This window comes from Cajanus cajan, chromosome 4 (assembly GCF_000230855.2).
Source record: "Cajanus cajan strain Asha chromosome 4, NIPB_CcT2T_4, whole genome shotgun sequence".
Lineage (NCBI taxonomy): Eukaryota > Viridiplantae > Streptophyta > Magnoliopsida > Fabales > Fabaceae > Cajanus > Cajanus cajan.
Window position 1 is genome coordinate 8,714,386 of NC_138520.1, and position 72,089 is coordinate 8,786,474.

The 72,089-nt window shown below is 34.6% G+C and overlaps 5 protein-coding genes, 1 long non-coding RNA gene and 1 other non-coding gene across 8 annotated transcripts in view; 4 read left to right on the forward strand and 3 right to left on the reverse strand.

Moving 5' to 3' along the window:
• Positions 1 to 490: 490 nt before the first annotated feature.
• On the reverse strand, positions 491 to 6,942 carry TOC34 (translocon at the outer envelope membrane of chloroplasts 34). 2 transcript variants are annotated; one of them, XM_020363568.3, is made up of 8 exons: positions 6,813 to 6,942; positions 6,364 to 6,473; positions 6,136 to 6,243; positions 5,906 to 6,030; positions 5,495 to 5,759; positions 1,239 to 1,307; positions 993 to 1,154; positions 491 to 888 (listed from the first exon to the last, which is right to left on the reverse strand). In XM_020363568.3, the coding sequence occupies exons 2-8, from the start codon at positions 6,460 to 6,462 to the stop codon at positions 775 to 777; spliced, it is 942 nt and encodes a 313-aa protein (XP_020219157.1). In that variant the 5' UTR covers positions 6,463 to 6,473; positions 6,813 to 6,942; the 3' UTR covers positions 491 to 774. The 2 variants fall into 2 exon arrangements, with proteins under 2 accessions (XP_020219157.1, XP_020219158.1); XM_020363569.3 differs by lacking the exon at positions 6,813 to 6,942 and adding an exon at positions 6,717 to 6,797.
• Positions 6,943 to 12,120: 5,178 nt separating this feature from the next.
• On the forward strand, positions 12,121 to 14,131 carry LOC114916078 (uncharacterized). Its single transcript, XR_003804395.2, has 2 exons — positions 12,121 to 13,640; positions 13,812 to 14,131. It is a non-coding gene; the product is annotated as an uncharacterized LOC114916078 (long non-coding RNA).
• Positions 14,132 to 17,250: 3,119 nt separating this feature from the next.
• LOC109802663 (uncharacterized) lies at positions 17,251 to 24,124 on the reverse strand. Its single transcript, XM_083073354.1, is given in 7 exon segments — positions 17,251 to 17,831; positions 17,833 to 19,065; positions 21,754 to 22,881; positions 23,002 to 23,202; positions 23,307 to 23,416; positions 23,564 to 23,721; positions 23,916 to 24,124. Coding segments are annotated over 7 exon segments (3,159 nt in total). The 3' UTR covers positions 17,251 to 17,711.
• A 4,450-nt stretch (positions 24,125 to 28,574) lies between these two features.
• On the reverse strand, positions 28,575 to 28,681 carry LOC145957617 (small nucleolar RNA R71). The gene has a single exon (XR_014433660.1). It is a non-coding gene; the product is annotated as a small nucleolar RNA R71 (small nucleolar RNA).
• A 17,554-nt stretch (positions 28,682 to 46,235) lies between these two features.
• Positions 46,236 to 48,230, forward strand: LOC109802851 (RmlC-type cupin). The gene is made up of 3 exons (XM_020364253.3): positions 46,236 to 46,726; positions 46,804 to 46,928; positions 47,927 to 48,230. Exons 1-3 carry the CDS (start codon positions 46,369 to 46,371, stop codon positions 48,125 to 48,127), a joined length of 684 nt encoding a protein of 227 aa, XP_020219842.1. The 5' UTR covers positions 46,236 to 46,368; the 3' UTR covers positions 48,128 to 48,230.
• A 2,557-nt stretch (positions 48,231 to 50,787) lies between these two features.
• On the forward strand, positions 50,788 to 52,333 carry MC9 (metacaspase 9). The gene is made up of 2 exons (XM_020364252.3): positions 50,788 to 51,221; positions 51,650 to 52,333. The coding sequence occupies exons 1-2, from the start codon at positions 50,858 to 50,860 to the stop codon at positions 52,234 to 52,236; spliced, it is 951 nt and encodes a 316-aa protein (XP_020219841.1). The 5' UTR covers positions 50,788 to 50,857; the 3' UTR covers positions 52,237 to 52,333.
• An 18,743-nt stretch (positions 52,334 to 71,076) lies between these two features.
• The window catches only part of LOC109802862 (uncharacterized), a 4,051-nt gene continuing 3,038 nt past the window's right edge, over positions 71,077 to 72,089 (forward strand). The window contains exons 1-2 of the mRNA XM_020364269.3: positions 71,077 to 71,285; positions 71,393 to 71,884. Coding sequence (XP_020219858.2) covers positions 71,132 to 71,285; positions 71,393 to 71,884 — 646 coding nt within the window. The 5' untranslated portion in view covers positions 71,077 to 71,131. The remainder of the gene's footprint in view (positions 71,286 to 71,392; positions 71,885 to 72,089) is intronic.

The following is a 72,089-nucleotide window of genomic DNA, read 5'->3' on the forward strand; positions in this document are numbered from 1 at the left end:
AGAAAAAAGACACAGTTTTTTTATTTAGAGCTGAAACGCTAGTTAAAATAACATTTCAGAAAATACAAGTTATTATACGAAAAATACATGATTGTTTGAACCAGGACAAATAACACATTTGTGTCTGTTAAAATTTATTTCCTAATCTTTATAAATAAATTTTATAAAAACCAAATCTATTAAACTTCAAAATAATCTAAACCCTTGATCATATGCTATATCGTCGTTGGGAATCCAAGTTTCATCGTAATTCTAATAATCCGTGTTGAGTTGCAGGAAGCAAATGCCATAAAGATGTGAGACCAAAAGTTCTGTTGATAAACAAAACCAAACCAAGTACCTAAAATCAGAACATTTCGCGGGTAGATTTCAATTTAAACACTCGGTTGAAATCAAACCAACCCTTATTTTTGAAGGCACTAAAGAAAAACCAAAAAGGTTGTGTAAATTAGCCCCAGCATTATCACGTAATCCCTGTTGTGCTATGAAGTAGTTTTCAATATTCATATCATTATTTCGGGCTAGTTTAATAGGATATCAAGATATCAACGATGGTAGCCATATCTAGAGTTACGTATACAAGACATTTAACTACTAACAAACAAATCATGCAAAGGCAAACAACTTCCCAACATACAGTCAATCCTCTCAAGTCAAACAAATTCCTATGCCGCAGAATACTAGCAAATACAGTAGAAGGAAAAGACAATGGACAAATGTGTCAGCAGAGGAAGCTAAACATCAATGGAATTTCATCGGCACTCAAGTGCACATCTAATAAAAATCTCTCTTCCGGAAACCGGCATCACGTCTCTCCCATGCTGGCTTTCTCTCATTTTCAATGTCCCTCTCAATCAGTCCTTTTATTGGCTTGATGAGAAGGAAATACTGCAGACAGGAACAATAAAATAAACAAGAGAAGAGAAAGAAATCGTTGCTCCTCTGTCAGTTTAATGAGAAAACAAAATAAGACTTCAAGTTCAAGAGCGTACTTGGAGAGCAAACACCACAGGAATCCATAATTTTCCTCTCTGATTCGGATTTGGCCCTTCAATTAAATCCTTGTCAACATGAATAGACGCACTTTTGTTCAATGCGGTATTTGTGATTGTTTGGACTAGGTTAGGAATCCAAGCAGTCCCATTCGGAAGAACCTGACACCAAGAAACACACATTCCCTCAATCAGACCAAGCAAGATAAATGAATTAAAATAAATGCAATGAAGCAGATCTCCGACCTTTTCATCACTTTCATTTTTGTTGCATCTCCCACTGTTTTCGACCAAAACAACAGGAATAGAAGAAGCCTATGATTTTACCCAAAAAAAAAAGCAACATATAAGCATGAAAATCATTAGTTATAACACAAAAAAAATGTGTGGAAATCAACAGATAGCAATTCTTGACATTAAAATTATTTATAAAAAAAAAAGGAACATATAAACAAAAAGTAAAGCTGGATAACTTTTTTCCAAGAAAAAAACAAATATACAAGTTTACAACCAACAAGGTAAGTAATTTACACAACAGAATGATGCTCTCAATCCACAGAATAGCTATCAAATAAATCCCCAGAATGAAACCATGTGTTAATTAAGAGTAGAGTTTAAAATGAAAGAAAAGCCAAAAAAACAACACTTTCCCATAACAAAATAAGGATAAGCTATGAATCCAAGTTACCTATCCAAGGGGCATCCTTCATTAGTCTTTTTTTTATCTTTAAAATTTATTAATTGATACACTTGGGTCTCACATTGCTTCTGTTCCAATTCTTGCAATATATCACTATGAAGCCCAGGATTTTAACCAAAAAAAGCAAGATATAAAAGCAAGAAAAATATTAATCATACACACAGAAAAAGAGGTATGAATGAAAAGCAACAGATAGAAATTATTTTTTAAAAAGGAATAAACAGGCATAAAGTAAAGCTGGGCATAACTTTCGTTCTAAGAAAAATAAATATAAAATATTTATAACCAACAAGGAAAGTAATTTACACAAAGGGAAAGTTTCACAAAGAACCAACACAAAGGGAATGTTTCGCAACAATTATTTATGCTTATAGTATCAAAATCCCACATAGTGGTGCAGGGCAGCCAGTAAAAGAACTATTATAGCAGGATAGCAGGTAATTGGACAACCACTATTTTGAATATTATAGTGCAAGTTAAAAAATGTATACTGCACATATTGACATATAAAGGCTCAAAAATAAAGATTACCTAGAATAAAATGCATTTATAATTAATAGTAAAAATTCAGCCTTAAGCTAAACACGAACAAGCTGTCAACAACATTAGTAGAGGAATAAACAAGTGGAGAACAGTCATGAGATCAAAACTCATTAGAACTTAGAAGACAAGAAAAGAGGTAAAGCACAGAACAGTGTAATGAAAGGCCTGTGTTGGTTTGTTGGACAGAGAACAGGGACAGAGATCTCTGTTGGAGAGAACAGAAGAGAAGGACAGAAAAAGGGTAAATGTTCAGCAAAAAGTTGAGTAGGTCTTCTGGAAATGGAGGTGCTCTTCGTCAGTGCTGCTGTTTAGTCTCATGTTCTCCAGCAGAAATAGAATGGGTCTCACCCTTTTCTTTCATATAAAGACTGAAATACGTATATATAATAAAAATACCACTGTCCCAAAATAGGTGTAATGAAGGCAATTTCCTTGGTCAACAGTAGTGGCAGCAACAACCACAAATTTTGGGAGACTTCTATTCAGTGGCTTAGACTCCTATCATGCAAAAAACTCTGCACTATGGAGGCTAGAATAGCAGCCTCTGGCTGCTTCACACTGCTATGCTGCTGCTATAGTACACTATTAACTATGTTTATGCTGGGCCTCTATTTTAAAACCAGACAAATCTATGAACAGGTAAAGAAAGAGGTTCAAGGTTTTGAGGCTGGTCTATGGTTGAGCCAGGGTCAAACTGGAATCATACATTTATGCATAGCCCACAAATAAATGATACTATGTAAAGGATAAACTAACAAAGGATACGTACATAGGTAAAAATCATAAAGAAAAATATTAAAATTATATTTTAAACATAATTGATTCATGACAAATACAATAACTTACTATAAAATACTACCTTCAGTCCTTAATATAAGACTTAAATAACTAATTCACCGAGATTAAGAAAAGTTAGGTTTATTTAGTTAAGATCAATAAATGTCTTAAATTTCTAATTTTTTTTTCAAAACTACCCCTAAATTAATGAAACACTTAATGTATGTTTCCAAGGTTTTTGCATTCCAAGAACAAAAAATGAGACTATTTGTATTTCAAGAGACATAAATTAAATGAATTCCACATACTTGTTGAACTCAAAAAATGCATTTAATAAGGGTACTTTTGTAAAGAAATTAATGCTTGAGACAAAATAGATTTGAGTCTTATAAAAAGGACCAAACCAATTCGAAATTTAGGACCTAATAAGGACCAGAGGAGGTATTTATTACATTATTTACCATATATATACATATTACATTCATGGAATTAGTATTGAACAATTCGTACAATACAATTCATTGGTTTGGTGATATGAATTGTGCATCAAATGATTGTGTCTAAATCTTACAAAGTCCATCCCGCACATGACTTGTGCAATTCTTCTGCAACAGGTTGGTCCCTGAACAGGGCTGAATCGTGCTAAACACAGTTTTAAAAATGCTATAAAAAAAAAATCCTTTCAAAAAATTAGATAAGACAGAGAATAGGCCAAAGGTGATCACGGGTCTTCCTTTGCTTGCAACCGACCAGGTAATGAGCACTGTCTTCGCTCACTTGTGATCACACCAAGTAATGGGCAACAGGTTGCTTACAGCATTCACTTGTTGTACCAGGCAACAGGTTGTGAGAACAACTTGCTTCTGCCTCTCTTCATTGAGTATGTCACCGTTGCATGACCTTGTCTAACGTATTTTTCTTGAGTTCAAAATTGAATTATATCTTGAGCAAGTCTCAAAAATTATATATTTATGTTATGGTTTTTTAGAAATATATTACTTTTTATAAAATTATTAAAGATACTTCCGCCGGTCCTTTTTATAGGACTCAAATTTTCAAATTGGTTTAGTCCTATTTATAAGACCCAATTTATTATATTTCAAGCATTAATTTTTACTTAACAAAAATGCCCTTATTAAATACATTTTTTAGTTCAATAAATAAGTGAAATTCATGTAATGTATATCTCTTAAAATACAAATAATCTCCTATTTTTGTTCTTGGAATGCAAAAACTTTGGAAACATATATTAAGTGTCTCATTAATTTAGGCGTAATTTTGGAAAGAAGTAAAAGTTGATGACATTTATCGATCTTAACCCAAAAAATTAACATTTCTTAATCATGGTGAATTAGTTATTTGAGTATTATAATAAGGCCCGGAAATAGTATTTTTTAAATTATCTAATTATCCTGAAAATTTGTAACATATATTTTGTATTGAAAGCATATTAAGTATACAAATAATCAGAACTCATATATTTTATTTTATTTAGTTCAAATTATGTTTTGACTTTTAATGTTTTTCATGTTGAAATGCTTTTAGATTAATGATTTATAGTTATTATTATTTGAGAATTTGTGCTTTTGTCTTTGTTAGTTGTATATACTATATTTTATCATTGATCGTGAATCTTATGATTCACAATATGATTTGATTAACGATTCAAAAAATAGGTTTCCTAAATCCATGGTTTGAATCCCAATTCCACTACAAGATTAACAGTCAATATGCTAACTATATGATATGAAATATTATATAAGAAAAATCTATACTGAGAAAGAGATACGCCAATGGCTTGGTAGGAGTCCGATAGAGAATGGATTATAAATAAGAAAATGGGCATTTCTTTATTGGTTGTGGATCTGATTGCTTAGGTTTACATGTATTTGAGAGACCAGCACTCTCCCAATTCCTTTCTTGCAATTTTTTATGCCCCCCTCTTTCCCCTCAAGTCTATTTAATACACTTTGTTGTTCTACAACTAATTAACAACTGTTAGTGTTGTTACAAGGTTATGACCTGTTATAAGGGAATGATCTCCCTTTATGCCTCTTCCTCCTCACATAAACCTTAATAGGCAGTCAGGATCTATCAGAGTCCATCACCTCAAATAGATGACATTATCCACTTGGAGGCTTAAATTTCTTTCATCTATATACTTTTAATGTGACTTTAGATTTTTAATTACAAATACATCTTTCGCTGTGTAACTTTTTATATTTGAGCATTTATATATGTGTAATATATATTATCTAGCTTGTATATACAATCTTCAAAATTCCAATCATCCCACCATCTGCCATCCTGCTATAGCAGTTTTGGGGTTGGCTGGTCTGCCCCACTATTTGGAGTTGATAAATACGTGCCCATTCAAAGAACAGAGCACTGAAATATAAATGCTTTAACTTCTGATGCTTATACAATTTTGTCAAACATATATGCATTTGAAGGATATGATTGAAGTTACAGAGAAAAATACCTGAATGGCTTCTTTCTTTATTCGGGCACCAGACCTAAGAACCGTCAAGAGAGACTCAGATCTTTGAGAGAAGAATTCATCATAAGGTAATCCATCTGGTGGAGAGAACTGGGCATGTGTGAGTGCTACTATAGCCTTGTTCCATATTTCTTTGCCAAAACTATCTGTTATAGCTTTGGCAACCAACTTGTCCAAGTTGTCCACTCTATACACATCCAAGCGATCCACATAAAGCAGCACATCTATGGTCTTGTTCAGAAGGAAACTACTCAAACAAACACAAATTCCCACAAAACATGAAGGAAAAAATGGTGAGTATTTGAAAGAAGAGACAAAGTACATCAGTTTAAAGACCAAATACATGCTTTAAAGGTGGAGTGTTACATGCTAAACATAAGCAATTAAGCATACCGTTTTATTATATCAAGTGCCATATCATTGATGTATCCCCCTTCAATGAGACCAGGAGTGTCAATAATGTTCAATGTAAAACCAGCCCTTGATCGTGACACCATCACAGGTCTCGGCCCTTCCGACTTTGCAACATAATAAGAAAAACATCACTCACAAGCAAACATAATAATGGCACAACAACGCAATAACCACCCTATAAACCACCACAGGAAAGTCTCGGCACATACCTGGAAAGGACTAATCGAAACCACTCTTTCCCCAATGATGGAGTTCACAGTCGAAGATTTTCCAACACCCCCTTTTCCCATCACAAGAATAGTCAAGGAGTTCACATTCTACACCAAAACAAACATAAATTCGCATGCAGTAAAAAAATGTATACAGAAGTAAAATAAAATCAACAATAATAAGCATTAAAAATTAGGCATAATTTAAGAGGATAAATAAAACAAAACCTCCTGCTTAAGTTTTCCCAAGAGTTCAAGCAACTTAGTCTGCGTAGCAGGTGCGAATGTATTGATTCCTGACCACTCACGGGTAATATGGGACGCCATTGAAGGATGTTCTGCAAACACATCATCGGAAAAGAGGACAAAACTCAAAACAATTATAAGAAGAAAATAATTGCGTTTCAGTGCATATTCAACAAGGCACCATGAAAACCTAACCGACTAAAACAATAGATGTTATTAACCGAAGATTCAGCACAATTACGAAATGTAAGGTGAATTGAGAACAATAATGAGTAAAATACTGGCATGGAAATGTAAAATGTTGAAGAATCAATCATATGTACAGGATGAAAAACCTAAAGCGAAAACAGTGAAAATGAAATTGCGAAGGAAGAGAGTGATGAAATGAAAAGAGAAGAGAATAAGGGTTTGAACGGTGCGACCGCCCTTACCCTCCTTATCCGACTATTCCAGCTTTCTGATAGCTCCACTGTCCGACTTCGACCCTTAGGTTGTCCTTTAAATACTCACTTATTCTCGCTACTTTTTCTTCTTTTTTTTTTTTTGGACATTATTATTTGTTTTAGAAATTAAATTATTTGATTTTAGGATTTTATCATTTTACCTTGATTTTAGAAGATATTATACTTTTTTATTCGAAAAAAAATTGCATTCTTTTTTGTACAAAATAAAATGGGTTTTTGAGTATTAAATTTTTGCTAAAGAGAACAGTTTAGTAATTTGAATATTTAACATTGCAAGCAAAGATTAAGTAATTTAATTTAGAGCAATGCTACATAATTTGGAGAAAAAACAATTATAGTAAAATTCGTCACAAAATCATAAATTTATAGTGTGTTTTTTTTTTTAGGTTCGTTTAAAAGGTGGGATAGCTGGCTCCAAGATTTAACACGGCTACATACACAAAGCAGGATTCGAACCCCTAACCTTGCTTAAGGATGGATCAACCCCTACCGCTGAACCACACGCTTGGAATTTGTTATAGTGTGTTTGGTAGAGATAAAATAAAGAGAAAACATAAAAGAGAGAATAAAAAAAAATTGTTTAAGAGAAGATAAATAAAATATGCGTGAATCATGCCTTATTTAATTTCTCCTTACAAATGAGAGGAAATTAACAATAGTTAGAGAAGAAATAAATAATTAATGAAGACAAATTCATAATCTGATTTAGGATTTTTTTTTTTTTTTATTTGTATCGACGGGACTTATATTAAGGAGTTTATATTAATTGAGTGAGACTTTCTTATTATTTGTGATGGTAGTTTAAAGTAAAAGAATGTAATAGATTTTTATTTTATTTTAAATAATTATTATAAAAAATAATAAATTAATTGTGATTAGATAGTAACATAACAAAAGAAAAATTATTGTCTGTTCATATATTATTATTGGTATACACATGTGTAATATACAATTTAAATATTTATTATATAAGACTAAAATTTAAAATAATTTATATAAATAATTAATCATTATTCTTTTTCATATTAGTGTTTTAGGTTTCACCTTCAACTAATTTGGTTCGACTCGAAGATAAGTTAAGTTTGATTCGATCTTAAGTTTAATACATTATTTACTTATATTCAACTCCTTAATTATATTATGCTTGAATATATAAATTATATTTAAGTTTGAATAAGTAGATATTTTAAATATATAAATTATATTTTAAATTTATGATAAATAATTTATATTGTAGTACTAGATTATTTTATTTATTAATTTTATTTTAAAAATATTAAAATTTACTTCATAAATAATTATGATAAATAAGAAATGAATTATATATGAAATTAAAAGAATTCCTAAAAAACTTTTCATCAAAAAAAAATATCTAAAAACATTCTCGTATAAAATATTGTTCATACTATATATATATATATATATATATATATATATATGAGTTGATCTCTTAAATAAATAAGAGTAAACAATAATTGATAGAATATAGGTATGTAACTTATAAAAATAAAATTTAATGTAAGTAACTATAACTTGTAATGAATTACGATGCCTATTTTTTTAAGCCTTTACCATACTTTTTTTTTGTCTTGAAAGTTACATAAATTTAACTTGTAACAATAGTACAAATCTATGTTTTTTAAAATTAGATTGGTTAAGGTATGTACTATCTGTACTGCGAAGCCGAGCTCCGAGCCCGGCACCACAGCGCAGGACGACTTCGGACACGCGCTGTGTGACGTCAGCTCGTTATCCTAATCAGATCATAACTGATCTCGGGCCCAAGGCCCAACACAACCCTAATTAACACCAAGGTACGTGCATTATTTATACGAGACTCACACTCATACAAACCTTAACTTTAGTATCGGAGTCTCTTTTGCAGGTACCACCCCCATCTTGGAGCATCAAGCGTACCAGCGAAGGAGGCTCACCAATCTTACTCGGAGGATCATCTCTACAGTAGATTTCCGGTAAGAACATTTGGCGCCCACCATGACAGCTCTTATCGACCACGCTTATGGTATTCACCAGAAGCCATAGCAGACGCGCAACAGACGACGCAAACCACTCAACTGCCATGGACAACGAAGCCACATTGAGGAGACTGATCGACCAGGTCGAACAGATGCGGCAGCAACACGACGCCGATATGCGAAACATGCGTGCCCAGCACGAAACCGACCTAGCTGCGATGCGGAACGCCAATGAAGCAGATCTAGTGGCGCTACGCGCTGAAAACGAGCGAATTCGTGCCCAGCTCCCTCGGCGCCCCTCTGATCATCCTCCTGAGGCGAGCAACCTCCACGAGGAAGAAGGGCACTCAGTCTCTCAGCCCCGAACTGCGACTAGGGCACCGACTCCACGACCTGCCACGCATTGGTCTCATGTTCCGACGAACAAATCAGTCCATGAAGTCAGCAAAGCCCCGACTCATGTCACAGGGGGTCAAGCAACCTTCCGCCGTCATCCCTTTGTGGACGGCATCATGGAGACACCACTCCCTCAGGGGTGGAAGCCTCTCCACCTTGATCGCTATGATGGCACGACGGACCCCGATGAGCACATCGACCTATATACCACACAGGTAAACCTCTACACCAATAACGATGCTATTCTGTGTAGGGTTTTTCTGACCTCGCTCAAAGGGGCCGCGCTCAACTGGTACACCCAGCTACCTACCGAGTCAATCGACAGCTTCAGCACTCTGGTCAGGCGGTTCACAATGCAGTATGCAACGAGCCGACCTCACCACATCACTTCGGCCGCCCTAGCCAGCCTCAGACAGAACGACGACGAGCCACTTCGGGCGTTCATGGAGCGATTTGCAGCCACCTCGGTTAAGATCAAAAATCTGAACCCCGAGGTCGCCCTGCATGCCATGCTCATGGCACTCAAGCCCGGGCCCTTTGTCGACAACCTATTCCGTGAGGCCCCTCACGATATGGACGAGCTCCGAGCTCACGCTGCTGGGTACATCCAGATGGAGGAGCATGCCGAGTTCCGCAAGGCAATTCGTGACAAACCACAAGAAAAGCAAGACCAAGGTCAGGCCACGAACATTTAAAGTTGGCGACCTTGTTTGGCGATTACGAGGAGAAGCAAGAACAGACCCCTCCAAAGGAAAATTTGGAACTTGGAATTCCACCCACCTCAAATTTTATTTCTCTTAACTTGTAAATTCAGGGGATGTACTCTTTTTCCTCCTCAGCCTTTTTTCCCACTAAAGAAAAGGGTTTTTGGCCAAGGAAGGTTTTAACGAGGCACCCCTCAGAAATAAATCAACAAAGCAACTCCATTCCCATACATTTTCGGTATTGGCACATTAACCATGACGACTAACCAAGGTCGAGTTCGAACCTTGATATGCCAAGGTCGAGTCTGAACCTTGAGATCACATTTTCTTAACCAAGGTCGAGTTCGAACCTTGATATGCCAAGGTCGAGTCCGAACCTTGAGATATCACATTTTCTTAACCAAGGTCGAGTTCGAACCTTGATATGCCAAGGTCGAGTCGGAACCTTGAGATCACATTTTTTTAACAAAGGTCGAGTTCGAACCTTGATATGCCAAGGTCGAGTCCGAACCTTGAGATCACATTTTCTTAACCAAGGTCGAGTTCGAACCTTGATATGCCAAGGTCGAGTCGGAACCTTGAGATCACATTTTTTTAACAAAGGTCGAGTTCGAACCTTGATATGCCAAGGTCGAGTCCGAACCTTGAGATCATATTTTCTTAACCACGGTCGAGTTCGAACCTTGTTATGCCAAGGTCGAGTCCGAACCTTGAGATCATATTTTCTTAACCAAGGTCGAGTTCGAACCTTGATATGCCAAGGTCGAGTCCGAACCTTGAGATCACATTTTCTTAACCAAGGTCGAGTTCGAACCTTGATATGCCAAGGTCGAGTCCGAACCTTGAGATCATATTTTCTTAACCAAGGTCGAGTTCGAACCTTGATATGCCAAGGTCGAGTCCGAACCTTGAGATCATATTTTCTTAACCACGGTCGAGTTCGAACCTTGTTATGCCAAGGTCGAGTCCGAACCTTGAGATCATATTTTCTTAACCAAGGTCGAGTTCGAACCTTGATATGCCAAGGTCGAGTCCGAATCTTGAGACTACATTTTCTTAACCAAGGTCGAGTTCGAACCTTATTATGCCAAGGTCGAGTCCGAACCTTGAGACTACATTTTCTTAACCAAGGTCGAGTTCGAACCTTGTTATGCCAAGGTCGAGTACGAACCTTGAGATCAAATTTTCTTAACCAAGGTCGAGTTCGAACCTTGATATGCCAAGGTTGAGTCCGAACCTTGAGATCACATTTTCTTAACCAAGGTCGAGTTCGAACCTTGATATGCCAAGGTCGAGTCCAAACCTTGAGATCACATTTTCTTAACCAAGGTCGAGCTCAAACCTTCAAACAACAAATTTAGGAGCTCCTCAGAAGCCCCTTCGCTCTTACATCACTCGGTGCTTGGGGGGCAAGTGTACTGGCCAGCCAAGTTGTCGTCTTGTCCCTCACCAATCTATTGACTCAATCAAAGGTTTACCAGTCTGACCAAGCATTAAACTCATCATTGCCGAGTTCCTCAGCTCGGCCATGAAATATGGACATCGGAATACGACATCGGCCCAAAGAGGCCACATCATCAAACAGATAAAAATACAATCTTGTTACCATGCCGCCTGCACGTTCTCGAGAACGAGGTGACAGTTGCAACACATGGCATCTTGACAGGCAAGCATGCGCGAAAGGTCACTGCTCCCTGACGAGCTCGGTCTTAACTCCTCGACCTACGGTCTTCGGAGCTCGGGGGGCTAGTGTACTATCCGTACTGCGAAGCCGAGCTCCGAGCCCGGCACCACAGCTCAGGACGACCTCGGACACGCGCTGTGTGACGTCAGCTCGTCATCCTAATCAGATCATAACTGATCTCGGGCCCAAGGCCCAACACAACCCTAATTAACACCAAGGTACGTGCATTATTTATATGAGATTCACACTCATACAAACCCTAACTTTAGCATCAGAGTCTCTTTTGCAGGTACCACCCCCATCTTGGAGCATCAAGCGTACCAGCGAAGGAGGCTCACCAATCTTACTCGGAGGATCATCTCTACAGTAGATTTCCGGTAAGAACAAGGTACTTGTTTAAGGTTAGTAGAACCTTGATTGAGTCGATATTAACAAAAAAAAAAAAAAAATATATATATATATATATATATATATATATATATATATATATATATAATCAAAATCTTATAACTTTGTTTAGTTTGCTTTATTAAAATCTAAAAATAAAATATCATTATATAGGTTATTAACATTCAAAGTATACACATATTCAACAATATCTTATAGTAACAATAAGTTCACATCTAAATCCAAAAAGAAAATGTCAAATACATATCAATATATATTGATAATGATAATAAGTTCACATCTAAATTCAAATGAGAAATATCCAATTATGCCTTACAATATTACTAACATTAAGCTCACAATTAAATTCAAAATTTTAAAAACTAATCAAAATTATCAAAGTCATAATATTCATTAAGGTCAAATCCATCAAATGCCATTTGTTAGCAATTGCATTGCTTCCATAAGCACCACTTCCACTCCCAAGTTGATGATCATGTGAATCTAAAATTGGTTGGTCAAAATCTTGAATCACTTTGTCACCTAATCAAAAAATAAAAAATAAAATAAAAAAAGGAAAAAAAAAACTTTTAACTAAATAATACTTACAAAATATAACATATTCAATATAATTAAACATTAACCTATGTTATTTTTTGATTCACCAACTAATGGAATTGCATTATCTTGATAAATAGTATTCTCAAACTCATAACTTTATTCTTTCTCAATTATCCAAAATCAACTCTATGATTTTATTTTACTTGTCACTAATTGGTTAGACTTTCTTGTATTTATCAAGTATAATTAGTTTATGATTTCATTGCTGCTTAAAAAATTTAATAATTACTTCAAAAAATCACTTTCTTAAAGATTATAATAAACTGATAGAAAGTGTTGTAATATCTAAAATATAAAACACCAAAACTTGATACACTTTCTAGTGATTTACTTGTCATTTTTTTATGATTAAAATTCATCTATTCTACAAAATTTCAATTTCAATTATTGCGTTTGAAGTTAAAAGTTCTCAAGCAACACGAGCCTTATAATTTCAATTCTGTTTTATCGCAACCAAACAATCACTTTCAACTGGATTCCTATTAGAATTATTGAGTCATTTGATCCACAAATCTCGTTTACATACCTCTGTCGTTCACACATTTCATCCACAAGTCTTGTTTACCCATCTTTCTTGTTCATGCATTCCAAAATATATACTATATTTAGATTCAAGCGTTGTACATAATGTTCTTGTCTGTCTTTTCACTTCCAATCTTAAATTATGTTTTGAAATTTGAAGAGAAAACTAGTGACAATGTGTTCATTTTTATAGGAGTTTCATTGTGATGTTGTTATTATTTTTTCCATCAATTAGCATTTTTTTGGCAAAATGTTCTTTTTCTTTAGTTGGGCTTGTATGCCTTTATGGATCGATGTGGATTTTGATTAATTGAATAGTTACTACTTCAGATTCTAAATTGTCAAGGGTGTTATTAATATAAGAGATGCTTCTATATCAAATATGTTTAAATAATAGTAAATTCACGTGTCATTTAAGTGTGATGACACATAAACATAAAAAAGTATCAAGAATGAAGCTTGTTAGACGACTTCAAAATTGTAATTGGAAACAGAATACATACATGTAAGCCAATGAATCTTAATTTTTGTGTTTAATCAAACATGTTATTAGTTATTGACCTTTATTGTTGTTGTCGGTTATGCTTTGGATTATTAAATGTTTGTATCTTTTATCTATTCAATTATAATTCTATAGTTTTGTTGAAGCTTAGGAAGTTTCTCTTTTGTTTTGCAGTTATGTAATGAGTAGCATCTTGTACCAAAGGACATGGGGGACAATTTTAAGAAAGTCACTATTCAAGATATTATTCGATCTCAAGTTTTTAATATCGTTAAATTTTTCCATTTGCATGTACTTTTGATTCTTATTATTCAATAAGGAATTTCATATTATTTTACACATAAATCATTTGATTGAAGCATGGTGGAGTTTCACTCAGAGATGAGAATGTAGTTGTTTATAATGTCAAAATTGATTTGACTTGCAGAGAACATATTCCTCTAAAAAGGTATCTAGTAATGAATAATCATACATAGACCTTCATTTTGTTTTAACTTCCTAATATCATATACTATTTTTTTTCCTTCTCTTTTTTTGGTTTTTGTTTCTGTACCATCTACTTTTCAAGTTACACCAATGAATCTAATTATCTTTTATCAAGACATTTCATATATAATTTTGAAGTTTAATTGATTTTGATGGTATCTATATTTTATTAGTAAAACATGTCGTTTTTTTAGATTTGTAAACCCTTTCACCTCATGTGTAGTTTGATAGTTTAGTTTTTTTAGCTATTCTTCCAAAATTAGTTAAAGTTCAAACTCTATTTTTACTACTTCTTTGGGGATACTTAGTTGCCTTTTTTTTATAAAAAAAAAAACTACATGAATATTTAAAGTGTGTGTATTGGGCATTTTGATAGGAGTTTAGTTTGGAATTAAATTATGCTAGTTTGTACTACATTTATTGGTTCAATAATGTATTCAAGATTATAACATCATAAGTCACTTGCTACCTACATTTTACCAAGATATGATAGTTAAGGTTTATGTTAAAAAATCAAAGTTAATAAGTGTAATTGAATCCTATACACGTTTGAACTTTCCTTTACACATTCAAGTTGGATTCATTTAACTTTTGCGTTGCACCATGTATAAGTGGAGGCAATTTGAAAGGCTTTTGAAAATTTTTGTTGAAAACATGTGATCAAAACACAAGCACATTCAACGCCAAAGAAGAAGAAACACGTTACAATAAATAATTGGTAATAGTATAAGGAAAATTTTGTTAAAATATGTGTTGTGGGTTTTATAAAATGATGCTCGTATACTTATATACCGTGTGTGCACATTTATGTTTGATAAAGTGTATTTTTTATGCTTCATATTATTAAAAAGGTGGATAAAATTTTTAATAGTATGAAGAAGCTTTTGTAAAAGTATGTATTATGATTTTTATAAAATGATGTTTGCGTACTTGTACGTTGTGTGTGAACATACATATTTAACGAAGTATATTTTTATGCAAAATTTGTGTAATCTGATTTAAATTTGTTAAACTACCCAATGATTCTATGAAAAGTTGTACAATATTTGTTTGACAACCAAACAAATTAACTATTTTAATTTATTTAATTAATTTGCAAAACTAATTCTAATTTAATTTGTTAAATTATAAAACATGGACTTTTTTCCCTAAATTTTTTTCTTGAAGAAAACCTTATTTACATTTTTTTTATATAGTCAACTTGTTTGAAATTATTTTCTCCGATGAATACTTTAATTTATGACATATTGAAAAAATAATAAGTGATCATAACATACAAATTTAACACACTGTATATCCTACATAATACATGATATTAAACCTATGTTGTTGTCAATGGTATTTCACAATCATCTAAGCAACACAAATATAAACAATACTACATAATATGTACATTAAAGAAAATAAGTTATATACAACCAAAATAAAATGCTTATGTCAAAGAAATAAGCTATCTTTATTCCTGAAATCGCTTGGATGTCAAAAAATTAAATCTTCCTTATGTTATGACATTAAAAAATTAGTTCTTTTTAGGGTCTGTTCTTACCACAATCACATAATAACAAAACAAAAAATGAAGAATGATTTACATAACCTTAATCACTTTCACAAGGTTGTATGACTAACTTTCAACTTATAACATACAAGTTCTTAGTCTAATAGATGCATGAAAACCTAAGGTTTGACCTAAGTTATCATGATACAACACAATCCCTACCATGCATATAAATCCATACCAATCTCCGATGATTGTTATCAATTATTATGAATCTTGAGAAGTGATTGTTGGGAGGGGGAGGGGAGTGGGATTGGATTATTAAAAGTTTTCAAGGTCCTAAACATTTTTTAGACATTCACAATTTTTATTGTTTCAATCGATAACCCATGAAACATGGACAAGGATGAACAACTAATATTTTTATACTATGAATTACCATATGATAGATGACAATATTTTAATCAATGTATCTAAAATAGATATCAAAACATCTACAACGACTAAAAGAGATTAAGAGAGAAAAAATACTCTAAGATTTATATTGATTCGATCACCCCACCATGATCTACATCCAAACCCCAATTGAGAGTTTCCATTAATCACAATAATTGTTTTACAAACAATTGCCTAAAACACACAAAACATGAGTCTTAAACCCTATTAAGAACTTCTTGTTTTACATAGTTGTAGACTTGAACTACAACCAAAACAAAAGATTTCTTACCCCAAACTCAAAACAAAAACAAAATTTTTCCTCAATGGACAAATTGAAATTCAAACTATTTAGTACTTGATGATCTCCACTTTTTTTCAAGTTTTGATCCTTCATAGAGCTTCTTTGGTGATTATTATTGTTCTTTGAATCTGCAAGTACCTCGATGAGTTGGACAATGACCTTTGCTCTCCAACATCAACGATGGGGGTACTTGTAAAAAGACTCTAATACTAAAATTAGAGAAGGTATAGGTTATAAAACATGAAATACATTAGAATGATACTTTATGTCCCTCATATAGGTGTGTGATTCTTATCATTGAGCATTAAAAGATAATTTAAGGAGATGGTTAGGGGGACATAATTTACTAGTTATTAAAAGATAGTTGGTTAGGATTTTGCCTAGCACTTGCTCCGTGGATCTAACCTAGTGACCCATTGCAATCAAGATGGTAAGGGCAACTTGGCTTGATCAAGTAGGGTTCGAGCTAAGTAGTACATAAGTCTCCCGAACTTCGAGCTCTTTAGAAAGGAGTTACGAATGTTACTCAGGTCGTTTCATTTTTCATCAATTGATCATCTAACTTAAAGTTGAAGAGACTTGTATCAAGGATTGAAACGTATTGCAAACACATTATTCTTGTCAATTAAATAATTTTAAGATTACATAAAAATTTGTAAGATTGATTTATTCAATAATAACCCTCAATTTAATAATTAAATCATTGAAATTTAATATTAACTATGAGTTTTTAAGATTGATTTATTCATTAAATTTTATTTTAAAATTGAGTAGAATAACTCTATCAAGAATCATTATTTTTTTTTTAGGGAAATCAAGAATCATTCTTAAAATATATATATATATATATATATATATATATATATATATATTATTTTTAAGAAAATATAATGAGAAAATAATTATTAAATGATCAAACTAAATACTAAAGTTATAGATATTCATGAAATATTGCGTGTGATTTAAATTTTAACCTTTAATTTTTTTCATGTAACTATAACCTCTTTCATTTTTGTAACAAATGTGGTCGAGGTTTATATATTAAATTAAAAACAATGATCCCTCTTGAGTTGGAAACTTGTACTTTTTTTATTCAATCAAAATTAAACATGATGAGATATTTACCAACTTAAAAACAAGATTTTATCAAGTAGGAAATATATACTTATTATAAAGGAATATTATATTTTTATATATATAATTTTTGGACTATTTTACTCTTAATTTTTTAAAATAATAAAAAATATATTAAAAATTAATTAAATCCATGATTTGAACCAAAAACCTTAAGGTTTTTTTTTTGGTATTGGAATGAGAAATAAAAAGAAGAAACTAACAAAAATATAAATAAAACTTAGCCTCTCTGAAACACAGTTCCCAGAGAGTCAGCTAGTAACAAACTAGAAAGAGTCATAGGATGCTCTTGTAAAATAACTAGCCTATCATTTCCTAAAGCTCCCATTCGAGCCAAAAGCATCTGCGCAACTATTACCCTCACGTAAAGTGTGAACAACAGTGCAAGTCCAGTCACAATTGAGCAACTGATGAATCTCCATGAGCTGATTTTCGTAGCGATGAAACATTGGAATAGGTCCCTGTAAGAGAGATACCACCAAAGTAGAGTCTGAATAACAAATAATCTTTCGAAACCATTTATCCCAACAAAGACGAAGACCGTAGAGAAGAGCTAAGATCACTGTTTGAAGAACAGAAACCTCCCCCAAAAAGCCATAAAAGCCAAAGAGGAACTGTCCTTCATGGTTCCGACACAAGCCACCAAAGCCCCCTCTACCAAGCGTGCCAATCCTACTCCCATCCACATTCAGAGCCACTGAATCCAGTGGGGGGTGAATCCAATGCACCAAACGGGGTAGAGGTCGATGCGAGCAGTCAATACTCGTAAAAGCAGAAACAGAGATTTGAAGTAAAGCATTTACTTGAGCTAGAATAGATGTTAAGTTCCAATCCACCTGATCAAAGATGAGTCTGTTCCTGTGGCACCAGATGAACCACATGATAATTATAAACAGAGCTCCATGCGTCTGCACCCGCTTCTCAAGCCAACTACGATGTGTCTCATCAAGAGTAGGTGTTGAGAAATTGCAACCAGATCGCTTCCACACCTCCTGCACCATTGGACAAGTAAAGAAACAATGCTCAAAGCTTTCAACGGCAGAGTTACACTTAGGGCAGGTATTGGAAGCCAAGATGCCACGTTGACAAAGAACCTCCTTAATAGGTAGAGCCAGATGACAACTCTGCCAAAGAAAGAAACACAAACTAGCTGGAAGTGACAACTTCCAAATCCAATTCCAACCTGCAGAGGTTTCCAACCCATGATCCTCTATTAGCCACCTGTAAGCTGATCGTACCGTGTACTTCCCAAAGATATCAGGTGCCCAAGTCCACAAGTCTGGCACACCTACGACAAGATGCGGAGTTAAACAAGATATCTTGAGACGAAAAGTCTCAGAAAAATGTGTGTAAAGCTGGTCCAGCCGCCATGAGGTGCCATCCCAAATATCTTTGACTCGCAACCCAGAATCGTGAATATCCACCCACGGGACAGACGTCGCTAGTGGTTCCTTACCCACCCATACATCCTGCCAAACATCGATCTCTCCATTGCCCAACTTGAGAACTAGACCATCTTCCAAAAGAGCCAACGCCTGAATGATGGCCCTCCAAGTTGGTGAACCTAACTTCTTCTTGGATAAGAAGAGTGAGTCTTACAGGAGATATTTTTCCTTGAGTACTGAAACCCATAGTTGATTCGTTGGGTGTAGTAGATCCCAAACTAGATTCCCCAATAATGCAGTATTTTGGTTTCGAGCGGTACGAATCCCCAACCCACCACAATTCTTTGGTCGAGTGAGCTTGTCCCATCCTACCATGTGTGGGCCTTTACCTTCCCTACTATGCCAAATAAAAGAACGGACTGACTTGTCAATAAAATCACAAATGTATTGAGGATACCAGTATAATTGCATGCCATAGGAAGGTAATGCCGTGAGAATTGAATTGGCGAGAGTAACCCTGCCTGCCTTGTTTAACAATGCACTCTTCCAGCCAGTCAACTTTGAGTTCACCCTTTCAATAAGTGCCATAAAATCTCGGCGATGGATTCGACCTTGAAACGTAGGAAACCCCAGGTAATTTTCAATCCTAGAGGTAAAACGGATTTGAGTAACAGTGGTAATTGTTTCCTTTCGTTGACTTGTCACACCTTTCGAAGCCAATGCTTGGGATTTTTGAATGCTAATCTTTAAACCAGACATATGACAAATGTAACATCCCAAATTTTTCTACTAATACTACAAATAATTATTATTTATTTTTGTATTTATGAAGATTATTTTCTTATAATTATTTTGATTAATTGAATGAGTTTGATTGAATTTTTAAAGGTTTTTATTAATAATCATTTATGAAAATTATTTTGTATAATATTATTAATTATGATATTTTGTTATAATTGTTATTTAAAGAAAATCATGTTTTAAATTGTATTGATATGTTATTTTAATTTGATATATATATATATATATATATATATATATAAGTATTTATTTATTTATTATTTAAAAATTCTGGATTTTCATGGTCCCGGAACGGGCCGTTCCACTTTGGGAATGGGCCGTTCCGGATGTATTTTTAAAGGACAAAGTCTTGACTCAGAACGGGTCGTTCTGGTTTGGAACGGGCCGTTCTTGGAGAGGTTTTTAGACATGTTTTATTTGTCCAGAACGGGCCGTTCCAGATTCAGAACTGGCCATTCTGGCCGCGACCTGATGCTTATAAACAGAACGTTTTTCACTCTCTAAAACTCATTTTTTCATTTTCTAATCTTCTTCCTCCTTTCTCTCTGAAGACGAAGGGGAACCTAGAGGGGGCGACCAACAAGATTCGGCTCTTGCTTATCGAGGTAAGGGGGGAGTGAGAAACCTCGCTCTGGGTGTGAGATTGTATGAGGGGTTTTTCCCAATTGTATCTGTTTTGCCTATTGTTTTATTATATGTAATTAATCGTATGAATTGAGATTTCTATGAGTTCCTATGGGAAACCCTAAGGGAATGCATTGATAATTGTAAGAGGCAAATTTTAAATATTTTCTGTTTTACCTTCTGAGTTTTCTGTTGTGTTTCTTGGTATTTGCTGAGTGTAAATATGTATATAATCTTGAAAATAAACAAGTTTTGATATGAATTAGAGTGCTCTGTGGGTTCCTGTGGGAACCTTATGAGAAACAGGCAAAATATGAATGTTTTCTGTTTTGCTTTCTGATTGTTCTGATGTATTCCTTGTTGAATGAGATGTATAAATATGTGTTTATTTTTGAAAATAGATCAATTTTGATATGATTTTGAGTGCTCTGTAGACACTATGTGAATATGATGAGATGATGTGAAAAATGATGATTATGTGAATATGATGAGATGATGTGAAAAGTGATGACTATGTGAATATGATGAGATGATGTGAAAAGTGATAATGAGACATGATAATGTGATATGGGAATGAGAAATGATAATGTGATATGAGAATGCATAGAGTCTTGACATGCATCATTTGCATAAGTGTTTTAAGGGTACGATATGGAATACACCGCCAGAGAAGGCCCCCTAGTGTAAAAGCTTTGGGGATTAGTCCTTGGGGATAGCTCGGTTTGGAAGTCCCAGTCTCGCCCATTGTGTGCATGAGATGTATCTTGCGCGGCTTAGCTATCCCGACGAGACTCTGGTAGTATATCCTTCTAGTGAGAGTGCGCAGAGGGTGTGACCCGACATGTACTCCTAGACTACTCTTCGTGTATTGCTAGCGGCAATATGCCATGTGATGTTTTACTGGCGCCACATGCATGATAATATGTAGTCCGTGTCCATACTTATGCATTTTTAATGTTATATGATAAAGTGATGGTTTATGTCTTGGATGAGTGTGATGTTATTATTAACTTATCTATATTATACTTGTTTTGTTTGTGTTTAGCTATTCGACATACATTTCTACACTGTGAGCTAGAGTGAGATGTTTCTCACTCCCTTTTTTCGTGTTGTTTTGCTTTGACTATTATACAGGTGATCATCAGCGTGAGGCTGAGGATGTTGGTGATGAAGCTTAGGCTTCTATGTTGGGTTTTGCTCTGATAGGACATGTGACATCGGGACATAGATAGGATTAGTTTAAGATGTTCTTATTAAATTATTTTGGAAAATTCAGTTTTATTTCTTTGTAATTTTATTGACATGTTATTTGGATTAAGTTTATGAATGTGAACTCTTTACCCTTACGTGGTTGGAAATTTGATTTTTATTGATGAAAAATTTTATTTTATTTTATAACTACTGTATATGTATGTTGGGGTAGAGGGTGTCACAACAAAAGCTCTCCAAAACTCTATTGATAGTGATAGCCTGCTCTTTTTCTGCTTTAGCAAACAGCAAGACATCATCTGCAAAAAAGATATGGGACAATTTTGGGCCATGTCTAGTTAATTGGATGGGTTTCCAAGTGCCCTCTTCCACTTCTTGCTGAATCATAATGCCAAGGCACTCCATACAAAGAACGAAGAGATAGGGTGAGAAAGGGTCGCCTTGGCAAAGTCCTCTGATAGGTTTGAACCCATCCAATTTGTTGCCATTCCAAAGTAGAGACAAACTAGTAGAGGTAATGCCATGCATGATTAGTGAAACAATTCGTTCCGGAAACCCATATAACTTGAGGGTTTGTTCAAGGAAATCCCAGTCAAGCCTATCATAAGCTTTCTCCAAGTCAAGCTTGAGTAGGAAGTCACCAGTTTTGCTCTTTGATTTGTGCATGTGATGAACAACCTCTTGAAGAACTATAGCATTATCTTTTGTGCTTCTTCCTGGAATAAAGCTACTCTGCCATGGATGAATAATGGAGTCTAAGTAGGGGCGTAATCTACTCACTAGGACCTTAGACACTAGTTTGTAAATTACATTGCAAAGGCTGATCGGGCGAAAGTCTTTGAAAGTGCGTTGACTCTCGCCTTTAGGAATGAGAACCAATAAGGTGTCAGAGACACTGGCTGGAAAGTTGCCAGTGGAAAAAGCCTTTGCGAAAAAACTCCACACCATATCACCTACATCCTCCCAATACATTTTAAAGAATATAGGTTGAAAGCCATCAGGTCCTGGGGCCTTGTACGATTTCATGCTTAGAAGAGCCTGATACACCTCTTCTTTGGTAATTGGGGCGAGAAGATGCATATGAGCCTCTGAAGGAAGACCTCCTGAACTCCAGGCCGTGGCCACAAAACTAGTAGTGTCTTTAGAACAAAATAGAGCCTTGAAGAACGTGATAGCTTCCCATTGGAGTGTGCTATCATGAGTACACCATTCTCCTGAAGGTAAGAAAAGACCATGTATCTTATGACGTTTTCTACGAATAATAGTTTGAGCATGGAAAAATGATGTATTTCTACTACCCAATCGAATGAACTTTTCTCTAGACTTTTGGAACCAAAAGGTTTCTTCTTGAAAGAGAATAGACTCATATTCCTACAACAAATCCCTGTGAAGGAGGGAAAGTCGAACAGAATCAACAGTTTCTAATGTGCGTTTAATCCCGCGTAATCTGGCTTCTAATTCTCTTTTCTTGTTAAAAATATTCCAAAAAACATAACGATTGAAGACTAATGAGTCCTCCGACACACATTGCAAAGCTTTGACCACATCCTCCCCACCTTTGCGCCAAGCACGCTGAACTACTCGTCCATACTCTTCATGAGTGCACCAAGCCGCTTGGAAGCGAAAGGGTCTCTCTTGACGTTCACGTGACACTTGAGAACAACGCACAAAGAGTGGATTATGATCTGAATGCTGTCTTACCAAATGCTCCACAGTAGCTTCAGGAAAAGCTAATCGCCAAGCCTAGTCACATACACCTCTATCCAATCTCTTAGCAATCATCATCCCGCCCACACTTGCCAGGTAAAATTACTACCAAAGAACTCAAGATCAAGAAGATTGCAAGCATTTAAGCCCTCAGCAAACAAAGATGCACGAACTTTTGAGAAGACCCCACCTCTTTGTTCTGAAGGTAGAAGAGTATCATTAAAATCCCCAATTAACATCCAAGGAAGGTGTAAAGTGCTTCGCAAGTTCTTCAAATGTAACCAAAGATTCTTTCTGAGAACAAAGTTGGGACTACCATAAATAGCTGTCCCATATCAAGAATGACTTCCACGAGAGAGCTTCAGAGTAACACACTGAGGCATGGTGTCTACACATTCCACAATATCTTCTATCCCTTTCTTCACAAGTACCCAAATCCCCCCTGAGTGCCCATTCGCTTCTTCTGCCGAGACCATCTTGTAACCCTGTCTATTCCAAAAACCACTAGAACCCGAAGAAGATGTATGTGTTTCAAACAAAAAAATCATAGTTGGGTGAAATCGGTTAATGATTTCACGCATATGATTGCGACTCCGTGTGCTCGCAAACCCACGAACATTCCAAGAGAGAATCGTAAAGTCCTGAAACCCAATCATTAAAGCTATATTAGTCATTAGAGAGGATTAGGAAAACCTTACGGCTCTATATGGATCTCTTCATCCATCTCTTCATCCGAAGAACTCGCCATCTCCATCTCGGTGCTTTTGTTGGGATTCTCACCCAACTTAGAAGCCAAACACCCTTCCAACACAATCCCTTTGGTAGGTTCCTGATCAATCGAATGTGGCCATGCACGCATAATCGTTGGATCTGGCGGATGGTCCTTAGGGTTCCTTAAGGCGGTCATACCTGCTTGCGTAGAAGATGTCCGAGTCAAGCTATCATCACTATGTAACCTGGGATTGAGCTGGGCATCCGCCACCTCGTTGTTTGTGTAATACCCATTTTTTTTATTATTATTAATTATCAATGACATTTTCGTAAATTTTATAAAGGTATAGGGGTATTCTTGTAATTTTATTACTGATGGCATTTTTCGCAATTTTCAAAAAAAAAATTTAGGGGGTGTTTTGGTAACTTGGAACGGGCCATTCCAAAAGCAAAACGGGCCGTTCCAAGCTTAAAAATTATACTAAATTTTTTTAGTGAGAACGGGCCCAGAACGGGCCGTTCCAAAAGGAGAACAGGCCGTTCTGGTTTTGGAACGAGCCGTTCTGGAGGGAGAACGGGCCGTTCCGGAGGGAGAACGGGCCGTTCTGGATGAGTCTCGGAACGGGCCGTTCTGATTTTAGAACGGGCCGTTCTGCTTTTTGGGAACGGGCCGTTCCGATTTTGGAACGGGCCGTTCCAGTTTAAAAATTTGCGTACATTTGAAAGATTCGGAACGGGCCGTTCCGAATTCAATACGGGCCGTTCCGGGTGACTCTGGTTGCCTATAAATAGGAGGCAGGGGGTGAAAAAAAAATATAACTGGAGAGAAGAGAATTCTAGAGAGAGAAAGAGAAGAGAGAGAGAGAGAAAGAGAAGGGAGAGAGAGAGAGAAAGAAAAGAAAAAAAAGGAGAGAGAAAGAGGAATCCAGTAGAGGAGGTTCTGCCAGGAGAGAGAAAAGAGGAGGGAGAAGAGGAGATTCTGCCCGAGTTTCGGTCCTTGTTTAAGGAGAGAGGTGAAGATTCTGCCCGAGTTTCGGTTCGTTTAAGCAAGAGAGAGGAGGAGGTTCTGCCCGAGTTTCAGTTCAGGTTTATACAAGTAAGGGTAGTGCTTATAAAATTAATCTAGTATATATGTGCATGATAGGAATAGTATAATTTTAATATGCTATTTTATGTGGAGATTTTCATTTCATATAATATAATTTGGATCAATTGATGGTTGTTTTGGATATTTAATTATTTATATTATTATTATATTGACAAATTGGCATGGTTATGGTTATGTTTAATTATGGAATATGCTATGTGTATGTGGTTTGGAAAAGTAAATAGGACTTAAAGGAGTAAGGTTATGGTATGGATTAGATCTCTTGGTGAGATCAGGATATAATCTTTGGAAAAATATGAAATTTGGGAATCCCATGGTGAGGATTCCAATGTGAAACTTTTCCAAAGGTTATATAATAAACCACTTCAGATGTTAGGTGGATTCTGAAGTACTCCTCTAAGTATTCTATTTGCTACCGGTATGGGGGCAAGGCCGAGTCATACCGATGGATGAAGTGGCCATGATCACCAGGGTTACGTGACGACGCAATCCAACTGTATATTTTCCATGAGAGGTTAGGCGTGGGACATGGGTTGATGACATGTTTCACCGTATCAACACTTGGTTTGGATGGTGTTGAGGCCAACATTTGGTTTGGATGTGTTGGTTACATCATGGATTATACAGTGGTGTGACTTTGTTTTGGATATGGAATATGTATACATATGGTATGGATTGTATACATTGGTTATGGATTATTTTATTATCATAAAATATGTATATATTGGCATGGACGTGTATACATTATATTTTGGGTTGGTCTATATTTAGCTTGAAAATGACTTGTTGGTCTGGATAAATACTGTGGATAAATATTTGTTTAATGATATTTTATTATGATGTACTATGATTGGTTTTATATGTGCTAACCCTTATGTTTCCATGTGGTTTGGACTGTGATGATCTCACTATGTGGGGGAGCAGATCAGGTATGAGGCTTTGGGATAACAAGGAGTCTTTTGGATAGCTGCTTTGAGAAGTGGCTAGGTTTAGAGCTTGACCAGCACCTAGGGTGTCTTATTTTGATGTTTTCATGACATTGTAATTATATTATCTTTTTGGATTACTGTATAATTTTACTAAGAATGACTCTGATATAATTATGTTTGATATTATGAAACAATTTTTACACTCTAGCGTAGCTGGCTTTTGCTCTATTTTCTTTATTTTATATTATTTTATTTTGGCTGGTTATTCATGTGACGACCTAGGGTGGGTCGTTACAATTTTGGTATCAGAGCTGGTCGAGTCTCTTTAGGGTTTGTGGGAAATGGTCTTGTTATGTTTCTATTGTGTGGAAATGGAATTTTTGAAAAGAAATTTCTTATGTGTTTTAGTGTAAACTCATGGGTTCCTTGATCTTTTATCTTTATTAGGATGGTTGGTAGGGGAAACCATTCTAATCCTTCTTCAGGCGTGGATGAGCGGCAGATTGCTCAGGCTATGGAGTTAATTGCTGCTGCTATTGGACAACGATGTTGTGTATTTTACTCGTATTTTAGCACTTTAATTCACAAGAATTCATAGCATAATCATGCATATCTTTCATGTTTTTAATAAATTTTTATATCATTTTCCTATTTTATGCTTTTCTTGGTATGTGTTGTGTTTTCTCTGAGCAGGATCAAGATTTAAGAATTAAAGAGGAAATGCTGAGCTACAGGGAAAATCACGGCCGTGATTCTAAATCACGCCCGTGATTCACCAGAGAAAATCACGGCCGTGACTCCCAATCACACCCGTGAACGCCACTGACCCTTCATAGATGTGCTCCAGAGAATATCACGGTCGTGATTCTCAGTCACGGCCGTGATTCACTTCGCGTCGATTTGGTGAATGAATGTGCTCCAGAGAAGATCACGGTCGTGATTCTCAGTCACGGCCGTGATTCACTTCGCGTCCCAGCTTTTTAAGTTTTATGTTTTATTTTTATTTTTGTAATTTTTATCTTGGTAGTTTTACCTTTTTACCCTTTTAGGTTATAAATTAGATGAGGTTAGCCTAGAACAGGACTTTTGTTTCGGAGACAGTTTTTTTTAGTTTTTGACACTTGGAGAAGGTTGGGCGCCTGTGCCATCGACTCTAAGGTTTGCTTTTCTTTTATTCTTCTTTTCTTGGAGAACTACTATGAACTCCTGTGAGTAGTTTCCCTTTTTCTGGGATCAGGGCTTAGCCTCTGAGAACCTCTTTATTAATGCATTATTCAGTTTCTTAATTTTATTCCAATTCTTGATTTGTTCTTTTATATTTTATATATGAACTTTAACATTATTGTTTTCATAATAACATTAATTAAGGATGAACTGAGAGGAGAACTTGATTATAATTATGATAAACAATTAATCTTAATTTTCATAATCATAGATAATTAGGGATGAACTGAGAGGAGAACCTAATTATCGGAACCTAAAGGAACAGACTTGAGTGTTAAATCACGAGAGTTGATTTAAGCTTTCGAGGAGCAATAGATTAACAAAGATCTTAATGGGTTTAATTGAACGTAATTACCACGAGAGTAGGGATTAATTTTAATTAAACACGTCCTCGTAGCCTGAGAAGGTGCAAGGATTAAATTAGGTTAAGACTACCTTCAAGATGGAATAGAATTAATTAATGAAAATAATAATTCAATATTGTTGGAACTCTTTGTGCGAACCCTAGATTCCCGGAAATCTCCTTATCTTATCTTAAAGTTTTATCTTATTCATTAATTGCATTACTATCTCTTTTACCAGCGAATCTGATCTTATCATCTCAAAACAAACATTCTATCTGTTTTAAAATTCAAATTAAAATACTAGTAATTCTAGGTCAAACACGTAGTCCCTGTGATTCGATATTTATTACTTGACGACAACCGTACACTTGCGGTTTTCCATACATCAAGTTTTTGGCGCCGTTGCCGGGGACTACGTCTCTTGATTTAAATTACAATTATTTTAATTCGAATTTTTTTTAAAAAAAAAAAAATTATAAATAAATAAATTTTTTTTTTTTTTAGTGTTTACTTCTCCAATTCAGATTTCACGGGTCACTTTCTTTTTTTTTTTGCAGTGCCTTAGGGTTAATGCAAAAGAGATCTCTACGTCTTGGGAAACCAACACCACTTGATCCTGAGATTGAAAGAACTCTCCTGAGAAGGAAAAGAAACCTTTCTAGAGAATTTGACATGGCTGCACAACGAGATAATTTACCGCTTCGGGATTACTCTGCACCCGTAGCTCGTGGGATACCTGGAGGGGAGATGCAAACTGGAGCTACTGTACCAGCTTCTCTGGTGAATATGCTCAAACAGAACACCTTTGGAGGACTACCATCAGAAGATCCTAATGACCACTTAGAGGGGTTCTTGGAAATCTGTGAGACCCAGCAATTTGATGATGAAGTTTCTGATGGAATGCGACTCCGCTTATTCTCACTCACCTTGAGAGATAAGGCAAAGGTGTGGCTAAGAACAGTGCCTAGAGAAAAGATAGCAACTTGGGAATTATGTGAAAGAGCTTTTCTAGAGAAATTCTTTCCTCCTTCTAAAACTAAAGAATTGAGGAAGAAAATCACTAATTTCCAACAAGGCACTGGAGAGACTATTTATGAAGCATGGGAGCGGTTCAAAGGATATCTTCAAGCATGCCCACAACATGGCTTCAACCGTTGGCTTACCATCCAATTTTTCTTTGAAGGATTGGACCAACAAAGCACCATGATATTAGACTCAGCAGCTGGAGGATCTTTCATGGGGAAACCTATTAATGACTGCATGATTATTTTGGAAAATGTAGCCTCAAATCACAGCCAATACAGTGAAAGAGAAGTCACAGCAAGGAAAGGAACTCCGGGGCGATATGAAGTGAACAATATTGAGTTACTCTTAGCAAAATTTGATACTCTTAATCAAAGATTAGACAAGATGGAAAAAGCTAAGGTTAATTCAGTGGCTACAAATCAAGTATGTGACCTTTGTAGGGAACAAGGGCATACTGCAGTAGATTGTACCTCAATTTTTACTGGAGAAAAAGAAGATACTACTGAACAAGTGGCAGCTTCTCATAATTTCTATGACACTCCTCGAAGAGAGAAGAGTAATCCATATTCCAACACATACAACCCTGGTTGGAAGAATCATCCTAACTTTTCTTGGAAGAATAACCCAGTTCAAGGAACTAGCAATCAGCAACCTAATTTCCGTCCGTCCAATCACTTCATTAATGGGGAAGGAAATCCAGTACAGACACCCTCAATTCAACAAAGTGTTTCAAGATTAGAAAACCTTATGGAGAATTTTGTCACTAATCAAAAACAGACCAATGATTCAATGGCAAATTCTATTCAAAACCTTGCTGTCAAGGTTGAGAATATTACTCTCCACAACAAGATGCTGGAAAATCAAATTGCACAGTTGATGCCTAGTTCAAACAATTCTCCAGGTAAGTTCCCAGGTAAAACAGTTGCAAACCCAGCTGAAAATGTTAATGCTATTACTTTAAGGAGTGGGAAGAAATTAGACGGACCTGTGTCTAATCAAAATGATAATATTGAGATTGATGAAGACGCTTCTCCTATGGTTGAAAAACCTGAAAAAGAGAGATTAGAAAAAGAAAAAGTATCTTCATCAAAGCCTCAAACTGTTTATCACCCTCCAATTCCTTTTCCTCAAAGGTTAGCAAGGACTAAACTTGATAGACAATTTGAAAAATTTTTAAATATGATCAAACAAGTGTATGTAAACATTCCATTTGTAGAAGCTCTACAACAGATGCCTACATATGCTAAATTTCTTAAGGATCTTTTAGCTAACCGAAGGAAATTGGATGATAGAGAGACTGTTACATTGATCCATCATAATTTGCCCAAAAAACTTAAGGATCCTGGTAGTTTCTCTATACCTTGTCTCATTGGACATCTAAGGTTTGAAAAAGCCTTATGTGACCTTGGGGCAAGTATCAGTTTAATGCCTTTATCAATTTGCAAGAAATTAGATATGGGAGAATTAAAGCCTACAGCAATGTCAATCCAGTTAGCAGATAGATCTATAAAATATCCCATAGGAATTTTAGAAGATGTTCCAGTTAAGATAGGTAAATTTTTAATTCCGGGAGATTTTGTTGTTTTAGAAATGGAAGAGGACAAACAAATACCAATCATATTAGGTAGACCATTTTTGGCTACAGCAGGCGTGATAGTAGATGTCAAACATGGAAAATTGTCCTTATCCATTAATGATGAAACAATGGAATTTAATATTGCTAAATCTGTTAGACAACCTTCTCTTGAAAATATTTGCTGCAGGGTTGATATATTGCCTAAAGACATGGAGGAAGAAGTCATGAGATCTATTTTGAGGGATCCCTTGGAGAATTTTCTAGTTGGAGGAAAGCACATAGATCTTGAGGGGATTCAACCTAATTATGCTTGCTTGATCGATTCAAGTCCCCCGTGTAAAGAAAAAGATCCTCTAGTAGAAAGTCTTCTTGAGTCTTCAACAGATTGGCAAGAAGAAAACTCTCCAAAGTTAGAACTTAAACCACTTCCTTCATCTTTAAGGTATGAGTTTTTGGGGGCTAATTCCACTTATCCAGTCATAGTAAATTCAGCTTTAAATGAAAAAGAAACTGAAAAACTTCTCAATGAGTTGAGAAAATTTAGAAAAGTTATTGGATATACTATGGCTGATATAAAGGGAATTAGTTCTTCATTTTGTATGCATCGCATCTTCTTGGAGGAAGGATCCAAACCTTCTGTTGAAGCTCAAAGAAGACTAAATCCCAAGATGAAAGAAGAGGTAAAGAAAGAAATTTTGAAATTATTGGATGCTAAGGTAATTTATGCTATATCTGATAGTCCTTGGGTAAGTCCAGTTCATGTGGTTCCTAAGAAAGGTGGGATGACAGTAGTTAAAAATGATAATAATGAATTAATTCCCACAAGAACTGTGACTGGGTGGCGTATGTGTGTTGATTATAGAAAATTAAATAATGCCACTAGAAAGGATCACTTTCCCTTACCTTTTATTGATCAAATGCTTGAAAGGTTAGCAATGCATTCATACTTTTGTTATTTGGACGGATACTCCGGTTTTCATCAAATCCCTATTCATCCATTAGACCAAGAGAAAACTACTTTTACATGTCCCTATGGTACTTTTGCTTATAGGAGAATGCCTTTTGGCCTATGTAATGCACCTGCTACCTTTCAAAGATGTATGACTGCAATCTTTAGTGATTTATTAGAAAAAGAGATGGAAGTTTTCATGGATGACTTTTCAGTTTATGGTATTTCCTTTGATGACTGTCTATTAAATCTAACTAAAGTATTGCAGCGTTGCTCTGAAGTGAATTTAGTCTTAAATTGGGAAAAATGTCATTTTATGGTACAAGAAGGAATTGTCTTAGGACACCTAATATCTGGGAGAGGAATTGAGGTAGATAGAGCAAAAATAGAAGTAATTGATAAATTGCCTCTTCCAATTGATGTTAAAGGTGTTAGAAGTTTCTTAGGGCATGCCGGTTTCTACCGAAGGTTTATTAAAGATTTTTCAAAAATCTCTAAACCATTATCTAATCTACTTGTGAAAGAGGTACCTTTTAACTTTGATGTTTCTTGTAAGAATGCATTCTACAGGTTGAAAGAAGCTCTCACTACAGCTCCTATTCTGCAAACTCCTGACTGGAGCCTTCCTTTTGAAATCATGTGTGATGCAAGTGACTATGCTATAGGAGCTGTATTGGGACAAAGAAAGGACAAGAAGGTTCATGCTATATACTATGCCAGCAAGACTCTTGATGAAGCCCAAGTCAATTATGCAACAACAGAAAAAGAATTGTTAGCAGTCGTCTATGCTTTTGAAAAGTTCAGATCTTATCTTGTCGGGTCTAAGGTTATTGTTTACACAGATCACTCTGCCCTAAAGTATCTTTTTAATAAAAAGGATGCTAAACCTAGGCTCCTCAGATGGATTCTCCTTTTACAAGAATTTGATTTAGAGATTGTGGACACAAAGGGAGTAGAAAATGTAGTAGCTGATCATCTCTCTCGACTTCCACAAGACCAAGCAACAAAGGAGGAACTCCCTATTAATGACAGCTTCCCAGACGAAAAGCTTTTAGCAGTTGTTGTGAAAAACAGTCCCTGGTATGCAGATTATGCGAATTACTTAGCATGTGGAGTCCTTCCTGAAGACTTTAATTATCAACAAAAGAAGAAATTCTTTAGTGACCTTAACAGCTTTATTTGGGATGAACCTTACCTATATAAGAGGTGTAGAGATGGTATCTACAGAAGGTGTATCTCAGAAGAAGCAGCTCCTCACATCATTCACTCATGTCATTCTTCCGCATATGGAGGGCATGCTAGTACGTCAAAAACTGCAGCTAAAATTCTACAATCTGGTTTTTACTGGCCAAACTTATTTAAGGATACTTGGAAGATGGTAAATTCTTGTGACCAATGCCAAAGATCAGGGAATATATCCAGGAAACATGAAATGCCATTAAATGGGATTTTAGAAGTAGAAATTTTTGATGTATGGGGAGTAGATTACATGGGACCATTCCCAAGTTCTAAAGGTTACAAGTTCATATTAGTTGCAGTTGATTATGTGTCCAAGTGGGTAGAAGCGATTCCCGCTCAAACGAGTGATTCAAATACTGTCATTAAACTCTTCAAAAGAATTATATTTCCAAGATTTGGGGTCCCAAGAGCTGTGATCAGTGATGGAGGCTCACATTTTATTGAAAGAAAGTTTGAATCTCTCTTAAAAAAGTATGGAGTCACTCACAAGGTTGGTACATCTTATCACCCTCAAACAAGTGGACAGGTAGAAATATCCAACAGAGAAATCAAAAAGATTCTTGAGAAGACTGTATCTACAACAAGAAAGGACTGGTCTTTAAGATTAGATGAAGCTCTTTGGGCCTACAGGACTGCTTACAAAACACCTATTGGCATGTCTCCATTTAGGCTGATTTATGGCAAATCTTGCCATCTTCCTGTAGAGCTAGAACATAAGGCTTTGTGGGCAATAAAATACTTCAACTATGACCTAAAGGATGCTGGAGAAAAAAGGAAATTGGAACTCAATGAGCTTGATGAAATCAGATTAGACTCATATGAAAATGCTAAGATTTACAAAGAAAGAACAAAGAGGTGGCATGACAAGCATATACACAGAAGAGAATTCAAGCAAGGGGACTCGGTGCTATTATTTAATTCCATACTCAGATTGTTTCCTGGAAAATTGAAGTCAAGATGGTCAGGGCCTTTTACAGTTCAAAAAGTATATCCCTATGGAGCTGTAGAAATCAGAAACGATAAAGGCGACATATTCAAGGTCAATGCACAGAGATTGAAGTTATATTTCCATGGGGAACACTTAGAAAAATTATACTCTATGGTTCTTCAGGAACCTACTCAAGCATCATGAAAAAAAATAAATAAAAAAAAAAATAAAAAAAAAAAAAAAAAATTTCAGAGTTCCAGAGAGAATCACGACCGTGATTCTAAATCACGGGCGTGATCTTCTCTGGAAAAATTTTTTTGGAAAACTCCAGAGAGAATCACGACCGTGACTCTAAATCACGGGCGTGATCTTCTCTGGAAAATTTTTTGGAAAACTCCAGAGAGAATCACGACCGTGACTCTAAATCACGGGCGTGATCTTCTCTGGAAAATTTTTTGGAAAACTCCAGAGAGAATCACGGCCGTGATTTCCAATCACGCCCGTGATTCCCTGCTGAGGCTCAACAGATACAACCCGTGATTTTTGAAATTCCCCTTTCCCTTATATATTTTTCCCCCTCCTTTTACATTCTCACTTCTCTCAAACTTACGAACTCTGCCCATTCTCTCTTTTCTTCTCTCCCAAACCCTAGCTTCTCACTTCTTCTTCCTCTTCTTCCCTCTTCCTCCCACATTCACTCCTTCCGTTCATCCATGGCTCCCAAGCGCACCCGTACCGTTGGTTCGTCCTCCACCGCTTCCGATACCCACAGTTACGAGGAAGAAGCAAGCGAAATTCCGCACCTTCCTCCGAGGTTCTATCGGAACGATGAACAGCGTGAGCGGAACGAGGTATTACGCTTCCGCACTATCCATCCTACCAGGTATCTCGACTTCCCATTTATTCGTAAGTTGGGTTTACGTGCTGATATCAATTTCATGTTAACTAACATTGGGTGGACAACCTTTGCTACCATGCATAATGATGTTGTTTATCCTCGACTAGTTCTTGAGTTCTTGAGCTCTCTCCACACGGAAATATTATCTGGGCCAAATTGTTCTGAAGGTTTGATTTCTTTCCGTATGTTTAACCAAGAACACGAATTAACCCTGGCTCAGTTCAATAATATTTTTGGATTTCCCACTGGAGGGAGCACGAGAACCCCAAGTTCTTTCAACCCTGGTTCTTTTTGGTATAGTTTGACAGGTACAAGTAATTGGGTCGCTGGAAAATGTAATTCCTCTGCTTTCCGCCATCCCGCCATCCGTATTATGCACCGCTTTATTGCCTCTACTGTTTTGGCCCGAGGTGATTCTGAAGGAAAGGTTCGTTTGAGCGACCTTTTACTTTTATGGGCTATGATGGAAAACAGAGAGGAGCCTATTGATTCTGGCAGTCATTTGGCACGACAGTTCCAGAGTATTTCCAATACCAGCCACGGTGCGATTGTGAATGGCGGCCTCATTACCACTATAGCCAAACACCTTGGCTATCACGCTTGGCTGGACCAGTTAGAACCACTCCCTGGAAGCCGTACTATTAATTTTGCTACCTGCTCTTCTATGAACTGCATTGCGAAAGATGAAAATGATAAATACTACTTTGTAGTAACCCAGTCGGGAGTGCACCACCAGTTACCAAATCCAACATACACCGTGAAGAACCGGGCTACACGGCAGTTTCCACTGGAGCCATTAGAGGACCTACCTCCAGCAGCTGAGGAAGCGGCTCCTGCAGAATGCTGCTATCCTGGCAGCCATTCAATCAATGGATAACCGGCTGAAACAAATGGATGAACGCCAGCAGCATTATAATTACATGGTTGATCAAATGTATCAATGGCACATTCAACGGTATCCAGATGATTTTCCACCACAGTGAGATCTTTCTTATTCCTTATTTTACTCTGATGCTTAGGGACAAGCATTCCTTTCTGTTGTGGGTTGGTTGCATATTCATGCATTTTATAATTTTGTCAAAATAATCTATCATGCATTCATTAGCTCTTTGCTTCGGGACAAGCAAATCTTTAAGTTTGGGGTTAGGAGGATGTACGCATTTCATTCATTCATGCAAAGTAAAAAAAATAAAAAAAATAAAAAAAATAAAAAAAATCATGCATATATACATATTCAGTTAATCCCAGCTTGAATTTGTGTTTGAAAAGTAAATATTTTTAATGAAATTGTTCGTCTTTGAAAACACTGAATGTGATGAATTGAATCTTGAAGTCTGAGAACAAAAGGTTGAAAAATTAGCTGGTTTTGTGGCTAGCACTTGGTTCTTAGTATTGAGGCTTGAAATGATCGAGAATTATAAAAATAGTCTCTTGAAGATAAATTCTTTTTAATTCGTGCTTAAAAGCTTTTGGGGGGTAATAAAAAAAAAAAAAAAAAAATCACCTAGCACCCCTTTGAGGTCATAGGTTAGAGGGAGAATATTCTTAACCTTAGAAAACTAAGGGAACTAATTAGCTACTGGGGAATTGTTTAGTAAAATAGCTAGACCCCCTTTGAGGCTACGTGTTCTTGAAATTATCATCCTCTCTACACTGATTGGCTACTGGGGAAATGTTTTAGGTGAGACAAAAACAAAAATAAAAATATTACCCCTATTTGTGTCACAAGCATTGAAAAATTATTTCTGTTAAATTATCTTCGTTTGACTAATGAGCTTTACAAGATTTGACATCATGAAACTCTTAGAAACTAAGAGTTGGCGCTAGTAATGAAAGATTAAGATTCTAATTGGACCTTGTGAGACTAAGAGTGAAGATTTTAAATGCTCAGTTAATTCTTGATGATTCTTTTTTTTTCAAAGTGCTAATTATTGTTTGAGGACAAACAAAAGTTCAAGTTTGGGGTTATTTGATGTTGTGTATTTTACTCGTATTTTAGCACTTTAATTCACAAGAATTCATAGCATAATCATGCATATCTTTCATGTTTTTAATAAATTTTTATATCATTTTCCTATTTTATGCTTTTCTTGGTATGTGTTGTGTTTTCTCTGAGCAGGATCAAGATTTAAGAATTAAAGAGGAAATGCTGAGCTACAGGGAAAATCACGGCCGTGATTCTAAATCACGCCCGTGATTCACCAGAGAAAATCACGGCCGTGACTCCCAATCACACCCGTGAACGCCACTGACCCTTCATAGATGTGCTCCAGAGAATATCACGGTCATGATTCTCAGTCACGGCCGTGATTCACTTCGCGTCGATTTGGTGAATGAATGTGCTCCAGAGAAGATCACGGTCGTGATTCTTAGTCACGGCCGTGATTCACTTCGCGTCCCAGCTTTTTAAGTTTTATGTTTTATTTTTATTTTTGTAATTTTTATCTTGGTAGTTTTACCTTTTTACCCTTTTAGGTTATAAATTAGATGAGGTTAGCCTAGAACAGGACTTTTGTTTCGGAGACAGTTTTTTTTAGTTTTTGACACTTGGAGAAGGTTGGGCGCCTGTGCCATCGACTCTAAGGTTTGCTTTTCTTTTATTCTTCTTTTCTTGGAGAACTACTATGAACTCCTGTGAGTAGTTTCCCTTTTTCTGGGATCAGGGCTTAGCCTCTGAGAACCTCTTTATTAATGCATTATTCAGTTTCTTAATTTTATTCCAATTCTTGATTTGTTCTTTTATATTTTATATATGAACTTTAACATTATTGTTTTCATAATAACATTAATTAAGGATGAACTGAGAGGAGAACTTGATTATAATTATGATAAACAATTAATCTTAATTTTCATAATCATAGATAATTAGGGATGAACTGAGAGGAGAACCTAATTATCGGAACCTAAAGGAACAGACTTGAGTGTTAAATCACGAGAGTTGATTTAAGCTTTCGAGGAGCAATAGATTAACAAAGATCTTAATGGGTTTAATTGAACGTAATCACCACGAGAGTAGGGATTAATTTTAATTAAACACGTCCTCGTAGCCTGAGAAGGTGCAAGGATTAAATTAGGTTAAGACTACCTTCAAGATGGAATAGAATTAATTAATGAAAATAATAATTCAATATTGTTGGAACTCTTTGTGCGAACCCTAGATTCCCGGAAATCTCCTTATCTTATCTTAAAGTTTTATCTTATTCATTAATTGCATTACTATCTCTTTTACCAGCGAATCTGATCTTATCATCTCAAAACAAACATTCTATCTGTTTTAAAATTCAAATTAAAATACTAGTAATTCTAGGTCAAACACGTAGTCCCTGTGATTCGATATTTATTACTTGACGACAACCGTACACTTGCGGTTTTCCATACATCAGACAACAGAATACTTTGTTGGCTCAGATGGAGACCAACCGGGCTGCAGCTGAAGCAGCTAGGACTGAAGTACCTGATGAGTATAGAGGCTTGTCAGAGTTCAGAAAAGGGAATCCTCCTCAATTTACAGGTGTTAATGGACCTGAAGTTGCTGATCAATGAATTGAGGAGATGGAGAAAATCTTTATGGTGATGCATTGTCCTGAGGAAAGGAAGCTAGTTTATGCTGTTTATATGTTGGTGGGTGAGGCTAGTTTCTGGTGGAAAGGTGCTCAAGCTATGATGGAAGCTAGAGGGGAGGTGATAAATTGGGAAAATTTCAAAAAGGTATTCCTAGAGAAATATTTTCCAGATAGCGCCAGATATGCTAAGGAAGCTGAATTTTTGAGATTGCAACAAGGAAATATGTCAGTACAAGAGTATGTGGTCAAGTTTGAACACTTGGCTAGGTATTATTCTCAAGCTATCACTGAAGCTTGGAGATGCAGGAAGTTTAGTGAGGGTCTAAGATTTGAGCTGAAAAAGACTATTGTCCCTATGGAAATTATGGAGTTCCCAGTTCTAGTTGAAAAGGCAAAAACAGTTGAGAGATTTGAAGGAGGAAATAGAGTGGCAAAGGGTCTAGAGGGATCATCTGGATTTGGGAGGGGGAAACATCCTCAAAAGAGACCATCTCAGTTTCAAATTGGAAATGCTAATAAGAAACCGATGGGGACTACTACCACAAGAGATGTTCAGAGTATTAGATGTTACATCTGTGGAGGCCCACATATGATGAAGGATTGTCCTACAAAGAACTATACGTGTTTTAAATGTGGCAAGGTGGGTCACATGGCTAAAGATTGCAATGTCAAAAATATTCCAGCTAGAGAGAACAAGAAAGTGGATCGGCCTACTGCAGCAGGTCGTGTCTTTGCTTTAACAAGTGCTGAAGCTGAAACGACATCTGAGCTGGTAAAAGGAAAGGGCAAAGCTGATGGTAATGATATTTCTATTTTATTTGATTCTGGTGCTTCACATTCTTTTATTTCTTATGAATGCGTGGCAAGGTTAAATTTAGTTGTGAGTTCCTTGTGTGTGGACCTAGTTGTTTCTACCCCAGCTTCAGGGTCTATTTTGACTTCTGAGGTTTGTTTGAGATGTCCAGTGGAGGTGGAAGGGCGTTGTTATAAAGTGAATTTGTTTTGTTTACCTCTATCCGATTTGGATGTGATTTTAGGGATGGATTGGCTTTCTGCCAATAGGATTTTGATAGATTGTTCAGAGAAGAAATTAATCTTTCCTACTGATGAACAAGAGAGATTTATTTCTAATAGACAGGTGGATGGGTTGTTGAAGGATGGAGCTCTTGGGTTTATGATCTTATCTTTTATTAGTGTAGAGAATGAAAAGTTGTTGAATAGTATTGATGTTGTTAGAGAATTTCCAGAGGTTTTTCCGGATGATGTTCCGGGATTACCACCAAAGCGAGAGTTAGAGTTTAGTATTGATCTTATACCAGGGGCGGGACCAGTGTCCATTTCTCCTTATAGAATGGCACCAGCGGAGTTATCTGAATTGAAGAAGCAGGTTGAAGAACTTTTGGAGAAGCAGATGATCAGACCTAGTGTATCTCCGTGGGGAGCACCAGTGTTATTGGTAAAGAAGAAGGATGGTGGTGTGAGGTTATGTGTGGATTACAGGCAGTTAAATAAATTGACAATCAAGAATAAATATCCATTGCCAAGAATAGATGATTTGATGGATCAGTTAAGGGGAGCTACTATTTTCTCCAAGATTGATTTGAGATCTGGATATCACCAGATTCGGGTAAAGGAAGAGGACATACCAAAGACTGCTTTCAGGACTCGGTATGGCCATTATGAGTATGTTGTCATGCCTTTTGGAGTGACGAATGCTCCAGCTATTTTCATGGATTATATGAACAGGATTTTCAGACCCTTTCTGGATAAGTTTGTGGTGGTGTTCATTGATGATATTCTGGTTTATTCTAAATCTATGGAAGAACATAGAGAACATCTGAGGATAGTTTTGCAGGTATTGAAGGAGAAACAGTTATTTGCAAAGTTGTCAAAATGTGAGTTTTGGTTATCTGAAGTTAAGTTCTTGGGTCATGTGATTTCTGCACAAGGAATTGCAGTTGATCCTACTAAGGTGGAAGCGATTTTGAGGTGGGAGCGTCCAAAATCAGTTACTGAAATTAGAGGTTTTGTGGGATTGGCTGGCTATTATAGAAGATTCATAGAAGGATTTTCTAAAATAGTTATGCCTTTGACACAGCTGACCAGGAAGGATCATCCTTTTATATGGACGGAGCAGTGTGAAAGGAGTTTTCAAGAGTTAAAGGAAAAGTTGACTTCGTCTCCAGTGTTGATTCTGCCAGATCCTAATAAATCTTTTGAGGTTTATTGTGATGCATCTCATCAAGGTTTAGGATGTGTTCTTATGCAAGATAGACAGGTTGTGGCTTATGCATCTAGGCAGTTAAAGACTCATGAACGAAATTATCCTACGCATGATCTAGAGTTGGCTGCGGTGGTTTTTGCTTTGAAGATTTGGAGACATTATCTCTATGGAGCAAAGTTTGATGTGTTTAGTGATCATAAGAGTTTGAAATATTTGTTTGATCAGAAAGAGTTAAATATGAGGCAAAGGAGGTGGATTGAGTTTTTGAAAGATTATGACTTTCAGTTAATGTACCATCCAGGTAAAGCAAATGTGGTGGCAGATGCTTTGAGTAGAAAATCTCTTCATATGTCTTACATGATGGTTAAAGAGATGGAGTTAGTAGAGAAATTCAGGGATATGAATCTTAATGTTGTGATAGCCTCAGATTTTATTAGTTGTGGTATGACTACCATAACTAGTGATTTCTTGGAGATGGTGAAACAAAGACAAGTTCAAGATACGAGATTGAATAAGGTTAGAGAGTTGTTGGGTTCTGAGAAAGCTGAAGGATTTGAACAAGATATGGATGGAATCTTGAGGTACAAGGGTAGAATTTGTATTCCACAAGATGAGGAGTTGAAGAAGTTGATACTTGAGGAAGGTCATAAAAGTAAGTTGAGTGTACATCCGGGTATGACAAAAATGTATCAAGATTTGAAGAAAATGTTCTGGTGGAATGGTATGAAGAGGGAGATAGCTGAGTATGTTGCATCTTGCATTGTGTGTCAAAAAGCTAAAGTAGAACATCAAAAACCAGGAGGTTTGTTACAAATGATGGAAGTGCCAGAATGGAAATGGGATAGTATAACCATGGATTTTGTTGTTGGATTACCAAGATCTGCTAAGAATTGTGATTCTATTTGGGTGATCGTGGATAGATTAACTAAGTGTGCTCATTTCCTTCCAATGAATATAAAGTGGTCCTTGGAAAAGTTAACTCAATTGTATATTAAGGAGATTGTTAGATTACATGGTGTACCCTCCAGTATCATCTCTGATAGGGATCCTCGTTTTACATCCCGATTTTGGCAAAGTTTGCATCAAGCGTTAGGGACTAAGTTGAGGCTCAGTTCTGCTTATCACCCACAAACTGATGGGCAGTCTGAGAGGACTATCCAATCTTTGGAGGACTTGTTGAGGGCTTGTATTTTGGATCATCTAGGGAATTGGGAAGAGATGTTGCCTTTGGTCGAGTTCACTTATAATAACAGTTTTCATGCAAGTATAGGAATGGCACCATTTGAGGCTCTGTATGGGAGGAAATGTCGAACACCTTTGTGTTGGTTTAAAGAGGGAGAATCAGTGATGGTGGGGCCAGAGATCATCTTACAGACTACTGAAAAGGTGAAACAAATTCAGGAAAGAATGAGAGCTGCTCAGAGTCGGCAAAAGTCTTATGCAGACAAAAGGAGGAAACCTTTGGAGTTTTCAGAAGGAGAACATGTGTTTTTGAAAGTAACTCCTACCACAGGTGTGGGAAGAGCTATCAAAGCTAAGAAGTTGAATCCTAAGTTTATTGGGCCGTATCAAATTCTCAAGAGGATTGGACCAGTGGCATATCAGATTGCATTACCTCCATTCCTTTCTAATCTGCATGATGTGTTCCATGTTTCACAACTGAGGAAATATATTCACGATCTGAGTCATGTCTTGGAATCAGAGGCAGTGCAAATTAAAGAGAATCTAACTTTTGAGAAACAGCCAGTTTCAGTGGCAGATAAGAAAGTTAAACAGTTGCGAGGTAAATCTATCAATTTGGTGAAAGTTATTTGGGATGAGATTACTAATGAAGCTACTTGGGAGTTGGAGCAAAGGATGAAGGATCAATACCCATATCTCTTTTAGAGTAAGTGAATTTTCGAGGACGAAAATTTTTGTTGTTGGAGAGAATTGTAATACCCATTTTTTTTATTATTATTAATTATCAATGACATTTTCGTAAATTTTATAAAGGTATAGGGGTATTCTTGTAATTTTATTACTGATGGCATTTTTCGCAATTTTCAAAAAAAAATTTAAGGGGTGTTTTGGTAACTTGGAACGGGCCGTTCCAAGCTTAAAAATTATACTAAATTTTTTTAGTGAGAACGGGCCCAGAACGGGCCGTTCCAAAAGGAGAACAGGCCGTTCTGGTTTTGGAACGAGCCGTTCTGGAGGGAGAACGGGCCGTTCCGGAGGGAGAACGGGCCGTTCTGGATGAGTCTCGGAACGGGCCGTTCTGATTTTAGAACGGGCCGTTCTGCTTTTTGGGAACGGGCCGTTCCGATTTTGGAACGGGCCTTTCCAGTTTAAAAATTTGCGTACATTTGAAAGATTCGGAACGGGCCGTTCCGAATTCAATACGGGCCGTTCCGGGTGACTCTGGTTGCCTATAAATAGGAGGCAGGGGGGTGAAAAAAAAATATAACTGGAGAGAAGAGAATTCTAGAGAGAGAAAGAGAAGAGAGAGAGAGAGAAAGAGAAGGGAGAGAGAGAGAGAAAGAAAAGAAAAAAAAAGGAGAGAGAAAGAGGAATCCAGTAGAGGAGGTTCTGCCAGGAGAGAGAAAAGAGGAGGGAGAAGAGGAGATTCTGCCCGAGTTTCGGTCCTTGTTTAAGGAGAGAGGTGAAGATTCTGCCCGAGTTTCGGTTCTTGTTTAAGCAAGAGAGAGGAGGAGGTTCTGCCCGAGTTTCAGTTCAGGTTTATACAAGTAAGGGTAGTGCTTATAAAATTAATCTAGTATATATGTGCATGATAGGAATAGTATAATTTTAATATGCTATTTTATGTGGAGATTTTCATTTCATATAATATAATTTGGATCAATTGATGGTTGTTTTGGATATTTAATTATTTATATTATTATTATATTGACAAATTGGCATGGTTATGGTTATGTTTAATTATGGAATATGCTATGTGTATGTGGTTTGGAAAAGTAAATAGGACTTAAAGGAGTAAGGTTATGGTATGGATTAGATCTCTTGGTGAGATCAGGATATAATCTTTGGAAAAATATGAAATTTGGGAATCCCATGGTGAGGATTCCAATGTGAAACTTTTCCAAAGGTTATATAATAAACCACTTCAGATGTTAGGTGGATTCTGAAGTACTCCTCTAAGTATTCTATTTGCTACCGGTATGGGGGCAAGGCCGAGTCATACCGATGGATGAAGTGGCCATGATCACCAGGGTTACGTGACGACGCAATCCAACTGTATATTTTCCATGAGAGGTTAGGCGTGGGACATGGGTTGATGACATGTTTCACCGTATCAACACTTGGTTTGGATGGTGTTGAGGCCAACATTTGGTTTGGATGTGTTGGTTACATCATGGATTATACAGTGGTGTGACTTTGTTTTGGATATGGAATATGTATACATATGGTATGGATTGTATACATTGGTTATGGATTATTTTATTATCATAAAATATGTATATATTGGCATGGACGTGTATACATTATATTTTGGGTTGGTCTATATTTAGCTTGAAAATGACTTGTTGGTCTGGATAAATACTGTGGATAAATATTTGTTTAATGATATTTTATTATGATGTACTATGATTGGTTTTATATGTGCTAACCCTTATGTTTCCATGTGGTTTGGACTGTGATGATCTCACTATGTGGGGGAGCAGATCAGGTATGAGGCTTTGGGATAACAAGGAGTCTTTTGGATAGCTGCTTTGAGAAGTGGCTAGGTTTAGAGCTTGACCAGCACCTAGGGTGTCTTATTTTGATGTTTTCATGACATTGTAATTATATTATCTTTTTGGATTACTGTATAATTTTACTAAGAATGACTCTGATATAATTATGTTTGATATTATGAAACAATTTTTACACTCTAGCGTAGCTGGCTTTTGCTCTATTTTCTTTATTTTATATTATTTTATTTTGGCTGGTTATTAATGTGACGACCTAGGGTGGGTCGTTACAGTTTGAGAAAATGAGATTTTGTGTGTCTTTCACTCTCGAAGAGCTAGGTTCTTGAGTCGGTGGGTGAATCTTCACTGGCGAAGGGGAGGCTAACAAAGTCTGTCGTAGTTGATTATCATGTGGAGTACCGCATTGCCATCATCACCTACCTCCTGAGTCACGCTCTTACCTATCGACCCTTGCAGCCCCATTGAAGACACCGATGTTGGTGCTTGGGTCACCGAGCACTTGGCCGCAACATGGCCATACATCCCGCATTTCTTACAGATTAAATGAAGCCCCTCGTACTCAATTTTAAACCAGTGGTTACGAAACCACACCCTTCCAACCACTGGTTTATTTAAGTCAATCTCCACGCACACCCTAGCGAAGCGTCCTCGAGATGCATCAATCGTACATATGTCCACCTTCACCGGTATGCCTGCTGCGGTTGCTAAAGCCAGAAGAATGCTTTCATCATAATATTCCATGCCCAAACATGGGAATCAAATCCAAACTAAAGTGCTTTCAAGCTTGACTTCAGAAGCAATGAAGTCTAGAACCCATGGACGAACAGCCAAATAGTGATCAAAAACCATCCACGGCCCTCCACCGATCACATGCTCCTTATCCCGAGGCAGATCAAACTTAACCACATAAAAACCGAAGCCGACGTCAACCATATCAAACCCGCCTTGTAGCTTCCACATGGATTGTAATTTCTCCTTTAATGTGAGAAAATTGACAAACTTCCCCAATAGCTTCACTATCACAGCGTCTTTCCACGGTTCCCAGAGGTCTTGGAGGACAAAATCATCCACAAAGCATTTCGGTCGAAGTCGATCGCCCCCTTCATACTCAATATGAAACTTCTCTTAGGCAATTAGATCCACTTTCTCCTTCCTTGGAGAAGTCGAGCGACCCATCGCCTTGTCACGGAAAGAGACATGTGTAGACACCCTTTCTTGCCTGCTGTCAGGAGACCTCGGAGGGGGTTGAAGTCGTGACCTCCCTACACCTTAAGGTTTGACATAATATTAATTGATTCAATAAATATTAATAATTTTAAAACACTTCTAAATAAATATAGAGATGCGAAATATCTCAACTCTATTAGTAACTAATAATAGTAATGTCATTCGTGCAAGCATCAATGTTGATACCTATAAAAGTACAAAAAAAAAATCCATTAATCAAGTTAATGGAATCATGTAACATTTTACCAAAAACAATCATAAGCATACATACATATATACATATATATATATATATATATATATATATATATATATATATATATATATATAACTTTATATTATAACACCGCTCAATAACTTTATGTTAAATATGAATTTTGTAAATCCAATCGTTAGATTGAAAGTTCTTTACTCTTATATTATATATACAAAATTTTATATTAATCCAAGATGATTTGATACTTCACTTTTATAAAACAAAATTGATATAATATATACATTTTAAAATATACTAAAATATGAACATTTTGATTACCTTCAAGTTGCTATTCAATTTTAATAAAAATTGATATAAAAATATAAAGTGATATGAGCTTTCAATTTAACAATTGAATTTATAAAATTTACATTTAATATAAAATTATTAAGTGATATAATATTTAGTAAAAATTATATCAGTATTATTATAACTCTTATATATATATATATATATATATATATATATATATATATACTTTTATAACAATTGTCTTAAGGTGTGTTTTTTATTTTTGACTTTTATAACAATTGTTTTAAAGATTTGGTACATAACATATTTTATAATACCTAAAAATCATAATTTTTAAGAATCATGAAAATATATTTTTTAGGTAATAAATATTTTTTAGAATGATTATAAATATTACTTGTGAATAAATTTTTAATAAAAATAAGATGATATTTTTATCATATTAAATATTATTTTCACTTTAAAAAATTAACTTTTCACTTCCCTATAAAAATAATCATGTGAAAATTTTTTGTTAAAACTATTTATGAACTTCTTTATTGAAATAATATTTTTTTAAAATTTTTTTACTCAAATAGCAACTGTGCAAATTTATTTACACCACTAACACTATTTACGATTGACGTTCAGAACGAACTATTTCAGAACGGGCTGTTCTAGATGTAAAAATAACACATGATGAATGGATCAGAACGGCCTGTTTCGAATTCAGAACGGTCTGCTTCAAATTCAAATTTAACACATGAAATATGAAACTAGAATGGGTCGTTCTGAATTCAGAACGGGTCGTGCTGGCCATTTCTGATACGAATCTTTAAACATCAATTTAATATCAAAATCTAGACTAATTTAATATCAATAATCTACACTAATTATTCTATTTTTATCTGTTTGCGACTCCTCCTTTCACTCCAATTCATGGACGCGTAACAAACATTGGATCGAGAAGATAAAGAAGAAGAAGAAGAAGAGAGTGAAGTGAGTTCCATTTGGAATCGAGAGATGAGAGGAGAAAGAGAGAGGAACAGCAGCAACACAGGGACAGGGACAGGGACGGCGCAGAGAAGGATAGGGTACATAAACGCCCAAACGACGTCGTTGCAGCAGATCCGTCCCTCTCTCATAACGTGGTTCCTGCAGCGACCCCACTCCATCCCCTTCGTGCTCGCGCTCTTCCTCTTCCTCGCCTGGATCTCCCTCCGCGTGCAGCGCGCCGCCCACACGCTCCCCCGCTCCTCCGCCTCCGACCGCCGCGACGCCGCCGCCAGCCTCGTCCGCTTCCTCCCCTCGCGCGCCGCCAAGGACAACCGCGGCTGGCTCTTCGACCCCGTGGCGCTCGCCCTCGCTTCCGGCCTCAAAGGTACGATCAAACGGCCTCACACGCTGTCGTTTGGGTTTCGGAGGGAATTGCTGTGTGTGGTGCTTGTGGTTCTGCAGGTGGAGCTGTCACGTGCGCCTCGCTTCACGTGGGAGAAATTCGACCTGGCAAATTCAGAGGGAATCACAGACACCACGATTCCAACGAGACTTTTCTCATTTGGGGCGCTGCCACCAGGTTTAGGGTAAACAATTTTTCTTTTCTTTACACAAAATTCGAAATGCTTAGATTAAATTATTTAAAATTAATTATCGTTTTTTTTAAATTACATACAAATAATATGTTACTCATGATAAGAAACCACTGGTATGGTCTAGTTGAAGGTTTGAGATTACTCATTACAAGAAATCACCATCACCAAGCTTGTGAGATATTTCGGGTCCCACTACAAAATTAAGCCTCTCTATCCAGCAACGGATATTATTTTAATTATACTGATTAAAATAATTTTAATTTCACTTTTGATTCTTCTATTTTAAGTTGATTTTATGATCACATTGATATTTTTTCTTAAAGTCTAATTCTTCCTATTATTTCAATGTGGTCCAGTTATAAGTTTAAGTAGAATTGGAATAAAATTTAGGGTGTAAGATTTAGAAAAAAATGGGATTTAGAAAAGAGACTCATTAAAATTTGTCAATTAATTTCTTGATGAATTCTTCCTTAATATGGTATAAGTCCATAAAATATTCACTCTCTTCATAAAAAGTACTAAGCTTTTTAGCAGAGGGAAGGGGCGCGGGTTTTGCATGTTTCCTGCTGCTTCATTGTTTGTTGGTCTTAAATAATTTTAATCCAATATAAAATAGGACAAAACTTAATCGGATATGGTTAGAATTAGAGATATATCTAAGTAATATATGTAAATATATATTAATGAGATGTGCAATAAATATAAATGCATATTGTTAAAATAAATTTTCAATCCTAATCGAAAAATAACATCAATTGTACTTAAAGAATTGGTTTCAAATTTTGTCCTATAAAATAATAGTTTACAGAGTGTACACATCAGTCATCATGGTAAGAGCTATTTGATCGATTAATTTTGCAATGCAATGAAGGAAGATTTAAACAACATAGTCAAAATGTTGAATAAACGGTGGCCTGTATTACTAACATTTATATTCTGATTATTCTCATGAATCTGTTATTCATGATTTGCAACCAATTTATTTGCAGTTAGAGAACAGCGAGGAAGATAATGGTTATGCCGAAGTGACCCTTGACAGAGATGAAATTGCTGTAGCTGCCAGTCCAGTTCACACAGCGCATGCTCTAGTGAACATTGATCCCATTCGTAGTACCTTCTTTATAGGGTGTCAAGACAGTATCGTAAACTATAATGCCTCTACTGACTTTAATGTATGGAAAGATCTTTGAACATTTTTTTTCTTTTCATTTTGTTTCTGAATCTGAAATGTATCTGAGTCTCCAGGTTGCTGCACAGCATAATGAAGTTTTAACCTATTAGTTTTCTGTACAATTACGGAGCATAGTTGCAAATTCGGCTGCTGAATGTCAGATTTTATAAGAAAGGAAGACAGAAACCAAGGGAAATACAGTTATGACCTTAGTCTGATACAAGAAGGGAAAAATTGCATAGGAACATTGTTAATTAAACACTTCTTTATAAAGAAAGAAAGATACCAATGATGGTCCGTTTATATAATTTTTTAATGATTTATAAAGAAAATATATATTTTTTTTTTGGAGGAGTTAATGCATTTATATGGGAGAACTTTTAAAATACGGTAATTTGATGAACTAAATTAACACAAAATAATTTAGATAAGGATCAAGAATGATGTATTTTTTAATATAAAAAACTAAAGTAGTACAAATTTTATTTTTAGACTAAAATAAAATATTAAAAATTTAGAAGAAATAAAATTATATTATATCGTTCATTTTTCCTTATTATTTTTTCTTTTAAAATCACTTATATATATATATATATATATTTTTATTTTTTGAATAAACATATTGTATAGCTAGCTGAAATTTGTGTCGTTGCATATATATTTTAAGTCATGTTAATTAATTTTTGTTGTGTTTTTGTAACGACCATAAACTTAGTTTGTAGACATTATTAGGATCATAATATCTTATGTATTGTCTAATTTGATGATTATTGGACCATAATAAGTTTGTTCTTAGAAAGGCGCTCTAGTAGATTAAGAAGCAAGAAAAAATGTTTATAAGATATTCTTAATTTCGATTCTTAAGTGATGTGAGATTTTTATGTATATTGGAACAAGTTCCAAGGATGCTAGTGAATTTACGGTCGAATATTAGTTTTAGAAGGAGAGTCTATATCACCCCTTTTTAAGACAAAATTGTGATGATCCAACAAATATCAAAATAGACAATACCTCAAACGCGATGATTTTAACAATACCAATAAACTAATTATTGAAACAATTTCTAAAATTTTAATAAGTTTATTTGTGAAATCCTTTTTAATTGACTAATGAAGCAATATGTGACCATAGCCGAATAAATTTACGTATGCAATTTATTTATTATTAAAGTTTATATTTTTCAATATGTTAATAAAATAAAAAGTTTAATTATACTTTTAGTTACTCTGTGATTTTTTATTCTTCAATGTTTTTTTTTTAACTTACGTCTACTTTTAAAATTAAGTAAAAATAGTTTCTCGCCATTTTATTTTTCTATTTAGAACTATCCAAAATATGGTTAAACTTACACTGTTAAAATGTGAATAGATTTTTTTTTAATTCTTAAATAGTTTAACCTTATTAAATTATCAAATTCCATATTGTGAATACAACCCTTTCGGCCTGTTTTGCAATAAATTGCGTAGTCCTCACTCCTCACTGATTCCCCATTCAATTCCATTTTCAGGAAGAAACAATGCACGGTTAAGGAATTTTTTTTTCTCAACCCCTAAAAAGGTAGTGCTTGTAAAAAAAATGGTTTAAAAATCAATTCAAATATTCTCTTGTAATGAATTTCAAACATACGAATTATTTTCTAAATCAAATCAAATTAACTCCCTATGTTAACCACAGCACAAGGAATGATACTTAGGTTTACAAGTTAATAATGTTTAATTTGAATGGGGAACTTGTGTGATGCGCATCACTTGCAAGAAAAGAACTTGACATCACCTACTTCACATTTCCCTTTTTTTTTTTTTTTTCAATTTTTATTTGTGGCGCAAACTATACAAGGTTTACTTGCACGCAAGTGCTGTGTAATGAACAACAAAACAAAAAAAACTAAACTAATTCATTTGTTTTAAACAAAATAGATTTGCAAAACTTAGCTTGGCTTCCAACTAGTTCGGAATGATCATTTAATAGTAATTATTCTTCTGAACAATATTATTTTCGTACACGATACAACCCATAACCATACTGAGGTGAAGGGTATCTGAAATTCTGAACCCATCCATCCTAATTGGTGATTGTATATGTTTCTTTGGATAAGGTGAAATATCATTTTCAAGTGTTTGAGTTGATTTTCATACGTGAAGGGACTATTGTAATATTGCTTAGAATATTAGACTTGGATCAAACTTCCAAGATTCTGGAGAAGGTCAAATCTCCAAGTTAAATCAGGTCATCCTTCTTTGCTTCAAAATTCAACTTCACAAGAAACCAATGCAATATAAATAATCATTTTTGTATTGTAAAAAACAAATTCATTTAACATCTTTAAATCGAACTTGCTTGATTAGTGATTACTGAATCTAGCAATTTTTAATGCTGCAAAATATATTCCTATAATTTTATCAACAAATCATTGATTCCAGTACTACTGTACACAATTTCTTTAAATAAAATTTTTGAAATTTGACTATTGTTAACAGAAAAAATATAGTTAGAAGAGATGATCTCACTAAATTTTGTAACTATTGTTGGTTTAACAAAGTGATTAACACAGCATCACATGCTGATTTTATATCCAAAAACAGAAGTTTCCTCGCTTGTAAGCCAACACAAGATTGCTTGTGGAAAATCCAAAGGGATAGCCAATGCTCCCCCAAGAACTATAAAGCTGATCCATTGGAGAAGACTGAGCAATTAAATTAATCACACAAACAAATCATTCTCTCTGATTTTCACATCTTTGGAAAGTGACATGAAAATGCAGAAACAGAACAAGAGGGTGGCAGTTTTGGTGGGGTGCAATTACCCCAACACAAGCAACGAATTGCATGGTTGCATAAACGATGTGTTGGCAATGAAGGAGACACTGGTTAAGCGTTTTGGGTTTGATCCCAACAACATTGAGCTTCTCACTGATGCACCTGACTCTTGTTCTTCGTTGCCCACTGGTGCTAACATCAAGCAGGCACTGACTAACATGGTTGATGGAGCTGAAGCAGGGGATGTCCTCTTTTTTCACTATAGTGGACATGGAACCAGGATCCCTTCCAAGAAACGTGCCCACCCCTTTCGCCATGAGGAAGCAATTGTGCCTTGTGACTTCAATCTCATCACTGGTTTGCATAATTTCCCTCTCCTGTCACATTCTTCAAATCACACTATTCATATATGCAATTCAAAACATTCATTTTTAGGCCTACTAATAAGTCCAACATCATACCTGTGCCACTTTGAATAAACAGCTTTATTGAATAAATTATTTATTATATAAGTTATTTTTATGATAAAAAAAAAAAAAAATAAGGTTAAACTATTTTCATATAAGTTATAAAACATGGACACATTTATATAACATCATGTTAACATGTTTTACACACAACACTTGTCAGCATATGTTTAGAGACTTCTTTGATACAATTTAGACACCTTTCTGACATAACATGTCGTGTTCTTGTATCTAAATTTTGGCTTGTAGGATAACCTTCTTAACATTATCAACATCATGTAGAACTGATGATTTTACTTATAATGTCATGTTAAATAGATTTGGACTTGAGGGAACTAGTGAACAAGCTGCCAAAGGGTGCAAGTCTGACAATATTCTCAGACTCATGCCACAGTGGAGGCCTAATAGACAAGGAGAAAGAACAAATTGGACCATCCTCAATGGTTCACCAAAACACCACCTTGAGAGGCTCTGACATCACCCCAAAGACGATCCCCTACGACTCCATACTCCACCACCTCTCATCACTGTCAAAAGTGAACACCACAGACATGGGAAGCCACCTGGTAGAGCTGTTCGGCTCAGAAGCCAGTTTGAGGTTTCGGCTGCCACTGGTTGACCTTGACTTGTTGGAACAAGTGATGAGGCCTGACGAGGGGATTCTGCTGAGTGGCTGCCAAGCAGATGAAACCTCAGCAGACATGAACGAGGGTGGTGGAAGGGCTTATGGGGCGTTCAGCAATGCGGTTCAGAGGGTGTTGGAGGAGAACCCCGGAAGGGTGAGTAATGCTGAGCTTGTGATCATGGCTAGGAAGATGCTGCAGAGTGGAGGGTTTGAGCAGCATCCTTGCCTCTATTGCAGTGATGACAATGCTCGTGCTGCATTCTTGTGCCAAGAACAATGAGGCCTCACTCCTCACAGATGAATCAAGTCAGAGGTTGTGGCTCTTGTATTGTTTGGATTTTATATGGAATAAATGGAAACAACTGTTCATTCTTCAAGTAATCATTTGTTAATACTCTTTGTTTCAAATACTTTTACCAAAGTTGGTTAACACAGGTATTGAAATTGATCTTTGGTTTAAGAGATTTTTTGTCTAATAATTTTTTTTAGGAACTAAATGAATCTTTACTCAAAGAGTTATTTTATATAAACCTACACAAAAATAAATATGAAGGTAATATACATATTAATTAATATCATGAGTTTAATTGATTAAATTCGACATTTATGATCGACAAGCTTTCATAAGTCATAACTCAAGAATACCCGTGTATAAAAAATAATAGGCTGATGATATATATACCTCCATTTTTTTTATACATACATCTCTTTTTTTTTTTTTTTAAATATTAAATTCCTAAATTATCCTTAATATTATTTGAAATAAAAAAAATTATCCTGGAAAATTTTTTTCGGAGGTGTATTTGTACATAATTATGAAAAGTTCTTTCCGGAATACTAAAATTACTATTCCGAAAATAACTTTCCGTCGGAATAATTCTGGAAAGTACTTTCCGTAACACTAAAATTACTATTGCGTAAAGTTCTTTCCGGAATTATGGTAACAAATACACACACTGTTAATATTCTGGAAAGAATTTTTCGCAATAGTAATTCTAGTGTTACGGAAAATATTTTTCATAATTATTTTGACAGAAAGTTATTTCTGGAATAGTAATTTTAGTATTCTGGAAAGTACTTTCCGTAATTATTCTAACGGAAAGTTCTTTTCGGAAGGCTCATGATATATACACTTCCTATTTTTTTTTATAAGTACACCTTCTTTATTTTTTTAAAAAAATTATAAAATATTATATATATATTTTTTAATTTTATACCTTTAACTTTCAATTTTTTACTTTTTTCTTTTTTTTCACACTTTTTTTTTCTCTTTCAATTTTTACATGCTACCAAAATAGGTGGGGTGAAGGAAAGATAACGAGGTGCATGTAAAAATTGAAAAAGAAAAAGAGAAGAAAAAAGAGATCTGTAAAAAAAGTACTAAATTAAATGTTATGAATGTAAAATTAAAAAAAAAGCAAAAAATTAAGAATATTTTAAAATTTTAATTATTTTTTTGAAAAAGAGGTGTACTTATAGGAAAAATGAGGTGTATATATCATCAACCTTTAAAAAACACTTTCCAGAATATATTTTTTTATTCTAAATAATATTAAGGATAATTTAGAAATTTAATATTTTTTTAAAAAAAGGGAGTGTATGTATAAAAAAATGGAGGTGTATATATCATCAACCAAAATAATAAAGAAAACGACGAGCCCGTAAAATGTTGGAGCCCAATGAAAATTCAGCCCAATAGTCAACTCATACATGGCTAATGATATATACACCTTTTTTTTTCTTTTTTTTTTAAGTACACCTTTTTTTATTTTTTTTTAAATTAAAAATATTCATAATTTTTTTATTATTTAATTTTTAATTTTACATCTCTAACTTTCAATTTACTATTTTTTCTTTTCATACACCTCCTTTCTTCTCTTTTTCAATTTTTACATGTTTCATTTTATCTTCTTCTAGTTTCTCATCTATTTCAGTGAAGTTTTAGTTCTTTTAATTTTATATTACTCTCTTATTTTCTCACCTCTTTCACTTTTTCACATGCACCAAAATCATAGAACTGGTAGACGACAACATTATAGGTACGTGTAGTTTCCTCGACAGTGTCTATCAAACCAGACACACATTTTTTTTCTAATACTTTCTTTCTTTTCACCCCTCCAAAAACCTTAACATTAAGTTTAGTGTTATGAAAAATACATTTTCACTATTCTAGAGGACTATGCGGATAGTAAAATCAATGAAAAAACTGAAAGAGGAAGGAAAAAAGAATAATGTAAAACTAAACAAATTAAAATTACCTATTAAAATAGGTGGGGGTGAAGAAAAATTAAGGAGGTGCATGTAAAAATAAGGAAAAAAGGCATGCAAAAAAAGTGTTAAATTAAATGTTAGGAGTGTAAAATTTAAAAATAAAAATAATAAAAATTAAAAATATTTTAAAATTTTAATTATTTGTTTTTAAAAGGAGGTATACTTATAAAAAAAAAAAGGAAAGTGTATATATCAAGATCCATCATACATAGCTGAATATCAAAACAACCCAATTGATTAACAGATTAAGCTAGAACCATAAATAAAATAAATATTAATCATAATTTTACTTTTTAATTCCTCTATTATAGTGATTTTGATTCAATTACTTGTGTCTCGAACATAGTCTTTTAATTTTTTTAACTGATATAATCATGTTCTTCAGTCTATTATTTTCTTTTGATAATATCAAAATTTTCATGAATTTAATCCATTCAGCTATTTAAACCCTCTTTTACTCAAAATCTTCAATCAAAATATCACATTTCATTCCTAATCATAAAATTTTCCATCTTAAAAACCTTAATTCCCCATATTTAATAATCTAATCAAGTTCTTTAATTTTGAATCTTTATAACAATGATTTTATAAGATTGAGTTAACCTCATATATATCTTATATTTTTAATGGTATTAGAGTCAATCTCAATATTTAATATTAAATTTATTGTGTCACTAATTATAGAGCCACTATCAAATCATCCACAAATATTTAGTCTTGTAAATTTCAGGTCTTCCTTAATCATAATAAAAAAGATTTGTTAAAGACTTCATATAAACTATTTATATAACTAAAATAGAGTGCATATGTGAGAATAATCATGATCTAACAAACCAATTTTATATGATTGAGTTAGACCATAAACTATAGTCTTGATATATATCCTTCAATTCTTTTTTATTCGTAAAATTTTTAGTAAAATTTTATTTCTATATACTTGTCATTTCTAAATTTCAAGATAATATTAATTGTTATATTATTAATTATATCCTCACATCTTATCTAATTTTTAATTAATTTACTCATAACAATTAATATACATTTATTTTAAAGTAAAAATGTAGAAAAATATAATAGAAAATATCAAAATTATTATAAAGAAATGGAAGTAATATCTTAAAATCGTTGTTTATAGCTTAAACTTTGGATTAGTGGATTGAAGTGGAATTAAATGTATCTCCTAAACTTAAAAAGGCCAAAGCAAGCAGGATCACAGAATGACAATAGATGAGTTGTGAAACATAACTGTGAATCTGTGATTATGATGTCTGAGAAACTTGACACAGAAAAGGAAGCTTAAGGTGAAGGATCCAGTTAAGGTGATAACTGTGTCTGTTCAGGTGTGGGCTCGAGACACGAGATAACATTCGCATGCTTTCAGACACACACCATTGTCTCGTCTCTCCACCTCCACAATTCAACTCATCTCTACAACTACTCATTCTTTAGGTCAACCAACCAATTAGGTTAGGTCAATTTTTTCTTTTATTATACATAATTAGGTCAATATTTACTGCACCTAATTTAAACACTAGGTAAACTTTAATTTTTTATAGAAAGAGACAAATCTCGTTACGTGAATTGGAAATTAGAGTTAAAGTCTAAAAGTTACATAAAAAGCTAAAAGATAAATTAGCAAATTTGTTCCAAAGTCAGTATTATGAATGGAGTGCTTTGATATGCTCCTGCTCCTGCACAAATGTTATTCCAACCCTGAACACTTGTTTAGTATTAAAACAATTTTTAATTTTGGAATATATATATATATAGGATGGATTCTTTTACTCTAGACTTTATTCAATGACTCATGTTCTACATCAAATTTTAACAATCCAATCATTCAATTTAAAGTTCTTAATGCATAGATCAAATTTGTAAATTTTTAGAAAATTTAAAAATTATTTTATACTTCATTTCATTAATTTAAATTGACGGATAATCATAAAAATATTTTATATTTTGACTCAAATTAATGAAATGAAGTATTAAATAATTTTCAAATTTTCTAAAAATTTGCAAATTTGATCTATGTATTAAGAATTTTAATAAATTGAAGGGTTAGATCGTTGAAATTTGATGTAGAACATGAATTATTGAACAAAATAAGTGTAGGTAGACTTACTCTTAGAGTAAAAGGATGCCAACTCATATATATATATATATATATATATATATATATATAGAAAGAGAAATGGTTTAATGTGATTTTTAACAATTATTTTAAAAAAATCATGTAACTTATGTAAATATAGTTACATTTAATTTCAATTTATGTGAAAGACTTGCTCTAGCCTGGTCTTGAAAAGTTAAAGAAGAAGACATTTTTTTTTATGAAGAAGACATGTTTGAAGTTAAATAAAATATACAAATTATAATAGTAGTTAAATTTTGATCGATCGGATGTGAAAAATTATTATAAAGTATAAAAAAATATTATGATTGCTATTTTTAAGAAAAGTGACATCAATTATATTTATATTTATTTTTTTTGTGAGACTTAAAATGTAAGGCTGGATATACTTATATTTATTTATTTAAATAAATAATACAACAATTTTAATTTGAGGATATATATTATAAACTTATAATTGAAAATAGTTAAATCAAACACATTTTTAGTATTTTTATTTTCTAAAATTAGAAAATGAGAAATTAAATTAAACATATAATTTAAATTTTAAATTTTAAAATAAAAATTATTATTAGAAAATGAAAATAAAAAACATTTTCTGATACCAACAACCTCTTAATTTTCTTGTTTTGTTTCCTAATATTCAAAACCGTTTTTAGAACAATGTTATCTAACTGAGCCTTTTCTTTTAATAAATTATCTTATTAATCACAATTATTTAGCCTATATACTTTTTTTTTGGACTATTAGAATTAGTCGTGGTTGGGTGGAGAAGAATTGAGATAGTTAGAAACATAAAAATTTAAGTTTAATTTTCATTACGACCATCTTTATAATCTTTCTTAAGATAGAAAAAAAAAATGCTTCACTCTTATCTTTTTTCTGAATACAAATGTTACTGAAATTTAGCCTTAAAACTCGGTGTAAGATATAACAAAATTTTTCTTTTGCTACGAAATCTAGGTTTTTACGAAGCAGAGAAATTCCATTTTCTGGACAAGCCACCAACTTGACATCGATGAGACAATGATTATATTTTTTTTCTTCTATTTTATTTATTTATTTATTTTTACTTTTTTATTGATAATCGATGACTTTAGATTTAAGCTATGAATGGTAATCATGGAATAAGCCAAAAGCAACAGGACTACTTTGATTATAATTTTATATGTTTATTTTCCTATGCATGCTCATGTCAAAGACAAATTAAAATAATATTTATTAAATAATGCTCGGGCCTCGGGGCACATTAATACTTTACACAACACTATAGATTTGTCAGGTGACAATGATATGTTAAATTAAGAATTTAGGTTAAATTATATTTTTTATAATCTTAAATTTATAATTTTAGTCATTAATTTTTAAGTATGTAATTTCATTTTTATAACTTTATGAAATTTTAAATTATAATATTAATAAATAATATATAATAATATGTAGGTTAAATTACATTTTTAGTTCTTATTTTTATTTCATTTTATCACTTTTATAAGTTAAGAATGAGAATTAAAAATGAAATTTAATTTAAATATTATTAAATATTAATTATCATATTATTTATTTTGTAACGACCCGTTATAATTGTCACCTTAAATAAAATCACTACTATTAACAATAAAAATTAAAATTTTAAGATATACAAGATTAAAGGAAAAAAACACATCATACATATATACATATAAAAGTAAAATATTTGATATATGTAAAATATTTGAACTAATATAAACATGTCGTGTATATATATGTGTGTGTATAATAATTCCAAATAATCTTATATCCTAGTGTTAGTCAAGTATGACTATACAAGCTACATGTAGTAACATTGCCATCCACAAAAATATCACGCCCCTACCACCAACGGCTCCTCATCCCTAGCCCTAATAACTCTTATATAACGTATGATCATTACAGTCCAAACAAAAAAAGGGTAAGTTAAAGTTCAAAAATATGTATATATAGAACAATCATATAATATACAACATAACTCCATAATCATACATGAAAGCTACAACACCCCCAAGCAAACATATATCTCATCTAAACCATATCACACAAGATATCAACAATTAATGCATATGAACATACCTCAATACGCATCATATGCAACAAGTCAACCAATACATCGTCACGCATTCACCTTGATTTTTACCCTATCGAACCAACCTTATCATTTTCAAGCTCGAAGCATCGACTCAATCACAACAAAATGGGATATCAATCCTTCCTCTAGTTTCTCAAATCTCATCATTTACACTAGGAAAGTTTGATTCTATTATCAAAAATAGTACAATTGGTTATAGGCTTACCACAATCTTGACATGCATTATCAAGTCACATATAAAATTTGCCTATATTGATTATCCTCCAGAATTCATGCAACCTTTCTAGGGACTTGTTTAAAGGTTGTAGTTCTCAACCTCCTACCTTACTCAACCACTAACTAAGGACTTGGAGGAGACTCAACACACCTCAAAACCTACTCTAAGAGACACCTACTCAAGGAGGGTCTTCCAAATAGTGGCCTACTCGAGCACCACTTTAAGATATCTTATGTGGGATCTTCAATTTTGAAAATAATTTTTTTTCCTCAAGTCCTAAGTTAGCCACACCATGCTTTAATGCCACATTGCATTCTCAACATCTACACCTCACCATGCATCTAATATACACATCACATCCAGTCAATGCATATAGAGATCAACACCATCATGAATAACATACCAATACTGAACACCTCAACCAAGAATAACGTACCAATGCTTAACAATTCATTCAATAATAGTATTCAATGCTCCATAATTCGTTCAACAATAGCATATCAATGCTCATCACCATTTTAACTACACAAATATAGCATAAAAATGCTTATTATCATTTCAACTATACAAAGATAGCATACTGTAACGTAGTAAGTTGTTTTAGAAAGCCCAATATAGGTGATTTAGTAGCCTAGAACGGGCCGTTCCCAATCTGGAACGGGCCGTTCCAAGCTGTTACATTGACCTGTAAATCGTAGTTGAGAACGGGCCATTCTAGAGGGAGAACGGGCCGTTCTGGTTGGAGAACAAGCCGTGATCTGGATGGAGAACGGGCCGTTTTGGAGGGGAGTACGGGCCGTTCTGGATGGAGAACGGGCCGTTCTGGAAGAGTTCCAGAACGGACCGTTCTGATTTTAGAACGGGCCGTTCTGCATGTGATTTTTGCACATGATGAAGGGGTGCAGAACGGGCCGTTCCAGATTCGGTACAGGCCGTTCTGGCCACTTCGGGATGTCTATAAATAGGGGTTGTGGACAATGAGAAGAATGTGAGTTTTTAGAGAGAAGTTTTAGAGAAAAAGTCTCTGGGTCTGTGAGCTCCTTTCTCTCCTAAATTTCTCTGTATGATTCCTTTTCTCCTCTAGACCACTAATTCCTTCTGTCATTTCTTGAAATACAGATTAGAAAGCTTGCTTTAGGTGGATTGAAGTTCCGGGTTGAGCTTCAAAGGGAAATTCTACTTCTTTTCAGTTTTTGGCTAATCTGAGCCAATCTTCAGGTGAGGGAAGTTAGAATGTAGATTGTTTAATTTTAGGAGAGTTAGGGAAGCTTCATGCATTGTTTTCTTTGAAAATGATTAAGTTATTGTTTGTGGATTGAGTAGTTCTTGGCTTAAGTTGTTCATATGTTGTGTGTTGATAATATGTGATATGTTGTTAAAGTTGCTATACGTTGTGAAACTAAGTTGTTTTATGTTGTTTATTGTTGAATTATTAATAAGTTGAGATGTATAAGTTGAAGTAGTGTATTTTTGTAAAAGTTGTATGAGTTGCCTATTGTTGTAAGTTGCTTAAAGTTGTAAGTCGTCTATTGCTGTAAAGTTGTAAGTTGTTTATTGCTGTGAAGTTGTTAATATGCCTATTGTTGTAAAGTTGAAAAGTTGGGGACATATGGTAAAGATATATGTCATATGTTAAGATACATAGTACTAAGGTGAAAAGTTGAAAGTTGTTTTAAAGTTAAAAGTTGTTTTAAAATTGAATCCCTTAGTATGGGCGACATGGAAATAGTCGATCCATGTCATGGTTGAATGATCAATTTGAGTAAGGTATCTAGTTAGAGATGTAGTCTTTGACTAGGTACTGAAAGGTGCGTGGTACTTGGAGGACAGTGGGTGGGCTAACTCCACATGTGGATTAGTGAAGCTAGCCAAGGCCGTGGTAGGCTCATACCCAAACCCTTCTGTCCTGATAGTAGTACTGGACCTCCGAGTCTAAGTGGCACACCTGAGAAATCGCCTATTGTTGTCTACCTGGTTCTCTTCGGAGTTCCTAACGTTGTTCTATACCTGACCTGGTTGAGATAGTTCAAACGTTAGATTCGGTAGGGTTTATGCCACCTAGACTGCTCAACTTCAGTTGTTGGAGATCTCCCAGTTGTACATGCGTGACGACGCATTAAATATTAAGTTGTATATTGTTGTTGTTGTTGTTGTATTAAAGTTGCTTCTAAGTTGTATGAATGAGTTGTGTTTTTATGTTGAACTGTATGGTCGTTTGTGATGATGATTGAATGAGTGAGTAGTATAGTATTTTACCTATACTTATATGGTTGATTATTGAATTCTAGCTTACCCTTCTGTTTCCATGTGGATGGACTGCTATGATCATACAGTATATGTGAGCAGATCAAGGCTAGGTTGGAGCTGTTGGCTGAGTCTGCTGCTCGAAGTGGAATTTTGGTTCCTAGTGTCAGGGATACCACCTTGAGTAACAGTTTTGTGCTTGACCGGCACTAGGAGATAATAGTTTTGGATAACTGTATAAATACTAATACTTAAAATCTTAATTATTTTGATATATATTTTATTTCAGGTTTTTTTGTATTTATGAGTTATCCATTTTATTATTTATCTTAGTTTACAATTTTTAGTGCGATCCCATTAAGTGTAGGGACCACGGAGGGTCGTTACACATACCATTACTTATATCATCATCCTACATCATACAACATGCAATAGACACAAATATTCTATTCATGTTCACCAAATTCATCCATTATACAACATGTATCAACATACAACTTATCAAAATCACTTATCTTACAATGATAAACTTCACATAAAACAACACATAGGAAGTTCTACTACTCCTATTATTCTCATCCTTATCTCATATGAAAGATAAGAAGATTTTCTACGAATTTCTTGAAGAACTTAGGTTCTAATTCCATCATCTACCATCTTGAAAATTGTAAAAATCACAATAGGTTGTCTAATTAATGTTTATAGCTTGACCTTTACTCACTAAATGAGTCATAAATGGAGTTTTAGATCTCCTTTTAGGTGATTTCAAAGCTATTGGAAAGTTATAACATCCAAGGCTACAACTCTTATGAAGACCTTAGTACCAAATTTGGTCATTTACCCCATCGCTGTAATGCTTAATTCAACACTCCAGCATCGGCTCTTAGTTAGCCTAGTTTTCCCCATGTTTGTAGTGCTCAAATGCGACTGCAGCATTTGGCCATCCTAGTTTTTCCCACAGCTGTAGTGTTCAACCACGATTGTGGCATTGAGTCTCGACCATCCAAGTTTCTCCCATGGCTAGAATGGTCAACCATAGTTACGACATTGAGTGCAAAATTTTTCTAAATTTCCATAGCTTTGCTTCATTCCTCACCTGCACTTCACCAATTTTCCTCCTAAACACCATCTAAAACTCATTATCTCTACTAGATTTATTCATGCAACTCATAAATCCTAAGAAAAGCAACATGCATGAACCACAACTCAAAGAAATCATCAACATTTTAACCTTTCATGAAGAACATCAAAACCTCAGTTTTAACATGCAACCCACTTCGAATCCATCTCCACAACTACAAGTTTCAAAAATTCTATCAACTTTAAGTTCTTAATTCATTCAACAATCCAACATTTCAACCAAAATCCAAAATTCTAGCTTTCCTTACCTTAGAACAAAGTAAAGTCGAGGAACACTACAAGAAAAACTGTTATTATCTACGGAATATTATCTACGGAAATTTTTCCGTAGATAAAATTTAATTATCTACGGAATATTATCTACGGAATTTTTTCCGTAGATAAAATTTAGTTATCTACGGAATATTATCTACGGAATTTTTTCCGTAGATAATGTCCAGTTATCTACGGAAATTTTCGTAGATAAGTTATCTACGGAAATTTCCGTAGATAAATTCCGTAGGTAAAACATATTTTTATTATCTTTTCATTTTTATTTATTATAAAATAATTAGAATATTTAATTTAACATCATTAAAAAAATAATCATTATAAAATTTATTCTTTTTTAATTTAATTATTTATTATAATACTTTTTAGTTACCGTATTTACCAAAAAATTATTTTTAATTAAAATATATTTTAGAATTTTAGTTAATTCATTATCATTCACTCACTTGATTAAAAAGTGATAAAATATAATTAATTTTTAATTAATTTAATAAAATAAAAACTTTAAAATATATATCTAAAATCTGTAATAATTTCTTAAATACAAATATTTAATTAATTAATTTTAATATATACTAAATTTAATATTAGAAATTTTATAAATATTTTAGTTATAATTTTTATTATCTTTTGATTTAATATTAGATTTCTTTTGATTATGAAAGATATTTACCTGGATTTGAATTATGATTGTTATGATCTTTTGATTTAATATTGGATTTTATTTATTATAAAACATAATAAATAAAATCTAAAATCTAGAGAAATTTCTTTGATACTAATAACCATTATAAGATTTAATTAATTTAATTTCATTATTTATTATAATACTTTTTGGATAATATTTTGATTTTTAGTAACCAAGAACGGGTCAATCTCAAACTAGAATGGGTCATTCTAGACTACAAAAATGGCTTATAAAGATTAGATTGGAATGGGTCGTTCCAACACATGATTATATGAGTAAAATGCGAAGCCAGAACGGGCCGTTTAGATTTGGGAATAGGCCATTCCAAATATGGGCGTTGCAGGTAAAATGTGATTTTAAAACGGGCCGTTCTAGTTTTGGAACAGGCCGTTCTGAACGTTTTCTATTTTGCCTTTTGATTATTCTGTTGGGCTTCTTGTTGGATGTGATGTGTAGATATGTGATTGATTTTGAGAATGATCATGTTTTGATATGTATTAAAGTGCTCTATGGGTTTCTACGGAAAACCTGTTTATGAGAAAGAGATAAAATAAGAATGTTTTGATCATGTTTACGGGAAACCTGTTTAATGATAACGAGGAAAAATATATTTTTATCACGTAAATTAAAAAATACTCGTAATAATATATTTGAAAATAAATTTGTTAATTTTTTTAAAAAGTTAAATTTATTAATATCATTAATATATAATAGACTTTTATTAAGATAGACTAAATTTTTAAAAAGGTTAGACCTATAGAAAATTCATAATAAATAATAAATCAGATATATATATTCCAAGTATGAATTAACTTATTTTCATCCCTAACATGATATAGAGAGAGAGTCATATGTTTAGTTTTTTTACTGGAAGAAAAATTATTTCCACGTATTAGCCCTAAACAATCAAAATTATTACAGTACTAGAAGGGTAATGTACAATGTAAAACAAATAAATAAATAAATAAGGGGAAGAAATGGAGTGTAAAAACTAAAAACCCTACTCATTCATTCCGCTCCGCAATCGCGAACCCTAACCCCTTCTCCCTCCAAACAAACACCAACCCCCTCCTCCTCTCCCTCTCTTCAAATCCCCAAACCTCCTCCTCCAACCCCCGCTTCCCCAACTCCCTCCTCCACTCCTACACCGTCGTTGCTGCCTCTCCCTCTGACTCCCTTGCCTTCCTCTGCCACATCACCCAAACTCATTCCTCTTGTCCTGATGGTTCTTGTAGAAGAGCAATAAACCTACCGTCCTGGTGGTTCTTGCTCTTCCTCCCAACAACCACTCTCTGCACCCTCCACACCCAGATGCACCGAGGGAGAGCCGTCGCCGCCCACCACCACCCTCTGCCCAAGGAGACGCGCTTTCACGGCGTCAAGAAGCGCCCCTGGGGCCGCTTCGCAGTCGAGATTCGAGATCCCTGGAAGAAGTCGTTCGTCTGGCTCGACACCTTCGATTCCACCGAGGATGCTGCCCCGTCCTACGACAACACCGCCCCATCCTTTCGCGGGCCTGAGTCCGACCAGATTCCCCTCTACCAGGCCCACGGCTTCTCCAAGTTCGAGCCCGTGGTCCAGGTGAACCGGCCCACCACCAGCGGCATGAGCAGCACCGTGGAGTCCTTCAGCGGGCGTAGGGTTCCATTTTTCTTATTAGCTTCTACAAAGTCTTATTTTTAATGTATGCATAAACTAGTTTTAGCTTATAGAGCTTCTTCAACTTGTAAGCTGATTAATTTGCCTTCATTCACAGGCATTTGAGAGTAGAGCTGCTTGAAGGGGTGGTGGCATATCATACTGGGCAATTGGAGAAATCAAGAAAAGCATTGGGCTTTGCAAGAGCAAAATTTGTCCAGGTGTGATTAAAGTATTATAGCATATTTTGAAAAATTAATTGGGTAGAAGAAAGAAAGTCAAAATTTTATGCTTCTGTTCTATTTTTTGGTCTCCATGTTTCATTGCTATGGTTATTGGTCGCTGTGACATATAACATAGTCTTACAAGATGCACTTCAATGAGATAAAGATCAACTCAAGCTCAAGCTCCTATAACATTCAGAATTCAGCATTACTAATTTTAAATTTTAAAGACACCACTACCGGTAGATATTGAAAATCCCTCTGGCTTCAGGTTTTTTGAAATAGACTGTGTTTTTTTTTTGTATGCCCCCTACACCCTTTTTATCTTTCAAAGAAGGAAGAGAAAGAACTTAACTGTCCAGCCAAATAGACATTTTGTACTTTTCTCCTCTTGTAATCAATGTCTTGTTTTTGTTGCAGCTGCAAGTGCCAGATGAAGCCCTATCACTTGTTATGAGCATGGGGTTCTTTGAACTTGATGCAAAAAGAGCATTGCGAATGAACAATCAAGATGTTGGGAGTGCCATTGATTTTTTTGTTGAGGAAAAGGTGAAGAAATTACAAAAAAAGGAGGAGGATATTCAGCGAAGAAATGAAATTAAGTGAGTGATACTTAATTAATGTTTATTAACATTATTTATTTTAGTTACTCTTTCTAAATAGCTTGCTTCCAGGGAACAAAAGCGTTATGGGATGACACCTTTAAAAAAAGCTGTAGATCTAGAGAGATTGAAGGAATTGGTCTCTATTGCGTAAGTGTTATTTTTGTGTTGTATTGTCTAGTATTGATATTTGGTGCAGTAAAGAGGCTACTTCTTTGTACTTAATGCAAGTACCTATGCTATAGCACTTATAATTAATTTATTTTGTTCATGAAAATTAATTGAATCAACCTTGTGTTACACTGAATATAAGTAAACCCTACACACAACTTTACGCTTCTTTATGAGCCAAAATGTATAGGACCCTGCAATCACATAATGAAATTGAAATGCCAACCACTTGAACTATTTATGTTTCAGCACCCAAGGGTTACTATCCAACTTTAAACAGAACTGAAAATCATTATTTAAATCCACCAAATCAATTTGGATTTGGGAATTCCCTGGTGAAACATTTTTTGAACTTCGTTGGTGGTGAATTTTTGTCTTCCTGCAACATCTCGTAGAGAAGTTATTTAGGAAATAAAACATATGTTGTTGTTTACTTCTGTCCTGATTTAAATTAAGCTATACATATATTTTTTAAAATATTTAAAAAAATCCATTCTCTAATAAATACATGCTAAACTTTATGTGATAACATGAACAAAGAATGAAGTGGTCCTTTTCTCTATACCCGTCTCTGTTTGGGAAATTTTTATAATAAAAGTAGTTCCTCGAATTTCATAACTCCTAACCCATAAGAATACCCAAAATTTCTCTACATTTCTTTGTTTTTGACTCCTAGCTTCTGTGCCATGGTGCCAGTTGTAAGACTCATAACAAATAGTTTTGGAGACTTTCTAATGTGGAACTTACTGTGAAATTATTTACCATGAATGAAGAATAACTACTTGAAATGGTAATTGTGCATAATATATTGGCTTACATTCTACACCAAAATAAAAAAAAAAAAATTGGCTTACATAATCATTCCAAGTGGTTGTGTTTGTTCTTGGTTTTCAATATTGTTTCGTAGTTTCTTCCAATGGATCAGTGTATCTGCAAGAGAATAGTACTATTTGCTTTTGACTAGTTCATTTACGCAGATGGAAGCATATGCTTGGACATTTTACAAAATCAATGGAAACCAATTTATGATGTAGCTGCAATACTTACCTCAATTCAGGTCCTAGTTATCCTCTATCTTTTGACATTGCTTTAAGACTATTAATGTTGGCATTGAATTTATGCTTCTGTGAAGTTATGAAAGAGCTCATATGGCCTTAACCTAATTTAATCCTTGCACCTTCTCAGGCTACGAGGACGTGTTTAATTAAAATTAATCTCTACTCTCGTGGTAATTACGTTCAATTAAACCCATTAAGATCTTTGTTAATCTATTGCTCCTCGAAAGCTTAAATCAACTCTCGTGATTTAACACTCAAGTCTGTTCCTTTAGGTTCCGATAATTAGGTTCTCCTCTCAGTTCATCCCTAATTATCTATGATTATGAAAATTAAGATTAATTGTTTATCAAAATTATAATCAAGTTCTCCTCTCAGTTCATCCTTAATTAATGTTATTATGAAAACAATAATATTAAAGTTCATATATAAAATATAAAAGAACAAATCAAGAATTGGAATAAAATTAAGAAACTGAATAATGCATTAATAAAGAGGTTCTCAGAGGCTAAGCCCTGATCCCAGAAAAAGGGAAACTACTCACAGGAGTTCATAGTAGTTCTCCAAGAAAAAAAAAAGAATAAAAGAAAAGCAAACCTTAGAGTCGATGGCACAGGCACCCAACCTTCTCCAAGTGTCAAAAACTAAAAAACTGTCTCCGAAACAAAAATCCCAGTTCTAGGCTAACCTCATCTAATTTATAACCTAAAAGGGTAAAAAGGTAAAACTACCAAGATAAAAATTACAAAGATAAAATAAAAATAAAACATAAAACTTAAAAAGCTGGGACGCGAAGTGAATCACGGCCGTGACTGAGAATCACGACCGTGATCTTCTCTGGAGCACATCTATGAAGGGTCAGTGGCGTTCACGGGTGTGATTGGGAATCACGGCCGTGATTTTCTCTGGTGAATCACGGGCGTGATTTAGAATCACGGCCGTGATTTTCTCTGGTGAATCACGGGCGTGATTTAGAATCACGGCCGTGATTTTCCCTGTAGCTCAGCATTTCCTCTTTAATTCTTAAATCTTGATCCTGCTCAGAGAAAACACAACACATACCAAGAAAAGCATAAAATAGGAAAATGATATAAAAATTTATTAAAAACATGAAAGATATGCATGATTATGCTATGAATTCTTGTGAATTAAAGTGCTAAAATACGAGTAAAATACACAACATCATTATGATGATAGATTTTGTCATGGTTTTGAAGAAGTGTTGGAACGGTATAGGGAATTGGTCCCTCAATTAAAGCTTGCATGTATTGAAACATTAGCCAAACTTCATTTCCATTTTATTTTCCCTGTAATTCGTATCAGCTCTCTGCTTATGCTTTTTTCCCTAATAAGTGATTTTATTAATATTTCTAACCAGGTAAAACTATTTATAAAGATTGGTGTGGAAAGGTAAGTTACCTACGGAAATTTCCGTAGGTAAGTTATCTACGGAAATTTCCGTAGGTAACTTATCTACGGAAATTTCCGTAGGTAAGTTACCTACGGAAAATTTCCGTAGGTAACTTACCTACGGAAATTTCCGTAGATAAGTTACCTACGGAAATTTCCGTAGATAACTTACCTACGGAAATTTCCGTAGGTAACTTATCTACGGAAATTTCCGTAGATAAGTTACCTACGGAAATTTCCGTAGATAAGTTACCTACGGAAATTTCCGTAGATAAACGCATCCGTAGATAAATTCCGTAGCTAAACGCATTCGTAGATAAATTCTATATCCGTAAATAAAATCCGTAGATAACGTTATCTACGGAAAATTTTCCGTAGATAACGTTATCTACGACCTTATTATCTACGGATTTTTTTCCGTAGATAATCCGTAGATAATTATCAGTTATCTACGGATTTTCATCATTATCTACGGATTTTTTCCGTAGATAATGTTGATTTTTCTTGTAGTGGAAGAACTCCGAGGTGGAAGGAGATAAGGAGAAAGAAATGGGTTTCGAGCTCCAACAACCCAAACTCCACAACTACACCATGAGATTCTCAGCTCTAAGTCTCGGAGAAGAAGAAAACAGAGTCTTCGGGCATGAATCGTCCCCTAAGAATCTGAAAAGAAGAAAGAAAAGTATTTAGGTTCTCAAAGTTAATCTTTCCACTAAGTCATATCTTACATACTTAATATTATATCATAACTAACATTACATATATATATATATATATAACTAATTTTAACGGTCAATGATTAATATTCAACAAAGAAAAAAAATTACAAATTCTATAAACTTAAGAGACTTAAATTACAAAATTAAAAATAAAATGATCAAAATTTTAAATATAATATTATAAGATGACAAGAAGTACAATTTAATTAATAATCTATAATCTTGTAATAAAATTATTCAGATATATATATTAGTTAACTTGACTATATATATAAATTTAAATATAATGATTATATATTAATTATTAATTTGATGGAAAGAGAAGAATGAAGTTATACTTTAAAGAAGCATTTAGTACGAGCGTTATATTTGTTCTTACAATCAACAATGTTGGTACTCGGTAGGACGTCTTTTGAGTGTACAAGATTTGAGTATATGAATCCATCATCTGCTTTAAGCTTCTTTAAAGGTCTTGTATTCCCTAGCGGGTGAGCACGTAATTAATTGGATCTTAATGCCATTTAAACACTTACGTCTGTTTGCTGGTAACAACCCATGTGTTAATTTATGTTAATACTTACTCATTCAATCATTAACTAGTCTTAATACTAGTATATAAGAAATAATTTTTTCTATCTAATATTTTCTTTTAATCTTTTGTTTTTATGTAATATAAATGTGATGATTTCACACATAAAAAGGTTTAAGTAGCACACCATTTTTTTTTTGCCTATCCATTTTGCTATTCTGATCATTCTCCCTCTATTTCGCGGATAGTTTGTCCATATCAGACATCGGATAAAGTCAACATGACACGACATTTCTTGTAACAAAATGACTCTTTTTTTGTTCTAAGAAAAAATATTCTTCGATGTAATGTGTTGTAGTTTCCGAAATAAATACAAGTTTAAATATTTTTGGTATCCCTGAACCTTGTATAGGTCAATAAATAATGCAGGGATTGATATGAGGTAGGTATGAAATACTTCACAGAATTGATACAAGGTAGTAGTAAGAATTAGCGTAAAAACAGGTTGCAACAGTGAATGATAGTATCGTATGTAAGAGATTACAAATCTGGGACTCACTTCACAGTTAATAATAATGAGTGTCATGCATGATTGGGTGCCATTATTTTTTATTTTCCTTTCAACGAGTCCACAGCTCCTACCTTTTGCTTCATCCAGATCCCGTGCAAGTGTGCAACAAACAAACCTCACTCAACCACTCCAACACCCATAATTTTAAAAATCGGACCGGTCATCGAATCGGTTAAGGTACTGAGTCAGTGGGTCAGAGGTTGAACCGGTGGGTCACTAGTTGAACCGCATGACTCAGTTTTTATTTATTTTTATTAAAAAAATATTCATATTAAATATATTTTATACTTATAAATTTTAATAAATTTATATCTTATTTTAAATTTCAATTTTTCTATCTTATTTAAAATTATTTTTATTTTTATTTTGTAAAAAAATATATAAAAAGTTACCTGTTAAACTGTATATTAATACAAATTAAAAATATAAATAATATGTACATATATAATATGCTTGCAATTGATATCACAAAATAATATATGTAATATCTACATATATATTATATTATTAAATATATAATATAAAATTAATTACTATAAAAGTTATTTAAGTTGTATATTATATAAACAAATACATTAGAACAAGTAGTCATTGTTATATTTAATAAGAATCTTTGTTCTTCCATTAAGAAATTCAATTTTCATTATTATTTTTGTGGTTTATGGTCCCTTAAAAAAATTATAAAAAAAAAAAAAGTGATTGAACCGGTTTGACCCACCGGTTCACCGGTTGAACCGGAAAATTGACCGGTTCAATCCGGTTTGAAACGGGTCGACTGCATAACCGATCCAACTTAAGGTTCGGACCGGCTGGACCACCGGTTCCCGGTCCAACCGGTCCGACCGGCCGGTTCGGTCCGGTTTTTTAAACACTGCCAACACCAATACTAAGAAAAATTATTAGGAGACACGTAATAATGACTAAATTAATTGTTGGGATACAAACAAAATTTTATATCATTTAGATGAACATAAATTTATATATAAAATTATTTTTATTAATTAAAAAATTATTTAGGTAATGTCCAAAAATAAAATCGTGAGATATGAACCGTCCCAGTAAAAAAAAAAAAAAAGACAAAAGTGAAAAAGTAACCCTAAACATGATAATTAACATTCCACGTGCATTTTCCTTTAATTTACGTGGCTCTCGTCATAACCGTTACCACGAGCGAAAGAGAGAGAGAGGGTAATGAAGAGGCAAAGCAGCGCGGTGTCGCCGTCGTCGTCGCGGCGAGAAACGGCGCCGGAGAAGATCCAGGCGAAGACAATCGGGTGCATGTCCGGCATTCTCCACTTCATCTCCAGCTCCAATACGCGTCGCTCTCGCCGCTTCCTCACGTTCGGTGCGTTTCGCGTTTCGCGTTTCCCAGGGCCCACACCATATCTCTTTCGTTTCTTTCTCGACAGATTTTAGTCACACAATATTCTTTTCCTTTGTCCTTATTCTCAGGAAGGAGCCAGACTAAGAATTCCGATTCCGCCGCCGCCGCCGCAAATTCGCGCTCCGAGAATGCGAAGGCCGCCGCGTGCGACCGCCGGCTGTCGCGCGAGGCGCCGAGGAGTCCGACGTTGCCGGCGGAGATTCGCCGCTCCAGTCCGAAGTCGCCGCCGGAGGAGCGGCCGGCGCTGGTGGCGAGGCTGATGGGACTGGAGGCGCCGCCGGATACGGTGGCGGAGAAGAGGCAGAAGCTGCTCGGGGCTTTGCAGAGGTGCGACGAGGATCTCAAGGCGCTGAAGAAGATTATCGAGGCCGTGCGTTTGACCGATCCGACGACGCCGGCGGTGGTTTGCGGTGGCTTTGAGGATAAATGCAGGACGGTTTCGGAGGTGAAGTGTTCGGTTGTTAACGTGGAGCAGCAACAACCGAGTCCGGTGTCTGTGCTCGACGAGTTCACTCGTTCGCCACTCAGTCCGAGTTACCACTCCGGACGGCATTCATTTGGTAAGCGTCCTTTGGTTTTTTTCTCATCAATTTTTTTATTAAATTAATTTAAATTTTTAATTCGGGTTTAATATGGCCATTGAAAACGCGTTTTAATTGCCTGCCTACAAATTCTGGTGAAGTCCACTATAATTGAATTTCTCTTTATTTTAATTATTATACCATAGATGCTAGTCTTTTTTCAAGACATGCTTATAATAAAGTA

What these genes read in the sequence shown, in the direction of transcription:
- TOC34 (XM_020363568.3), bottom strand. Translation starts at nt 6,462, where the DNA reads ATGGCGTCCCATATTACCCGTGAGTGGTCAGGAATCAATACATTCGCA. An exon ending in TGGGAAAACTTAAGCAGGAG is followed by an intron (nt 6,244 to 6,363) that starts GTTTTGTTTTAT and finishes GTTTTGGTGTAG; the next exon opens with AATGTGAACTCCTTGACTAT. An exon ending in AAAATGAAAGTGATGAAAAG is followed by an intron (nt 1,155 to 1,238) that starts GTCGGAGATCTG and finishes TCTTGGTGTCAG; the next exon opens with GTTCTTCCGAATGGGACTGC.
- LOC109802851 (XM_020364253.3), top strand. Translation starts at nt 46,369, where the DNA reads ATGAGAGGAGAAAGAGAGAGGAACAGCAGCAACACAGGGACAGGGACA. An exon ending in CCTCGCTTCCGGCCTCAAAG is followed by an intron (nt 46,727 to 46,803) that starts GTACGATCAAAC and finishes GTGGTTCTGCAG; the next exon opens with GTGGAGCTGTCACGTGCGCC. An exon ending in GCGCTGCCACCAGGTTTAGG is followed by an intron (nt 46,929 to 47,926) that starts GTAAACAATTTT and finishes ATTTATTTGCAG; the next exon opens with TTAGAGAACAGCGAGGAAGA.
- MC9 (XM_020364252.3), top strand. Translation starts at nt 50,858, where the DNA reads ATGAAAATGCAGAAACAGAACAAGAGGGTGGCAGTTTTGGTGGGGTGC. An exon ending in TGACTTCAATCTCATCACTG is followed by an intron (nt 51,222 to 51,649) that starts GTTTGCATAATT and finishes CATGTTAAATAG; the next exon opens with ATTTGGACTTGAGGGAACTA.